Source organism: Euprymna scolopes, chromosome 3 (genome assembly GCF_053919585.1).
Source record: "Euprymna scolopes isolate OS-2025 chromosome 3, ASM5391958v1, whole genome shotgun sequence".
Lineage (NCBI taxonomy): Eukaryota > Metazoa > Mollusca > Cephalopoda > Sepiida > Sepiolidae > Euprymna > Euprymna scolopes.
The window spans coordinates 41,367,771-41,439,859 of record NC_136484.1 but is presented as its reverse complement, the minus strand read 5'-3'; the positions used below and the strand labels follow the sequence as shown (position 1 = coordinate 41,439,859).

Genomic DNA, 72,089 nt, shown 5'->3' with positions numbered 1-72,089 from the left:
ACGTTGAACTATCCGTATTTGCATTTTGAAGGTACTGGCAATGTTCCTGTTGTCTGTGTCATTTAGACATGATAGAAGGTTCCTATTGTTCTTGGGATTTTCACACAACTGATCAACGAGTAGGTAGTCTGCAACAAATGTAGAGAACCGGTTTTTATGGAACGGAAATGGAATCATGTCTTTTCTAGGGGCGACAATTTTATCGTTCCATCCTGTAGGATTTGTTTCCTCTTACGTTTGTATGGAAATAAAAGGAATTAAAATTAAATTAGAGACTTGCCGGAACCGAGTTTCACATACAAGTGAACACACGGATACAAACTTGTGGCATTGAGGTAAACCTAATCATCGCCCTTTAATTCTGGCAATACCATTCTTTGCCGCAAGGTGACGTTGACATCTCACATCCACTTCCACTTCGTATTACTCGCCCTCTTTTCTCTTGGACAAGAAACCATGCAGAAGCGTCAAAACTACTCTTTTGCTTTGCACACAGACAAAAGACATTCGCACTCCTGCAAAGAAACTTAAGTAATGTTTTCTTGCACTTCTTCGGTATTGAACTGTTTCTCATTACTCTCGCAACAATTACTGTAAATAAATTTATACAGATTGTAAATTGTAATTGTATTCATGTATTCATTCTTGGCCGGAGGAAAAAGCGACCATTGCACATTATTCCTCTACTAACGATAGAGGGTGACTTCTCTCTTTACAGACTAATTAAAATAAATAAATAAATAATGATAATAATAACAAAAAACAAAACCATAATAATAATAATAATAATAATATTAATAATAATAATAAAAATAATAATAATAATACAAGAAAAGACAAATGGGCAGAAAAGCAACTACATGGAAGATTCATTAGAATGACAAAGGATAAGAATAACGAAAACACTTGGGCATGGATGCGAAAAGGACACATAAGCCGAGAAACTGAATCCTTAATAACAACCGCAGCACAAGATAACTCGATAAGAACCAACCACATCAAAGCAAAGATCGACAAAACACAAGAAAACAGCGAATGCAGACTCTGTTGACAAAGAGACGAAACGATAAACCATATAGTAAGTGAATGCAGCAAACTAGCTCAAAACGAACACAACAACAAACACGATCAAGTGAGAAGGGCAGTACACTGGGAATTATGCAAACAACTGCATCTTGAACGCACAGACAAGTGGTACAAACATACGCCGGCAACAGTATTTGAAAACGAGAATCACAAAATCCTATAGGACAAGGACATACAAACTGATAAACCCATTCAAGCAAGAAGACCGGATGTTGTAATAATTAACAAGGAAGAAAAATCCTGTCAAATCATCAACTTTGCTGTTCCAGCTGACTACAATGGGAATATTAAAGAAAAAGAGAAACAGAGCAAATACACAGGGCTAGCCAGAGAACTGAAAGGGGTATGGAAAATGAAGAAAATCAAAATAATACCTATAATTGTAGGAGCACTAGGAACAATTCTGAAAAAGAATGGAAGAAATTGAAATCAGAGGAATCACTGGCAAAATACAACAAACAAGAATAATAAAAACAGCTGAAATATTAAGGAAAACCCTTTAATGTGGAGACTAACACACATGAGCTACAAGCATAGACCAGACAAACTGCTGCAGAGGCAAAACATGAAATGCCATATGGAACCGAGAACATTGAAGCTGCATATCTATAAGTTCTCTATCCCCCCCCATTACCACATCAGTGACCCTGCCTCCCTCAAAAAAAAAGAAAGAGACCAAACAACCAAGTAGTGTCAAGGAGGACGGAAAGACTGAGGAGAGAGAGCACTGACCATATCTCCACTGGATAAGTGCAAAGAGAACTGGGACCTTGGGGAGGCTTATTTCCACTCAAATTCCAGTGAAGACCACTGCCAACGAGAAATCAATGGCAAGCAGCTGTTGCGATAATGCAAATTTATTGGCAAATACTATCGAAAGAGGTGGAGAGTACTCAAAATCTGAGAAAACTTATTGTCACTCAGCTTCTAGGGAACACCGCAGACTGTTTTTAAGGAGAGATCTTTGATAACCTGCGTAAAAGCTCCTTGTGAGCCAATAATGACAAAAGGGATAACCACACTGGTACACTGGTGCTACCAGATCAGGCTGTCTGAAGATATTCATGTTTAGCAGGGCAGAGAACAAAAACGATAAAATCCACGATAAAATAACCAAACCAAATTACTACAAACTAGCGATTGAAGATAGAAAAAGCTTGAAGAATAAAAACCGTCTACAAAATAACTGGATGCAATGTGAATACTATTTCCAAAATAACCGGATTCTGCATTAAATAACCCAAAAAAGGGTTGATATGCCGTAAAACAAAACAAAACAATCAAATAACCAAACATATTGATACAAAAGAAACATGGAAAAGCCCCCCCCCCCAGCAAGTACAGGCCCATAAACATGCTTACTTAACATGCGGAAAAAAGCACAATTAAGAGAAGAAATTTACCAGTCCCTTAATAATTGTGGACTACTTCCTGAGGAACAGAAAGAATGCCGAAAAAGGAAAAAGAGGAACACATGATCTACAATGCATAGACGAAAAAATCCTGAAAGAAGTCAAAAATAGAAAAAAGAATATCAAGGAAACAAAGAAGCTGACCAAATACATGGAATTGGTCAGAGAGCTCCAAGAGATATGGAAGATGAAGAAAGTCAAGATAAGACCATTAGGAAGAATCCCGAAAAAACTTTGAAAGATTGGAATCAGAAGGATGGCTGAAAAAAATACAATGGATAGCAATAATGGAAACGGTTGAAATATTAAGGAAACCCCTTGAATGCAGAAACTAATGTACATGAGCAACAGACGTCAACTGGACATATGGAAACTGTTAAAAAATAAAACAAAGAAACACCACATGAAATCAAAAAAACTGAAACAGATAATTGTAAGTTAACTCCCTAAAAGATCAACTGGTACAACATCAAAGAGTTGAAGAGGGTCAAGGAGGATGGAAAGACCGAGGAGAGAAAGCACTAACCAGACCTCAACTGGATGAGAGCAAAGAGAACTGAGACCTTGGGAAAGCTTATTGCCATCTAAATTTCATCAATGGTCACTTCCAACAAAAGATCAATGATAAACAGCTGTTGCGATAAGACAAATTAATTTGCAAAGGTTATTGAAATAGGTGGAGAGCACTGGAAATCTAGTGAAACTTGTTGAGTTCAGGGAACACAATAGGTTGTTCTCAAAAAGAAATCTTTGATGGCCTTTGTGAAAACTTTTAGTGAGTTAATAATAATATTTTGTTCATTGAACACTACATTGATAAAACTGCAGAACTAGCGATGTGCAGACCGTGTAATGAAAGGGAAGAAACATTAACATATCAGAATCCCTTATCTTAGCTCAACATCATTATAGAAAATGGAGTCACAACAAAGTCACTCACGTCCTACAGCGCAAACGCTATGAATCAGACCACAATGAGAAATGGTATGAGCATAAACCAGAAATGGTACAGGAAAACGACAATGTCAAACGTTTGAGGGACATGTTCACACAAACTGATAAGGTCCTTGAACACTTCAAACTTTATAGAATTTTTCTAAACAAAAAGAAGAGAACTTGCTCAATCATTGACATAGCCTGACATTTTGATATCAGAATACAAAAGAAAAACATAAACAAATATCAAGATCTGAAAAGGGAATTAGTTAAACTATGGAAGTCTAAAGATGTCCAGGTGCTTCCCATTGTAATTGGAGCGCTTGGGATCATAACGAAAAGCTACCATAAATGGCTTAATCAGATTGACGAGACAATTTCTTTTCCAAGTTTGCAAAAGACCTGTCTGTTAGAAACGGTGAAAGTGTTAGGGTATAGCTGGATTGCCTTAAGGTAAAGGAATTGACCTCATGTTCAAGAAAAAGAAATCTAACCTGAAACATCCAAAAGTTGACACTACTATGAAATAATAATAATAATAATAATAATAATAATAATAATAATAATAAGAAGAAGAAGAAGAAGAAGAAGAAGAAGAAGAAGAAGAAGAGTACTGGAAATCAATAGAGACTTGCTGTCATTCAGACTCCAGGGAACACTGTCAGTTATTATCATTGAACAATCTCTGATAATGACCTGTATGAGAACCTCGAGTTAGTACAAATAATAATAATGATACTAATCATTATAATATTAAAAATAATGATAATAATAACAATGAAATAATTAACCAGAAGTGAGTGGAGAGTACTGTGGCCACTGGGAGCTTATTGCTACTGGAATCCCAGTAAAAAAAAAACAATAGTTACAAGCAAGAAACCAATGGTAAGCGACTGTTGCGATAACACAAAGTCAATTGCAAAGGTTATTGAAAAGATTGAAGAGTATTGGAAATTTGAGTGATTTTTTGTCACAGACTCTAGAGAACACTACGAATTATTATTAGTGAGTAATCTCTTATGATAACCAGTGTGAGAACTCCTAGTGAGTACAAATAATAATGATAATGATAATAATAGCTAATAACCCCAACCATGATAAAACTATGTATATATAATACAAAAAGAGATACTGAGTTACCACATATGTTTACTTATGTTGGGAATTGTATGCTATAGCAAAAGTCAATCCCACAATGCTACTTGGGAAATTTGTGTCTATAAAATTCCAACAGAAAGTTTGCAGTCATTTATAGAATTTCCAAATCTTCCAATGCAACCGCATTGTTTAGCCGTCATTGTTAAAGCAGAATCCTGGATGAGCTTAAATATGAACTCGAATGGCGTTGCGTAATCCGTTTGCACAGGAACATTGGAATTTGTTGTAAGTATACACAATGCGTGGAAATAATAAGCAGCAGATTATCACTGATGATGACAATGAATAAGATTGGAATTTATCCTCTGACAGAATCGGGATGAGGGGAACGGATGAGGCTGTAAGACGATGCATCGATACTGAAAATTATGATGAAGATTTTAGCAAAGAGGATAAGTGTTCTGTTCAAAGTTATGCATGTTTTAAGACAAAGCAAGATTAAGACTTTTAAAAGCTTCTGAGTAGCGTGTATTATATGAGCAACGCTGATATTTTCAAAAATACAAAAATATAGAAATAACTTTAAACGCACGTTTACTCACTGAAAACATTCGATCCTTAAATATGTAGTTATTTAATATCATAGGTTACTTAACTAGTTGGCTATTATCATCCTTGATTAAATACAATCCTGTATCAAATTATCTCCCTTAACTAAGTTCTATGACTACATTTCTTACTAGCAGGCCGTACGACGTTGCCCGGTTGTAAAAATAATTAAATTCATGCAGATTTCGTATTTATTATTATAGAGCCAATTCTCTATCGATTATTATATCATACTCAATATGTAGTAGTGATTTTAAAAGTAAAAAAAAAAAAAAAATGATGTGTGCCATCAGCTAGAATCGAACCACAACACAGAGCTCTCCAGCCTTATATGTTAGTGTATGAGCTTAATCCATACGTGTACTAAATTTTGATTCCTCAGCAGCTACTTTACCAGCTAAAAACCTAATCGAAAGTGTTCTACAGATACAAATATCTGATATATCAAATTTCAGCACTGTAGACCAAATATTCAGAGAGAAGTTTGGTAGAAACTTTTTGCACACACACACACACACACACACACACACACACACACAAGGTCATTTATATATATATATATATATATATATATATATATATATATAGATTTTGTTATTGTTGTTTTTTCAAGCGATACATACGGTTAATATTGGCTCCCCCTCGAAGCTCATTTTTTTTTTATTTACTTAGAAAGTCACCCTTTTTTATTTGTTTGGACGTATATAACATTTTTATCTATTTATCATGAAACACATTACAGATATACAAAAGAAAGGGTACACTAAAGATCTAGAATACTTATGACCACGGCACTTATTACTGCCACACTAATGACCAGGACACTTAATTATGAACTTGTATTCTTTTGATGTCTACCTATGTTTGCCTCTTGTTTTAAAATTACATAAAATATCTTTTGGTCAACTTGTGTGGTTCTTTTGTTTTATTTTCTAAACATAAATAAATAAATAAATACTGTTTTAAAAATGATAAATAAATAAAAATATATATATATGTGTGTGTGCGTGTGTGTGTGTGTGTTTGTGTGTATACACGATATAGTTGTTTATAAAAATATTTCCTTGTGTAAGAACGTTTTTATCTTAAATTCTTCACAATTATTCAGAATGTAGAAACTATGCATAAATAGAATTCAGCATAATAGTGAAATGAAAGAAAGAAGGCAGAAAAAATGGATATGTAGTTAATTAACGCTTGTTATTTTTTTAAATATGTGCAAATTAATTAACCTTCATGTAGTCGCTCGCATATCCATTACTGAGTATATTAAGAAGTTCGTTTTAATAATTTTTAAATAGAAAAAGTAGGCTTTAATATCAATATCAGAGAGATAAAAAAAAACAACCATATAGGTATTTAGATAGATTAAGAACTTTCTAGATTAAGCTAGAGTTGCAGAGTTGTACCCCAACCTTTGCATGCTTACTAGTAATGGAATGATTTTAATATTTTTCTTGATTCCGATACAATTACCGATTCCGATTCCAATTCTTTTAAGACATTTTGATATTGAGATATAATTTTTTTTTTTTGAGGGGGGAGAGCATGTATTTTTTGAAAACGTAAAAATACCCTTTTAGTTTTAACTTGTTTAAAACACATAAATAATTGTCTATATATTAATAGGATAGCGTGTGTGTTATTTATTTTGTGTGTCACATTTACATCCGAGTGACTGTCGTTTAAGTGTTATGGACTTCCATTTTTTGTCACAAATAATTTTACCAAGAATTCTTCATAAGTTTTGGTTTCGGTTTCATTTATAGCTCCAGTAATTTATTTTTTTTTTTTTTATAAAGAATTTTATTAAGAATTTTTCATACGTTTTGGTTTCGGTACTGATTATAGCACAAGGAACTCAAGTTATACATATATATATATATATATATATATATATATATATATATATATATATATATATATATTTTTTTTTTTTTTTTTTCATAAGTTTTGGTTTCTGTTTCAATTCATACTGATGCACTCAAGTCATATAGATATATTTTTTTATTTTTGAAATTGCAACTTTATAATTTATAAAAATCGACAGAACATTAACTCTATAATAATATATACGAAATCTGCAAGAATTAAAATATCATATTTAAGCGTACTTTATGACCGGGCTACGCCAGGCGTCCCTGCTAGCTTAGACATATGCTTTTGCAGTTTTAATAAAAGAGCTACAATAATATTAGAGCCTCTCCATTTATACTGAGCATCTACGGAATGCCGATATCAATCTATTACATATGAATGAGTCCCTTGTGGAATTTCCACAGGTCCCACTAGTTTTATCATTTGTACCAGTAATGGAAAATTAAGCCTTAAACAAACACAAAAAAGACTCTTGAAAAAATAGTTTTTGGCATCGAAAAATTGGCAAATATTTTTCTGATTCTGATACGCCAAAAGTTCTGATTTTTCCGATTCCCGATTCTGATTCCAATAACTCGTCCTATTACTGAAGGTCTCTGAATACATGATCGGATCAAGGTCATTACTGTAATGGTATTAGTGTCCAGGTTATTAGTGTTCCGATCATAAGTGTACCTTATTATTTGCGTACCAGTAACACGCATAAATTTTCAGGCTGGGATGTCACTGTTCTGTGCTAAGGTGGGGTCAAAACCTCAATGAAACACATTACAGATATACAAAAAAAAAAAGGGTACACTAAAGATCTAGAATACTTATGACCACGACACTTATTACTGCAACACTAATGACCAGGACACTAAATTATGAACTTGTATTCTTTTGGTGTCTACCTATGTTTGCCTCTTGTTTTTGAATTACATAAAATATCTTTTGGTCAACTTGTGCGTTTCTTTCGTTTTATTTTCTATGTGTTGTGCATAAGACGTTTCTTCTGCTCACATATTTTAGTAGGTTACTAGACTACCCGTAACCCGTTGGGTCAGTATGTTATATTAGCTATGGAGTTCATGTATGAGCGTGACACTTGTGACGTAAAGAAAATAGTTTTTTTTTTTGACATAACAGAATCATTTCTATGAAAGTATATTAAAATGAAAAATCACGGACCGATCACTCAAACATGAAAAAAAAAATCCTCTCTAATCGTGCAATGTTACCTTTTTTTTCCGAATAATCGCTCAAAAATCGAAAGTTAAACATGATTTTCCTACGAATCGAACGCCAACAAAAGTCATTTAGCAGCAAAAACGTACATGAACCTACCGATGAGAAATATAAGAATGAAAATCCCATATTGGAATCCTTCAACCAAATTATAGAAACTTAAAATCTAAAAAAAAAATAATTAATAAAACCTGAAGCAAAACAATAAAATCTAAATAAATAAAATAAAATAAAAATAATATTGAAACAGATTAGTAAATGTGTCAACAAATTCACCGTTCTCACACAACTGTTTTGTATCTAGAAATGTAAACAAAAAATAAAAAAGAAGGAAGGAAGGAAAAGGGACGGATAGAGAGTAGTAGTAGTAGTAGTAGTAGTAGTAGTCTTGGCTTTACTACAATTGTTCTTATGTTTGTCAACGGGTTCAAGTTGTTTAATTGTAAGAAAATAGCGACAGTATAGTTGTAATAAAGAATAGTTGCAAAACACCCCCACATGTTAAATAATAATTTCGAAATAATAACGTTAATATTTCAGTGTGCAGGTCAAAATCTGCAAAAGAAGCGATTTGTGTTTATTTGTTTACGTTGTTACGGGTTAATGTTTATGCATGCATGCGCAGCCGGGTGCCGTAAACCTGAAAGCGGGTTACATCACTCGTTACAAGGTCATTTGAGTTTTATAATTATACAGATTATGGATGATAACGACTACCAGTTGTCAAAAATTCAGATTTTCATAGTTGTTATTTCTAACAAATATTAGGTTTTAAAATTTCGTCCCTTAGTTTTGGACGCTACTGTATATTTCGTTGAAAAAGGATAGACAACTGTTTAAAATATTTAAAAATACGTTCACATGTATAGTTTACATAGTTTATGATTTTAATAGGCCAATCATCATCATCATGATCATCATTATCATCATCATCATCGCTGCAGCATTTCTCACTATTTAATTTAGTGTTGTTCGCCCTAATCCTTCAGTTCTGTATTTGTGTTGGCTCATTAACCCCCTTCTAACTTCACTCCCTCATCTCTCTCTCTCTCTCTCTCTCTCTCTCTCTCTCTCTCTCTCTCTCTCTCTCTCTCTCTCGTTTTCATTATCAAATTCTTAACTTCTATCTTTCATCTCTCTTTTTCTACTCGGCCTTTTTCTTTAAGAGTTTTGCAGTAACTGTCGGTTTGTTGTTGTTGTTGTTGTTGTTGTTGTTCTTCTTCTTCTTCTTCTTCTTCTTCTTCTTTGTTTCTTTCTTTCGCTCTGAAGTGTTTCCTTGCTTAAATCCTATTTTGATCACTTAAATTAAATTATTTTGAACGACATTAAACTTAATTTGCCTTAGTTTCAGTTCCTTTTCTCTATTTCTCCGTGCACCTTTCTCATTATATCTCTTATATATAAAAGGCACTTTGTGTGTGTATGTGTGTGTGTCTATGATCGTTCCCTATGGACTCGAAAACGGCTAGACCGATTTTTAAAAAAAATATTCTTTGTGTGTTTGGCAGCGTTGTCTGATACGCTCTGCATCGGAATGTCTCCGATAAGTATCAAAAATCGATAATCGAAAAAAATCTGATTAAAGAAGGAACAGTCCGATTTTGATCAACGATAACACTCTGATACAGTCTAATATCACAAGTGCATTGTAGAAGCTTTATAATCGCACAAGCAGAATGGCCTAGCGTATAAAAGCGACAGTAGGTTCTTTGATAAGACCGGGCGGCGTTCAAATTAATGTTTCTGCTTAGTGCACAGTTGAACCATTGTACTTGATTTTTGCATTTTAAACTTTAATTCAAAAAATAATTTTATAAAATAAATCGAAGGTTCTCTATAGTGCAATGTAGATTACAATGCATTGTAGACTAAATCACTGCAGTGAGACATGTGAAGCTTCCTCCCAGTGCATCGTGATGGATCCCTGACTAGAGCAGGCAATCAATCTATTTGATTAAAAAATGAGCGATTTCATCGATTTCGATAACAAAAAAAGTATTGGAAGTGTAGTATATTCCTAATTCAATTCCAGGCAATGTATATATATGTGTGTGTGTGTGTGTGTGTGTGTGTATGTGTGTCCGTTTCCTTAAAACAAACATATGTTTATAATGTATATATTCAATAAGGCTATCTTAAAATTACAAGAGTTTATTAAGCTCAATGAAAATGAATTTACACTTTCAGAGCATATCTAACTTTATAAAGCATTTCAAAATCACAGATATATACCCTTAATTCACATTCATATTGTTTAAATTACTGCGCCTTACACGTGATTCATTGAATTACATAAACTAAACGAATCATCAGAGAATTTACATTAATTCATCAAAGAATAAAATGGGCAGTTTTTTTTTCTTGGATGAAAAAGGAAAAGTAAGTTTAAAAAAGAATTGGAAAGATTAAAAAGGCATAAGTATCCGAAATCCAGTAAAAACAGTAAAAATATCCGCCTGTATGGATAAAACATTGAAGACATACTGAGATGCAGAAGAAAGAAAAGTTTAGTTCATAGACCACGGATGAAATAGGCCTATTCACAACGAATTCATTTGACTTTATACTGAGCTCATATATATATATATATATATATATATATATATATATATATATATCTGGTCAGAGGAGCAGGAGGTATGGGTCTAAGAGATTGACCATCAGCATCAGGTAACTATCATGAGCACCGGACAATGTTTTATGAGCTCCCAAAATTCAAACCTAAAAATAGTACATGGACACCATGAAACAAGAGCCAGCAAAACTCTATCCATTACGAAACGCTGCTAAGAATTTCGGACAAAACTGTCTCACAACCAAGACAGAATCAGAAAACAAATCTGCTACAGAAATAGCCCAAAAGAGTTTCGGAAAGTACACAAATAACTCTCATTGCAAAAAAAAAAAAGCAAAAAAAAAAAAAACGGAAGAATGGGCCAACCAACAGTATGCCAAGTATTTATTGGATAGATTCATCCAGGACTATGTAGATAAAGAAGTCTTCATAGACTGACTACGATCAGGAGAGAATTATAATGGCTGTCCAAAATCAAGGCTTGATGACTAATGGTTTTAAGAAAATGAGTGATTTAAGCAATGACAACAAGTGCAGGGTCTGTCGCATACAAGTAGTATGAGCCACCTGTAAGGTTCTGCTGGGGGGGGGGGTATATTATACGACTTGACACAATGGAGTGTTTAAATATTTCCACTGGACGATCTCAAAAATCTGAATATCGAATTCAGCAGCAAATCCTGAGAACATGCTTACCAGAAAGAACAGTTGGAAATAAGTCATGCACCATCCACTATGACTATGCAATTCCTACAGATAAATGAAGCCATAAAACCTGACATAGTGATATGGAACAAGAAGGAGAAAGAAGCAACCTTAGTAGAAGTTAGTGTCCTCGATGATGCTGGATTAAATAGAGCTGACAGGGAAAAGATAACGAAATACCAATGTAATTTATATACGACATGAAAAGAAAATGAAATCTTAGGAATATTTCTACCATTCCAGTAATTATAGGAGCAATTGAACCCACAAAAAAAAAATTCAAAATTATCCCGCTGAACCAAGTGCAAGAGAGATTCAAACAATTGCACTTAAGGGGACGGTCAGAATCTTAAAAAGATCTCCCAGTTGGAATATTTGAATTAGCAGGTGAATGTTTGGTATCCAGTAGGATGCTCCGCCCGAGCTTGAACAAACTGATAGGAAAAATAAAACAGTGAGACTACACATACATATGCATATTTATACACACACACACACACACATACACACACATACACATACACACACACATATATATATTGTCGTTTTCTTATTTTATTGATACTCTGTATATATATATATATATATATATATATATATATATGTGTGTGTGTGTGTGTGTGTGAGAGAGAGAGTGTGTGTGTGTGTGTGTGTGTGTGTGTGTGTGTGTGTTTACAGAGTATCAATTAAACAAGAAGACGGCAATATAAACATATATAATAATGTATATATATATAGTTATTCGTTTAATCAATAAGGATGATACATCAATTAGGCGTGTAGGATAAGTAAAATTCTTTATACCATGGTATTTTGAAACCTAATGCTTCTCATCAGAAGAGGAGATAAGGTGCTAGGGATGCCGTATCTAGTGATAGCTACGTTAGGAGCGAAATAATTGTGTAGTGAGAAATAAATTAAGCCTGCTTGGGAAGGGAATGGGAGAACTAAAGTGATCTTTTTGATATAGGAGGAATATAGCTTTTATTATGTAATGAAGTTAGGTGTATACCACATATTACACACATATATTAAACACACCATGGTATATGTGGTATACACCTACATTCATTATATAATAAAAGCTGTATTCCTTCTATATCAGACTTTAGTTCTCCCATTCCCTCCTGAATCAGTCTCAATTTACTTTTCATTGCATAATTATTTCGCTCCTAATGTAATTATCGCTAGACGTCGCATCCCTATTATGTTACCTAGCATCTTCTCATCTTTTCTGATGAGAAGAATTACGGTTTGAAATACCATGGTATAAAGAGTTCTTACTTATCCTACATCCCTAGTTGATGTATCATACTTACTGAATAAATGAATAAATCTGTATACATCAGTATATATTTTCATATTGTCATTTTCTTATTATATTGATACTCTATATAAGCTCCAAAGCAATTTGTTGAGCTTTGTATTATCCTGATAAGTCTTCTCTTAAAGAATCAATCTTATTCTTAATCTTTTAACTCCCCCCCATATATATATATATATATATATATATATATATATATATATATATATACATACATATATGTAGTTATATCTACATATATAAATACATACATATATGTAGTTATATCTACATATATATACATACATATATGTAGTTATATCTACATATATATATACATACATATATATATGTACATATATATACATACATACATATATATATACACACATATGTATACACACACACATATATATACATATATATAAATATGCATATATATATACATATATATATGCACATATATATATGTATATAAGTATATATATACATATACACACACTTACATATCTATGTACATATACATACACACACATATACACACATATACATATAAATGCACACACATATACACATATACATACATATACACACACACACATATATTACTAAATATGAATAATGATCATATTTTCTTTCATCAAATAATTATTATCATTTGTCTAGTTATAATATTTTTGTTTATTATTTTGAACTTGCAATGATGTTGTCAAACTGCAAAATTATCCATGAATGCTGATAATTAGATGACATCTCTAGAAATTCTGAATTATTGATAATTTCATTTATTCACACTGCGGAACCTTGTCATGGGACTCCAACATAAGCATATGATTAAAAGCCTTGTAATGCATAACAAAAAAAAATACAATGCCTTTTTTTTACTTTTTAGTAAGTATATAATTTTGATTGCATATTTTTATTTTATTTTATTTTTAAATTTAAACTTTATTTTTTATTTACAAATTGGTGCTATTATTCCCTGGATGGAATTAGAGCTTTTCAATTTTTACAACAAACCGATGCACCCTTTGCAACTTATTCTGTAACTAACAGGAATAGCCAATGCTTTCCTGTTGAAAAATCAACATGTTCCAATACTATCTTCAACTAACAAGTTCAACACTGAAGGAGATTCCACAAGCAGCTGAAAACATGAAAATAAATGTTCGTAAATTATTCAGGTATGCGTTGTGTTATTTACATCTGTTAAAAAGAACAACTGCTTTGATACGTCCACGTCAATCGTTTCCTGTTAGAACTGTTGCATAAATATTAAAATATACACACTAGATGATCAACTAAATTATACGACGTATATACATACCCGCATTTATGCATACATGAATTTACAGAAAAAGATATTCAACATGTACGTGGTTATAGAACATATTCATATACACACATTACATAATAGACCCCTGTTTTGGTGACGTATATAACACAATTTTATTATGTCTAAACTATTATCCACCATCTTATGTAACTTTATAACACCATTACATACGCATTTATTCATTATAATAAAATACTACATTCTATCCTAGGAGAAACATCATCATGAAGGCTCACACCTTACAAAGAAGTAGTTATTAATTTTCCCTCTATAACTAAAGTACTGATACAACCACCAGTCTACACCGGGTACTATTACACACATTATACATAAACCTCCCTGTTTGTCTTTGTAACTGGCTCATGAACTCATATACAAACCATTACCTTTTCTTTTCCATTTACAAAAAATAAAAAAATTCTCCCTCCTTCAGTTTCGGCTGTTCTCATTGGCTGCGAGTTCAAAAATCACTTATTCCGGAATACAAACTTACATAAATAAAAGAAGACGCTGAGTAGTAACAAACATGGCCGCATCATTATAACATAAAACACACCAAAATGTTTGTTTTCTTTTCCTTTACTTCTTAATTATAATATTTCATTACTACATTGCCTTACAGACCACTTTAATTCCAGCATAAACGACTAGGCATGTTAGCACAAACTTGCAGGTTTCACCGACCAGCGAGTAAGATACCAAGGAAACAATATATATATATATATATATATATATATATATATATATATATATATATATATATATATATATATATATATATATTCTGTAATTTAATAAGAGCTTATTTCATGTATACTCTAATCAAAAAAATAACCTGGACTCGATTCTCAGCGACACTCTCCGCTCTAACCAGTTTCCATCCGGTTCTCGAGAACTCAACGGCTCGACTCTCTCAAACATCTAAACTCCCGGCTTTATATTATCTCATTTATGCAAATTAATGCACAATCGAATCTGATGATCCGTCGCCTACTCCGGTTTCGAGTTCGCTCATACAGCCCACACTCAATTTTCACTACACGACCCCCCCCCCCATCTCATGATCATAAACTGGGTAGGGAAGAAGTATCCATCTTTGCTAGACACAGCTAGCTCTCACTACTCCGACTAGGCATGTTAGCACAAACTTGCAGGTTTCACCGACCAGCGAGTAAGATACCAAGGAAACAAATATATTATTATTATTATTATTATTATTATTATTATTATTATTATTATTTACTATAATAATTATTAAATACCTACAGAAACTAGTGTTTCATCCTTTCGGGAATCAGCAGTGCAGGGTGTCACGATTACCGCCAGTCAAGAGATTTGAATCCGGCAACAGAAGTCATGTCTGGCTTCATTAGCAAGGACCTGAACCATTCAGCTACCATCAACCGTGAGAGATACAGTTGAAATTAAACATTTATTCTTATTAAATGCTTTTAACGCCAGTCAGAGTGATCTAATCATTATATGACGATCTGTGCACATTAGCTAAGTTGACCGACTTTATTATAACTGAAAGTGCTCAACGATAAGAAACAAGTTTCTTAAAGTGGCTGATATTCTTATTTACTTCTAATAATAATTAAATGCCTACAGACACTAGTGTTTCATCCTTTCAGAAATCATCAGTGCAGGGTGTCACAATTAATGGCAATTGAGAGATTCGAACGCTGGCAACAGCAGTTATATATATATATATATATATATATATATATATATATATATAGCAAGGGAGGGGACATCATATATGAGAGAGAGAGAGTGAGAGAGAGAGAGAGAGAGAAAGAGAGATAAACAGACAGGCAAACAGACAGACGGACAGAGAAACAGAGACAGAGAGAGAATGGAAGGGAAGGAGAAATGAAGATAGAGAGATACAGAAGGTGGGAGAGAGAGAGAGAGATCACTTCTGTACTCATTCTATTTGGGTCACTAATTCATTCACGCCTTGCAAAACGTTGTTATAAGCGTTATTTCGAAGCTAGTAAAGTGACACTTTCACAGTGGCTGAAACGACAAAACTGTTTACTTTTTCTTCACCTCCTTTTCCACTTAGCGTTGCACGTTCGAGCCTTCGTAGTGCCAGTAACTTTATTTTTGTTTTCCTTTTTTCATTTGTTTGCCACGGTACTAGATGCTATTTGCACTTTTCCATAGGGGTTGCTTAATTTAAAACAATTTTATTTCGCCTGCTTCTATTTATAAACCCACGTGGGTCACAAACCAAAATACAATTGTAGTTTGCTTTTATGTATATATGAAAGATATCTGAGTGTAATTTAGATATTTTTAATTATGTTTAACATAAATACGCCACAAACCTAATTAATTTGGTGTGAAATATATTTCTTTCAAAAATACATAAAAGGACCAACCACTCCCCCACTCACAAAACGGAGTGTTCATTCCGAAAGCCGTTCTTAACATAGGAAGGTTGGTGGTACCCATTCTGAAAGCCGTTCTTAACGTGAGGAGGTTGGTGGTTGGGCTACAACAACAGCAACAACAACAGAAGTACTTTGATTTTTTTACACGGGAGGTGGGGGGACATACTAACACCAGGCAATGCCGGTTAACAGGTCCTGCTAATATGTAATATATTGATGTTGGCATTCTGTGGATGTTAAGCATAAATGGAGACGCCCTGATATTATTGTAGCTCTTTTGTTAAAACTGCAAAAGTATTTATCTAAGCTAGCAGGGACGGCCGGCATAGCCCGGTCATAAACTACGCTTAAATGTGATATTTTAATTCTTGCAAATTTCGTATATATTATTATAGAGTCAATTTTCTACTGATTCTTATATATTATAAAGTTGTGATTTAAAAAAACATATAGATATATCCATATGATTTGGGTGTATCAGTTTGAATCGAAACTGAAACCCAAATATATGGAGAAAAAAATATATGTATACATATATATATGACTTGAGTTACTTCAGCTATAATCGAAACTGAAACTAACACTTATGAAGAATTCTTGGTTAAATTATTTTTTTACAAGAAATGGAATGTCATAACAATTAAACGACAGTCACTCGGAAGAAAAAAGATGTAAGCATGATACACAAAATAACAAACACGTTATCGTATTAATATACAGATTTTCTTACTGTTTAAACATGTTTGATGAATTGACAGATACCGCAATGTAATTATTATGAAAATTCAAAACGAAATTAATATCTGATATTTAATCAAAAATTTTACCTTTTTTTTTTTTTACTTAGGAGTCAGCACTTATCAAAGCTCGAAGGTTACTCGAAGATAAGGATTAATGACTGTAAGTTGGTAGTGTAGTAATCGTTGATGGTATAAATTGGGTGGAATTGAATTATTTTGTGGGGACGGCTCAGCAATAACTTGTTTACATTGGATTTGAAGGCTTCGATGTTGTATTCAACTGGAAAGCAGGCCAGTGGAACAGTGTTCAACATGTGGGTAGTTCTAGGGAAGAAGCTTTGTTCATAGAATTTAGATACGTTTAGATTTAGGTAGAGTTAGAGAGTAGGGGGAAATTGTATATAGTGGTTGTAGTTAGTCGAGTGTTTTACTTGAGAAGCAGTTATATTTAATCTCGGTCTAAGTCTTCGTTTTTAATTCCATCCTCAGCCAGAAAGACATAGATACAAAGACAGAGAAGCATAAATACATTTATCACATAAATGACATCGCTACACATAATGACAACAAGTTTAAAAAAATAAGAAGAAACATTAATAAAATGAGAAACAACGGAAACAAGTAAGAATTAACCAGATAAAAAAGAAAGAAACGTTTGGAACTGAAGAGGAAAGTAAGAAATTATAGGTATTAATCGGCGAGGAAGAAGAAGAAAGCGTACCTTATGACACATCTTACAACTTACCACAACGGAAAACAGTAACTGTTAATATATGCCAATCTAAGAAAATAGCAAAGTACAGGAGTAGTTAAAAAAGTGAGAAGAAGTAAGGAGTTGACAGGGGACAGACTTTGGAAGGAGGCAGTTGGAAAGAGTGCAGTGGGATAAAGCATTTCTTTCTGATGGAAAACAATACTGTTCAAGCAAAGCAATAGCTTGATATGTTTAATGGCTTGCTAAGTTTAATGGATTGATAAGTTTAATGGATTGATAAGTTAACTCAATTTGAGAAGTTTAACGGATTGATGAGTTTACCGGCTTGATAAGTTTAATGGATTGATAAGTTTAATGGATTGATAAGTTAACTGGCTTGATAATGTTAAAGTCTTGATAAGTTTACTCAATTTGAGGAGTTTAATGGATTGATGTGTTTAATGGCTTGATAAGTTTAATGGCTTGATAAATTTACCGGCTTTATAAGTTTACTGGCTTCATAAGTTTACTGGCTTCATAAGTTTAATGGATTGATAAGTTTAATGGCTTGATAATTTTACTGGCTTGATAAGTTTTCCGGCTTGATAAGTTTACCGGCTTGATAACTTTACTGGCCTGATAATTTTAATGGATTGATAAGTTGACTGGCTTGATAAGGTTAAAGTCTTGATAAGTTTACTCAATTTGAGAAGTTTACTGTCTTGATAAGTTTAATGGATTGATAAGTGTAATGGATTGATAAGTTTCATGGCTTAATAAGTTTACTCTATTTCCTCCAATAGGCTGAGATGTTGATGATAAAATGTTAAACTTACAGGTCGCCCAAATTTCACAACTGTCTTGTAAAACACGAAAAAGTCCAAAAACTCGTTCAGTCAATCAGTCCAGTTGTGATCCTTCCTTCCTGCACAATGAATCACCACTTTGCAGTAGTGTGCATGCTTTAAAACTAAACGTGATCCCCCCACGTGATCCACCCACGTGATCAGACGGAATTTAGAGACTTTCTGAATTTCCTTCTCATCAATTTTTCAACACTGCTACAACGGAAATGAAAGCAATTGATAAAACGAAAGAAAATAAAGGACTATGCTAAGCTTTTAAAGTTATTTTTAAGTTAATATCCTAGCAAGGTTTTTTAATTTTCTGACTAGATTATTATATTTTTTAATTACAGGCTTAGCATGGTCTTTAAGGCTCCAAATCAAAATTCTCTGAGCCGAAATATTCTAGAATTAGCAATGGTGCCAACTTAACTTTTTTTGGGGGGGGGGGGTTATATCATTTAATAGTAGACCAAATTGATTTGACATATTTACTAGTTATATTTGTGTATGATCTGCTTCCAAACTCATCACAGACATTCCCACTGTGTTGCAAATAATAAAACCTTGCAGCATGTCTTTTAAAGGAGCGCAGAGATGGAACATACCAATCCCAGAATTGGAAAGCAGCACAGTCCCATGTAGGACGGCAGTTGAAATTCCCTAAATACATCATTGTGGCTGCCACCTTATAGCTGGATAGTAAACTTGTGCCTGACTTTACCGATTACGTTGTTCTGATAGAGCAAGGGAAGATTTCATGAAGAAAGGCCTTTGAAAGTATGCAGGGCCTCTCAGAAGCTATAAGAGGGGGACGGGGGTGATAAGAATTAAAAGGGTCTATGTAAAGATAATGCTTAATCCATTCACTAGCCAGTGTCTTCATTAATTTAAAAATTAGAAGTTTGCTTTAGCACAAGTTGGCAACTTAGTGGCTGTTGTGTCTTTTGGTAGACCTTTCTTTGTCAGAATGAGTTATGATTCAGTGGGTTTAAAGAACTTATTACCTTCAGATAAAGTTAATTTATTGCCTGAGTTGTCTTTGTGAAAATCCAATGGGTTCATTCTCAGCATATCTAACTAGAATGCTCCCACCTCCTCGGGGAAGGTGGTTTTCCATACCTTGTGTTTTATCTTGCTATTGCGTGAAGCAATTAAATAGGAAGAAGAGGATAGCCGTTAAGCTACAAATGGCTATGGCTAAAAGTAGAGGGGAACCATGAGGCCATAGTAGCTAACTGGACACAGGGCTGAGTTATCTGGTGTAGGATGTATAGTATTGAAAAACTAAAAACACACAATGATTTCAAGAACATCACAGACAATATGTTCGAATGTATAAGAATATACATCTTCATAGATTATACGTCTGTTTTTTATTTTTCGACTGGACATACAAACACACATATTTCTCCTTTATGTATATAGACTAGCATGGACACCCGACGTTTCCAATGGCGACATGAAGTTTGGTTTGGACACACCCGCTATACTGAGGAATTGAGCACTTCCATCCTGACTTCCACAACAATTTCAAAAATAAAAGAACGAATAAAAACGCGAAAATGTAATCGGCCAAAAAAAAAAGAAGTATGTGACAACCTCCCTACCAGATATTTCGGCAGAAGGGATACGGATGGAAGCTATTCTCTGGATATAGAACGCATTTTGTTACCCATGCGCTGGAAAAAGAAACCCCCCCCCCGAAAAAAAAATATCTGAATCAAAACAACTTTTCTTTCAATCAAAATAACAAGGAGTGCCAGTGAAACCGATCAAAAGAAACAAAAAAGAGCCACAGCGGCCAGGCTTGAACATGAAACGCGAAAGAGGGAAAGAAACAAAAAGTTATGGGCAAACACGTTTGCCCACATGACCACCTTTGCTTATGACGTCATGACGTTGCAAAATATACTTTTTAAACAGTCTTAGTAAATATCTGTGCATGACTTGCAGAAAAAGTGATGCAAAAAAGGACTCTTCTCTTCTAAAAACTGGTCCAGTTGACCGCCACAGAATAAATCTTTTTTCTTTTACTTTTCACATATTATATATCCGAGGCATTGCTCTTTCAGATGTGACCGGTTTCGACCCAGTCAGATGTAGAAGACAAAAACTTTTAGCAGACATACAAACACATACACACACAAACGACTTTCCTTTAAATAATAGACTAGAAGGGCTACCCGGCGTTGCTCAGGACCGTATAAACAATGAAAACATTGAAGTTGATTTTGAACATATTTGTTATTCTTAGTATAGAGGAATTTTTAATGTCTATGTATCATTTGCTATTTCCAGCAAAAGAATATGTTACCTACCCTAGGACGGGTATTACACGTGTATGAAAAAATGTTACCTTCCCTAAGATAGGTACTTTACAGTATGTATATGAAATAATTTTATCTTCGCAAGGACGGGTAATGTACAACACATATTTTCTTTGGATAATAGATGATAGATACTCTTGTCGATTTAGACGTATGAAGTCAACCACAACAACTAAATTGTCCAGAAAGCTACACATTTTTTTGTTTATAGTGGTAAAGGCTTTGTGTAGAACCATCCACACTGTTTAGTACAACTGCTAATCTCAGTCGGTGCAATGGCTGCCATAAGGCAGCAGACAGGTTTTACATCAGAGTTTTCCTTCTTCTAGATTTGTTTCATAAAGAAGACTGGGTGTGCATCTCTCCCAGTGGATTAAACGTGCCCTCAGCTACTAATCTGGAAATTTCTGTATGTAGAGCACTTAGCGTTCCCAAGCCATCACCCACCCGGTACTGGCCAGGCTTATAGTTACTTTACTGATCTGGCAAGAACCGGTGCATCAACATATATATATATATATATATATATATATATATATACATATATATATATATATATATATTATTTTTTATCAATGGATGTTTTCGGTAGAAGTGCTAGGAATATTTACATCTAATTTCAATGAGTGCTTCTTTTTTACATATAAAAAATTTTTTTTTTCAAGTAGAAAACTCTGTGAATGCAACAATGAGCCAATCATCAGATGAATGTTAGCAGAGAAAATGAACTAATGGATCTTCATAAAATCACAAAGACAAAATAGCAGAAGATTCTATGGCTACAAGAAATGGTCAATTGTGATATGTGCGCATCAAGTAAAAAGCAGCCGACTGATTTTCATAAAATTTGTGAGGAAAAAAAAAAACAGATAAAAAGCAGAATGAGAATAAAAAATGTAAAGAGTTTTCAAATTTCATAAAAAAAAAGTCATTTCCTCATTTTTTTTTTTTTTTTTTTGGTAGTTAACATTCTTTTATAGTAACTTGAACAGAATTATACAATGGTGCAGGAGTTATAAGGTGCAAGGATAGATAGATAGATAGATAGATAGATAGATAGATAGATTCAGCCCCTCTGTCCTTGTAATGGTAGCTACACGTGTAATTGTGAGGCAAGCGTTGCAGAATAACTAACCACAACTTTCCTGAATCGGCACTACTTGAATCCAATTCCATGAAAAGTCCAGAACGACCGGAAACAAGGGCAAGATAAGCGAAGAGCACATACAGAATCTGGAATTCTCAAATGGTCACTCATTTTAGTACCGACCACGTTTAAAGTATCTTAACTGGTGATCTAATAAGAACCGATGTGTCAGTGTGATCATGCTATATATATATATATATATATATATATATATATATATATATATATATATATACATATCATGTACTGTGAGGAAGCTTACCATGTCTCCCCGCAGTGACTTAGTCCACAATACATTGTAGTCTACATTGCACTGTAGAGAACCTACTGCTGATTTTACAAATTACAGGGTGGAACGATAAAAGTGTCGCCCTTAATAAAACAACACTGCAGCTTTATTTTAAAACGTTTATTGAAAAAATCAACTCCGGTAACTTGATTATGCAGTAGAGCTGACATCTATTCAATGTAGCCGCCTTCAGCCTCAATCACTGCCTCAATAAGGGTCTGGAATTGAGAGGCTTTTCTACAAGCACTGGCGGGAGCTTCGTGAATACTTGTCAGATAGCGGCAATCAGGCTGGCTTTGGTGTGTGGGAGGTCATGTTGGTGATGTTCTTTATGTATGACTAAAGATAGTAGTTCAGTGGATTCAGATCGGGATAGGAGGAAGGCCAGTGAGAGAGGAGTACAAAGTTGTAGCACTCCTTCTGAAGCGAAGCCTGGGTCTCTTTGGACTTGTGGGTCGGTGCCAAGTCCTGCTGCCACACCCAGGGTCTGCCAGCGGCCACCTGATTCCACTAGGGAATCACCATACCCTTCAGTACATCAAGATACCATTTGGTGTTGACATTCAAGCCGACTTTGAAACTGTGAGATGACATGATGTGGCCCTCACTTGAAACCACACTAAAGACCATAATCGTGACCAGAAACTGTTTTCATCACCCTGGGCACGTCCCTGTTATTCATGGCAATTTAGCGATACATTTTGAGGGTGCTTGCAATGGTCCTGTTGTCATAACTTGGATCGGTAATATATCAGCATGTAGTATATGAATATTAACTGTAATTCAACCAACTTCCCTCATGAAAAAATAACTTTATAGGTAAACATTTAGAGATTTAAAAATAATCAAAATTGGTATCAGTAATTGCATCTAAAAGCTATAGATCCTAATAATAGGTAAAAATGGCACCAGAAAAAATGTCCTGGTAAAAATAGTAGAGCTAAAAATGGCACAAGTGGATAAATAGTAACAAATGGCACAAGTGAAATATATAGATGAAAATTGCGAAATAAGTTTCTCAAAATGTTGGCTACAATAAAATAAAAGGGAAAACATTTCGCAGATTTTCAAAATAAAAATAAATTTACATTGACATTTAAAAGTTAGATTTCGAATTGAAAGACAATGAGAATAAGAATTCTTCGCTACCCCCCTCCCCTCAATTGTAATTCTAGTCAATTTTAAAATTGGGTCGGTAATGGTATCAGAATCGGCAGACACACACATGTATGCATATACTCTTTTCACACCACCTTTGTTATAATTGATTAAGTTTTGTCTGTCTGCCACTTATTAGCTCCAAAACTTTGGGTAAGAAATTCAGCTGATACTAATATGCTATAAAGAAAGTAGTGACACCCCTTTCCTTATATAATGAACTATTCTTTTTTTTTTTTACAAGGTGGTCACCACTAATCAAGGCCCGGAAGCCACTCAAGGATGAGGGTTATTGTAAGTACAGTACGTTAGTGTGGATATTTAAAGTGTCTACTTAAGGGGGCGGTTCATCAGGAATTTGTTTACGTTGGACTTGAAGACATCCAAGTTGTAGTCAGGAGGGAAGCAAGCAGACGTGTGTGTACAATACCTATGGTGAAGATATTAACCTCAAATTGTACAATCAAGTCATTCCCCGAATACGTTACAAGCTTGATACTCAACTTGTAACTCCATATTGCATTGTTTACGTACAATATTGAGCCATTTTATATTTGCATGTTGGTCATCAGAGTTATTAGTAAATAAGATAAGATTTAAAAATAATAATTTGCAGCTATCAAGTATATACGTATTAGTGTTGAGACAATTAATCAGAATCGGGAATTACAGCCAGGCCATTGTCTGTATATATTACAAGTCAGATGCTCAACTTGTAACCCCATATTGCCTTGGTTACGTAGTATTTTATATTTGTATGTTAGCCAGCAGTGATATCCGTGAATACCTTCAGATGATAATAATAATAATGATTTGCAGCTACCAGGTATATATATATATATATATATATATATATATATATATATATATATATATTAGTGTTGGGATGAATAATTGGAATCAGAGTCGGGAATTGGAAAAATTGGAACTTCTGGGTGCATCGGAATCAGAAAAGTTTTTGCCTATTTTCCCATGCCAAAAACGATGCTTTTAATTGTTTAACCTTTGTTTAAAACTTAATTTTTCTTTTTTACTGGTGCTATTAATAAAAAAATAAATATATATTTTGAACTACTATTAAAATAAAATGTATAGATTCCGACTACCCACAAGTGCATTTTTACGTGACCGCAAATATATGCACATATTACTCAGGTGTTTACGATAATCCGCCTCCTCTCAATAAATAAAACCCAACTCTATAGCAAAATATACACTTGTGGCGGGTGATCTATACATTTAAGTTTTGCTGCTACTTTAAAGCCTAGAAATAGTTATCATTATCTAGAAGTGTAAGCCATGTTTAGTTTCAGAACAGTTTCCAATGGTTCGCTATTCTACACAAGTCCTGGGAGGTGACTGGTTCGTAGTGGGCAGTGCTCGAGTTGGAATCCACAGAGCAAAAGATTCTTCCCGTGTTGAAACGAAGAAAATAAGCTTAATTTTTATGGAACAATTCTGGTTTCTGATTGGTTGGTAGCAGAACGTGAATTAATTCGATTCGTCAGTTCCTAGCAGCATCGTTTATAAATTGAATCTGCCGACTGTGCGGGATCATACCCCATTAATCTCGTGAGATGATGGGATGTGTCTCCTAGCGGCTTCGGCTGCAGGGAGACAGGGTAGTACCAGTCAAGGATTCGTCACTTGACACTCAGCCCAACAGGTGAGGGGCTGGGAACCGGCCCAGCACCTGTTGGACTGAGGTACACCGCCTGGGTAATACCTAGGAGGTCCACCCTCCCAGGCCTTGCCACCGGGCTTTCCGGTGGGGCAAGTTTATTGCTTGCTGCCTGAGGCGCCCCGACCGGGGAATGCCGACGGGGTTACTCAGGCAATTTTTAAAATTGCAGGAGTGCCCCTCCTTTAGGGGAGCCTGCGGGGTTCCCACTTTCCGGCCTTGTGCCACATTTTGCTGAGGTGGGCAGCAAATAAATATCTACCCCATTACAATAAAAAATATTGTAACAGTTACGTTGTGTGTGCATATATGAATATGTTCAAAAAACGACGTACATATTGAATAGTGAGGTTTATGTTTTATCTGTATATTCATGTATGTGTAAATGCGTGTATGTATGTACATTGTATCATTTGGTTGATCATCTAGTGTGTATATTTTAACATTTATGCAACAGTTCTAACAGGAAACGATTGACGTGGACGTATCGAAACAGTTGTACACAAACAGTTCTTTTTAACAGCCATAAATAACACAACACATACGTGAATTATATACGATCATTTATTTTCATGATTCCGGCCGGCATCTTCAGAGATTACAACGTCTTCACATCTTGGATGCCTGAGAAAACGCCGCTCCCTGCCTCATGGAAAGACCAACTCCCCCTTGATTCGTCTCTCTGATGTTCAGCTAACAACTGACTAGAATCTCACAAAATCCACATCCCATCACGTGTCTAAGACCAACAGCTGACAAAACCTCAATCTAGTTATTTGTTTATGCAAACCAAAAACTTATGTTTACCTGTATTTTCTATTTCACATATTTTTGTAGTTGTTTATTATTTCAGTTGTCAATCACTTTTCCCAATCTAATTGTTTATTTTTCTAATCATAATAATCGATCCAATGACCCGCCATCGCCCGAATCAATTAATAATAATAATGTTTTGACCCTTGGCGCTGCCTGCCACAGTTAACACGGATACTATGTTATGATCACAGCCAAAGGGTCACAACATTACATTATTTTATTATTAGTATCAACAATGGAAAATTAAGTTTTAAACAAAAACAAATAAAAAAAAGAATCTGTTTGAGAATCAGAAATTAGGCTAAAGTTTTTGCGCCTCCAAAAGCGATTCCGATACCTTAAAAAGTTCTGATTATGTAGATTCTTTATTCCGATTCTGATTAATCGTCCCAACACTAATATAAATCGTTTGTTTTAATTTTTTTATTGGAGGGGGGCGTAGTGATGTTTTATCATTGGATTTTTCGGATGCAGATGGCAAGAACATTTCTTCCTAATTTAACTTTTTCTGTATTAACAATTCAGAAAAGCAGAAAAAGTCAATTGATGCAGAAATCAGTCAATCGTGTAATGAACGTCAGAGGAAAACCAAACTCCGTGATCTTTGGAAGATTTAAAAGAAAGATGGAGCCACAAAAAATTCCAAAGATTAAACAGTGTCGGCAAAATCTTGCCAAACATTGGATTTTTTTTTAATTAATTTCTATCATGTTTTTCTAGTTGTGATGTTCCCCATGTATCCATCCTGTTAGAGTTAATTGAACAGAAGCGTCCAATGCGCCAATCACATTGAAAAACAAAGTCTTCAAATCTTCAAATCTTCTTCATTGGTTCATGTAACCGTCATTTCTGTCAATGAGAAACTTTCTCAGAATATAGTACATTTAGTCATGAAATCCAATTTAAGAATAAGTTAAAAAGTAGTATCTGTTTCTTTATCTCTGACTAGTAGGCCACCCAGCGTTGCCCGGTCGTAAAATATGCATAAATATTATATTAGAACTGCACGCCTGTGGAACTCTGTTCCGTCTGCCTGCTTCCCTCCGGACTACAACTTGGATGTTTTCAAGTCCAATGTTAACAAATTCCTAATGAACCTCCCCCCTAATTAAACACTTCATCAAATCTCCACACTAACGTAATGTACTTGCAATAACCCTTATCCCTGAGTGGCTTCCGGGCCTTGATAAGTGGTGATCACTGTGTAAAAAAAAAAAAAAAAAATTTAATTCATAAAGAAACTGATATATGTGCATGCGAGTATTATGTTTTCTTTTCTGAACAGTTTACTTCATGTACATAAAAAATAACAAAAAGAAAAATACTCGAGCTGAGATGGAAACCAAAATTTAAAAACAGTGAGTCAATTACGGTAACCATTAGGCCAGTTTGACACGATCTTTAAAAAGTGTTTTCAAAACTACTTGTTTTTAATATAAGGAATTTGTCATGTGAACGATGCATGCATGTGCATTTGTGAAATAGCAAATAGATAATATTTTTTCAATTTGAAATCCTTAGCAGCCCTTTTCTCTGATGAAAATTGATTAAAAAGTTTTCCACATGTCTGAATACCTTTTATACCAAATTTCAAGTCTGTAGAGCAAAAATTCGTTGAGTATATAGATTGAGAATTGTCCTCACACACACACACACACACACACACTTTTGTAGATACATTTTCAAACTTGGTTGTCTTTAAGTCCAACATAAACAAATTCTTGATGAACCGACCCCTTTAATTCAATCTACCAAATTTTCATTACTAACGATTACTACGATATTATCCTATTGATTACTGTACACCCAATGACCCTTATCCTCGAGTGGCCTCCGGGCCTTGATAATTCGTGACTCCTATATAAAAAAAAAAGATGCACCCAGCGTTGCCTTATGTTAAACATAATGTTAGATTTCTTTTTAAAAAAATGAAGTAAAAGAAAAGGAATGAAGCAGAGACATGGGCATGCGAGTATTATGTTTTTTGCTAAGCAATTCACTTCTTGTAAGAAAAAAAAATACTCGAGTTGAGATCGAAACCAAAACCTAAAGTCAGTGAGTCAGGTACGATAACCATTAGACCAGTTTGTTACGATCTTGGAAAAAGTGTTCTCAAACCTCATGTAACAGTTGACAAATAGAAAAAAAAATCTGATGACGTCCAAGTACCAATTTTTCAATTTGGACTTCTTAGCCAACATTTTTTCCCGAATAAAAACCGATTAAAAAGTTTTCGACAAGCTTGAATGCCCTATATACCAAATTTCAAGTCTGTAGATAAAACATCCGTTGAGTATATAGGTTGAGAACACACACAAATTCTCACTTTTATAGATATATAGATAGATTAGACCAAATTGCATACAGACATCAGCATTCTGATGACAGTTTTGGAACCTTACTACTTCCATGCTGGCTTCTGACAAATTGCAAGCGGGTGTTTTGTTTGTGACTAGACGATTGCTCTATAGGATTGTTGTGTTTAGAGAATGTGATTTCAGAATCATTGAAATTCGAATAATAAGTAAAAATAGCTCACTGTAATTTTAAATACTATTTATTCACAGCAGAAACCTTAGTTATTTACAGAACAATATTCATGTCTCAAGCAAAGCTGCCATGTTGTCCATGGTTTTCCCAGTAGAACTCTCCAGTCTTTTAAAGGATCTATAAGGGGCGATAACTCTTACGTTCTTTATTTAGAGTTATTGCCCTTTGATCGCTATAACCAGGACAAATGGGCTCCCTCTATCTGTTCTTTTTTCAACAAAGCTCCTTTTTCCTACCACGGCTGTGGAACTCCATCTATTTCCTTTATGTTAACACTCCTAATATATCAGAGAGAGAGACTAACGGCTGCTACACTTTGCCCAAGAGTGACCTAGAACTGTGCAAGGTCAGTCGTTCATTTCCCTTAAGTATTATATATATGTGCTTACCTGAATACATTCCTAAATGTTCTTATCTGTTACTGACCAGTATTTCCTAGTATTCCCAAATGGTCACCAATTTGGTATTGACCAGGCTCATCGTTGCCTAACGAGAACCAGTGTTTAAACGTGATTATGCCGTATCATATGATGTTTCTGATAACTTATTTTTGAAAATTAAAAGTTTGCGCTTCCATGTATACATACTATTGCAAAAAACAAAACTGACACCCCTTTTCTTATACAGTGAACTGTCCCGAGTAGTATATTAACCCTTATCCTGCCGATCATAGAATTTACTTATTGATATGATTGTTTATTTATAAATACAATTTCACCATTGCTTAGAAACTACATAAATAATGTTTAAAGTTTACATGAAAGCAATCTACATAAACTCTAGAAAAAAATCGAGTTAGTTAAGTGCAAAAAGGTGTGAGATTAGTCATTATTGCCCGTTTTAGCAGCGTCTCCATGATTTTGTAGGTTATAGAGGTGAGGCTCACTTGTCTATAGTTGAGCGTATCTTCTTTGCTGCCTTTTTTTTTTTTTTTTGAAGATTGGGCATATCGTAGCCACTCTCCAATCATCAGCAACAACACCTCTAGCTAGCGTCATGTTGAATAGTCTTGAAAAACGGACGGCTAGTTCAGAAGTAGCAGCACGGAGAATCATTGGATGGAAGCTATCTGGTCCATGAACTTTGTTCACGTCCAAGGCCAACAGTAATTTTTCAATCTCACCAGGGCAGCAAACAACAGTATTGGTCCCCCCTCGCCAATCTTTCACGAAAAACAGTATTGGTCCCCCCTCGCCAATCTTTCACGAAAAACAGTATTAGTCCCCCCTCGCCAATCTTTCACGAAAAACACCCGTCTAGCTGAATCCACTGTGAAAAATTTCCCCCACTCTATATCTGTGCCTAAATCAAAACGCGGATTCCATGAACAAAGCTTCTTTCTTAGAACTGCACGCCTGTGAAACTCTGTTCCGTCTGCCTGCTTCCCTCCGGACTACAACTTGGATGTCTTCAAGTCCAATGTTAACAAATTCCTAATGAACCGCCCCCTTAAGTAAACACTTCATCAAATCTCCACACTAACGTAATGTACTTGCAATAATCCTTATCCCTGAGTGGCTTCCGGGCCTTCATAAGTGGTGATCACTGTGTAAAAAAAACAAAAAAAAAAAACAGGCTGCATTGGTTAGAGAACCAGGTCGAGATTCGGTGACTCTCGGCTATCGTCTTCTTTGAATATCTGTGTGAATGCATTTACAAAAAGCGACGCCTGCTGGTTCGGCTGAGCAACAGCTTCTCTATCAGGGCTCTTCAAGATCACGATATGATATGGTTGTTGAGTTCCTAATTTCGCTACACATGCGCATAGAACGTTTTAGGACTCTTTCCAGAATTTCATGAATTTTGAATAAAATTATGACTTCCACACTACTTCAAAAATTGTGTTCCATTTAAGGAATAACCGTGTAAAAAATAGTATGAATGGTGGTACTCACACCAAGGAGTACATTAGTAGTTCATGTAAAACAGAGCCGTTCAATGCATATATTATAGGCCAGTCATCCAACTGGTAACTATCTATTCAACTGTTCGCTTACAGTAATAAATCCTTTTCTATTTATTTGCTGGCCATCTGTGTTATTATTAAGAAAATTCAAACAAGATATTTTTTCTACTTCTAACCACAACAACTATGGAAGGCAGTAATTACTAGGAATACAGATACGAGACTCAGCATTCCTATCCAGTCGCTATTAACCACCTGAAGAAGGACAGAGGAATAGTTGGCCGAAACGTGGTGAAACAATAACAACTGTGAAGATGAGAATAACAGTTCACAAATAAATAAATAAAAAGAGAAATGTTGCTCCAAACAAAGTGGTAATATCAAGCCGAAAAATTTTTAATTGTAAAAGCTTGCAAACGAGGAACAGTAGGTAACCAGTCCAAAGAAGTCCTGAGACTAAAAGCAAAGTTCTTTCTCGTGTAAAGAACGAAAAGTATGTGCCAGAATTTTTAAATATCCAGTATGTTTTATAGAGTGATTCCGATTTCTGATTGGTTGGTAGCAGAGCATCTTTCCATTTGATTGGTTAGTTCTGAATCGTTATGTTTTGTCATTAAATAATATTTCAAAATCGAAATATAATAACTGCTTATTTAATAGATAACCGGCAAGTAGGAAATGTTGACGCTATTATATACATAAACAAAACTTTTTTCTCCACCCCCCCTCTCTCTCTTTAAAATAAAATATTAACGCACTAAGGACAATGAAAAAAAAGAGAAAAGGAAAAAAAATCAAGGCTTTCTTTCCTTCTTTTTCATGTTTGAGTAATTATTGGTTGTAAATTAGTGCATTTGAATCGCAGTGTTATGACATGGCGTTAAAGGGGAAGAACTCCTTCGCCTTCCTTCATTTATGCCTACTAAAAAGATAAAATACTTTGGGGGACAAAAGAGTTTGCCGACCTATTTTTTCTCAATTTCTGTATTAATTTTGGTTTATTTTTTAGTTTCACCTCTTTCATCATTTTTTACTTGCTATTCTGTTTATTTTCATTACTTAATTTTACGAAAAAAAACAAAAAAAAAACAATGTAATTATTGTTAACCATTTTTCTCTATTCAGGTGAGCCAAAAATTTATGCAGATAACCTAAATTTATTAATAATGGCTAAACGAAAGATGCTGAGAGAAGGGTTAAATTGCTGCAAAGAAGTCTACATTAGAAATTTCAAAAATTTTGAAGCGAGATCATCAAACTGCGAAACGTTTCGTAATTGACAGCAAAAATGGAAGAAAAAAGCACAAAAGTGGCAGACCAAAGGTGACTGCATTACGAGATTTGAGAAAAATCAAGAGGAGTGTGCTAGCAAACCCACACAGCGCAAGCAAAGCTATTTTCGACCATGCAGGAGCGTTTGGCATCTCTAAAAAGACCTGAAATCAAATTTTGAAACAAACAGCGAACCGGAAAACACCGAAAAAAATATCCTTCTTTGAGTGAGATCAACTGTCAGAAGCGACTAGCATGGGCCACTAAATATTTGTAAACCAATTTTCAAAATGTTCTCTGGACTGACAAGGCTAGTGCAACCCTCGACAGCACTGACGGTTGAACCAAGGGATGGTTTCTTAAAGGCAATAGGCCACGCTTGCGATTCAGACGTCAACAGGGAAGAGGGGGAAGTGATGATTTGGGCTGGGATTATTGGTAATGAGATTTTTGCCCCTTTTCTTGTCCCTGAAGGTGTCAAAATGAATTCTGTGAACTACTGCAAGTTTTTGGAACAGAATTTATTGCCCTGGTTGAAATCACAAAATGATGCTGTCAACCAGAATCGTAATATTCAACAAGACAATGCCTCTAGCCATGCTTCTCGGTTAACAAAAGCTTGGCTTTCAGACAAGGGGATCTCTGGTGAACGTCTGATGGATTGGCCTCCTAAGAGCCCGGATTTGAATCCGATAGAGGATCTCTGGTCGATTCTGAAGAGGAAGGTTTACGAAAACGGGCATCAATTCAGCAGTAAAATAGACTTTTGGGAGAAGATTAAGTAAGTATCTTCTGAAATCACACCTCAACAAGTGCATAAATTAACATCATCTGTTGATAGGAGGTTGATGGATTTGATTAAGAATGAAGGAAAGCGTATAAAAGGTTAAATTGTTTTAAAAATTGTATTTTTTGTTAATTGTTATTTGAGCAATAACTGTGGTTTTCTTGTAATATCTTATCAATATATAGCACAATGTTTCAAATTAAATTATGTTTAAAAATGTTATTTATTTTGAAATAAATGTGTCCTGAAAACTCTTATGGCCTATATTACTTCCTGAAAAGTTTATTAAATCCATATTTTTCCTCAGAATATGATTATTTGGTTTCTGTTTTTAGGAATTTACTTTATATATTTGCATATCAAACAATGAGTAACACAGCTATTATATTGGACAATATTGAAGCATAAATTAACCAGTATATTCGTTTTGCAAACACTTTTGACATCCACAGTATTGATCAGAATTAAATATAAAAATCGATGAAGCTGATTGAAAATAAAATGTGTGTTTTAACAACCCTGGCCAATATTTGCTGTAAATCACTGAAAAAACAGATTTTCTGTGTAAAAATGATGTAAGTCTAAACAAAAATGAAGTATAATGGGGGGGGGGGTCACCTCAAATACACAAACGGAACGTTCAAGAAAGATTATCGCTACAGTCCTCTGTCTCTACTCTCGTTGCCTTCTCTCCTGCCTGATCGGGAATAATCTCCCAACACCGAGAAATGAACATCGTTTTATAGTTTCCATCTTCACGCACACACGAGATTACGCGAGAACGGACGAAATAAAAATGCTGACCGCCATGTTTGTTCTTCCTTTTCTTCACCTGAACTCACTCGCTGAGCACCCACGGTAAGACTTGTCTTTCTTGCTTCTAACCACATGCCTCCCTGATCTCAAGATCACATTTCGTAGTCTCTCATCCACTCTCTCTACTTGGCCTCTGTGGTGTCTCGTCCTCCTCCTGTGGCTGCACACTCCCTCCATTGCTTCGCCCTCCACTGGTCTGACGTCCATGGTAGAAATATCGACTTTACTTTATATATACAAAGATACAACTTTACTTTATATATACAAAGATCCATGGCAGAAATATCGACTTTACTTTATATATACAAAGATACAACTTTAAATCAACCAAGAAATGTATTAGAATTATTCTTCTGCTGGTGTTATCCAATGCTGCTGACCATTTCTTTCTGGTTTTGTTGTTGTCATATCGCAAATTAAGAAAATTATTATAATTCTATCAAAGCAGCCATCAATCGCAAGACAAGCACCAACGCGAAAAAAAAAGCTCATAAATTTTATCATCAAAGAAAAGGAGTAAAAGTCAAAAAATTCTAAAATGATTTCAAAATCTCGCCAAACATTATAAAAATAATCTTAAAATGTTTCATAGTATTTCGCACTTGTTAACTTTCCGATCTTCAAATCGTTGAATCAATTAAAAATTCGAGATTGATTGTTATTGAGATGCTGGTTGATCAACCTGTTTCACGTTAGAGAACAGAGTGACCCGTCAAAACTGTCAGCTATCGAATCGTTAGTCAAATTCATAAACCGTTTCTTGGAATCCGACTATATTTGGTAGAAATCTAACTTCAATCTATGTCTGATATCTCCACCAATTCTTCACTCGTGCATGCCCAACAGTCTTAATTTTATTAGCTTTCAATGATATGCTCTATGTATATATGTCTGTGTTGCAAGCATCCCTGGATATAAGGTACAAAATTTTCAATAACTAATACACTCCTCTCTTGGTAGTACCTTTATTTAGGCTGTGATGGCTCTATTCAGTTCAAGAATCCACTTCGAATTGTGTCGATAAACATTATCTTCGGAGGATAAGGTCCGGTAAGTGTGAAGCGCATACAGGATCACACATTCTACAAATGAGCACAGCCATTTTAGCAAGTCATTTGAAGTCTGAAGAATTTCCATGAAAACTTTAGTCTCTCCTTCAGAACCCCTCTTAATGACTCTTACATCATACTAAATTTAATTTAATCAACGTTTCTTTTCTCATATTTTAATCACACAATGGTACGTTGTGTGAAAATTTGTTCTTATTCTATACAACCACTTCTCGCTTACGTGTCTCTTACTCTTTCTCCCCCACTTTTTTAACAGTCGAAACTAATGAAACTAAATAGAAGATAGAAGATTCGAATAAGCAATAAAGAATATCACACATAATTGCTATTTCACTACTACGATTTAATAATATTTTGTTCTCTTTAAAATAACGCCTGTAAGAAAAGCCTACAGAGATACACATTTGGTGTATGTCATAAAAGACTAAAATTTGATGGGGTCCTGGATATGACCTTAGACTATATCCAGTGGTGAGGCTCCAGCTTGCGGGCTTTGGGGAGTGTGGAGCCATCCTTTAATTGCCATTGCTCCCAGGTCCACTCTGACCCGGAATGGTAGTACCTGTTAGGGTTCCAACTATGGGTTAAATAGAAACTGACTTGAAAACAACAAATATATTCTATTAAAAAATTTTTCTTCAAAATCTTTCGATTCGGCATTAAATAACCTGAAAAGGATTGATATGCCGTAAAACAAAAACAACCAACCATAAAATTTGATGGACATGTACGGCATTAATTTAAGATTATTTTTGCCTGGTTTGATGGCAGAAAGGGTTGTGAATTTTATTAACAATTCTATGGATGGCATATTTGGGAGTTTGGTAACTCTGTATAATAAATAATAGACAATCGACCCGTATAACATATTGAACCGTCTCTGAAAGGGGATCCTAGCCTGCCACCAATTATTCTCCTAGTAATTTATTTATAAAATCTTTTGTCATGGTATCTATATTCTTAACTGATTATCCATCTAAGTATTGACCAAGATCAATGTCACTTAACTTTAGTTATTTGAAGGGAAGCTGCGGGTAAATAGGATTTTATTACCTTTCAGACATATGCTGCAAATATATACGGCTGCCTTGCAAACACACTTGTATAGCATAAGAAATGCTAGACGATACTAGATAACCTTGCTAGCCTAGTTGAAGATCTTTACTTCAGGTTCGATGGTCCCAACAGGTGAACCAAGGACCGGCTGAATAGAACCTATCAGACGAGAAGTTATTGTCCCTTCAATGTTTTGCAATCTCTATATGTCTTGTAAACAGTCCCTTGAATGTCATACACACGTTGACATAACCATTGGACAATCAATATTCAAATACACATATATATAGTTATGTATACACACACAAGCCCAAATATATATACCGACGTTACATCCCCCTCTATATGATACCTGTATATAAGGTGCAAATTTTTTTAGTAACTTTAACACATTCCTCTTTTTACAATGCCTCGATTTAGGTCCTGATGGCTCTCTTTTTTCTTTTTTTCTTTTTTTTAACTCACCTCCACCCCCAACAAGGCGTATCGCCACATGGACGTAAGGGGCTACTATTTGGGACCATGCCTAAGAAAGATTAACAAGATGTTGGTTTACATTACATTTAAACTTCTTCATACCAGTACAATCAGGGAATCAGGTAGCAGGAAGGGAATTCAAAAGATTAGAGTCGAAATCTTTCTGGCATTTAGGCACCTCAAGAGTGAAAAGGTGCGATTTTGTTGTTAAGCAGGTTTGTCGGGGATATGTACACCAGGGAGGGAGGTACAAACGCAATGAGTTCATCAGAGTACATTCCATGAAAATACTTATAAAACAAGTACAGGGATGCAACATTGCGGCGATGGGACAGAGGTTGGAGCCTAGTTGACTTGGTGAGACCTATTAGATTCGAAACCATTTTTTAACCCTATTCAAGAGGGAGAAACTAGTGGTAGATGCACCAGCCCAGATGTGGCAACAATACTCCATACATCAGCGAATGGTGGCCTTGTAGATATACAGAATAATCTCAGGTGTGAGTAGTTTTCTAGCACCATAAAGGGAGCCCGCCACATCATTTTAGTTCAAGAACCCACTCGACATTGTTTTGATAAATATTTTTTTTGAAGTAACCCCATAGAAAAAATCTGGGAAAGATGAGATCCAGTGGGTGTGAAGGTTATACAAGATCACACTTTGACTAATGATCAACAAAAATCACTATCACTAGTTTCCCCCACTCTTTATCTGTGCCTAAACCGAAACGTAGATTCCATGAACAAAGCTTCTTTCTTAGAACTGCACGCCTATGGAGTTGTCTTCCGTTTTTCTGCTTTCCAGTTGACTACAATATGATTGTCTTCAAGTCTAATGTAAACAAGTTTTTGATGAGCCGTTCCATATAAGTAAACAAATTTACCGAATCTCCATTACTAACAGTTACTATATTGTCCAATTTCTACTGTACACTCTTTAACCCTTATCCTCGAGTGGCCTCTTGGCTCTGATAAGTGGTGATGCCTATGTAAAAAAACATGTGTACAGCCATTTAAACAAGTCATTTGAAATGTAGGGAATTATAATTGAAACATTTGTATTGCTTTCACAACACCTCTTGACTACAATCGAGCAGTGCTCAGTACTGACTAATACAGATGTGCACATCTGGAGTACATCACTGAACGACTAAAACTTGACAAGTCAGGCATAGACTGAAGATCATCTGCTAAATATGGTTTGATTTTGAATTTTATTAATAACTAGTAGCGAGACCCAACGTTGCCGGGATGGAATGATGAGCAATGAATGTTTCACACACACTTGTCATCGAAATAGGTGAAATCGCCCATTTTTCAATCAAATCCATTTGCTCTAGTTGGGGACAATTCACAATATATTGTCGCCTACATTGCACTGTAGAGAGCCTACTCTTGATTTTATAAAATTATTTTTATATATAATGGCTTGAAGTTAAGTTTTAAATACAAAAGTCAAGTATTATGGTGCAATTGTACTTTAAACAGATACCTTCATTTTAAATGCGTCTACCTACTGTTGATTTTATATGGAAGTTTCGGTTAGTGTGGTAATAAAACTCTTCAAATACATTCATGATGTTAGGCTATGTAAGGTGTTAACTTTGGTCAAAATCACCTGTTCTTTCTTTCTTTCATTGGATTATTTCGATTATCGATTATCGATACTTAGCAAATACATTTCAATACAAAACCCATGTAACAACACTGCCAGACACATAAAGTACCTTCGTGCGCAATTTCATAAAAATTGGTCCAGCCGTTTTGGAAACGATAGGGAACGAACTCACAGACGCACAGACATTTTATATAGTAGTAGAGATAGAGATTCAATGGATGGCATTTATTTTTTTTTTGGGGGGGGGTCATCCTGTATAATAAATGACAAGAGAATATTCTTTTCTATTGTTTTGACTCTCGAGTATATATCAGTTAATATCTTATATCCTTTTAGATAGAGTGATGTGATTCTCGATTGATTAACTGTGTTTAACTGTGTCGGATATATACTCGAGAGTCGAAACAATAAGTATATTCTATTGTCATAGCCTTAATCATAAATAATAATCAGTTTACGTGTATAACATACTAAACGATTCCCGATACATGACCTTCATCTATCGCTGCTTATTCTCGTAGCAATTTACAATAAAATATTTCATTATCACATCTCAAATTGATACTCATCTAAATACTGGCCAGGCTCAATTTCACTTAACTTCGGTGATAAAAATGGGAGCAGTATGTATTTTTTTTTTTTTTTTACAAGGAAGTCACTACTTATCAAGGCTTGAAGGCAACTTGAAGATAAGAGTTACTAAGTGTACGGTAGTCATTGGGACATGAGTATAGTACTCGTTAAAAATAGGAATTTGGTATGATTTGATTATTTAAAGGAAGAACTTGCTACATTGGAATTGAAGACGACCATATTGTAGTCAGCTGGAAAGTAGGTCAGCGGAACAGAGTCCTACAGGCAGGCAGTTCCAGGAAAGACACTTTGTTCATGGAATCCACATTTTGATTTAGGCACAGATAGAGAGTGAGGGAAATTGTTGATAGTTGTTTTAGTTAGACAAGTGTTTTTAGTGAAAGTTTGACAAGAGGGGATCATAGATTGAAGCTCAGACGAGCACTTGTCATGAAAATAACGATAGAACAGAAACAGTCTAGCAGCGTTTCTTTTGTGGGATAGAAGTTGCAAGGTAAGGAAAAAAGGGCTTCCTCTACCAGGTTTCAAAGCCGTTTTTGAATTCTGTCAAAGCAGAATAGGGGCTCTGAGCAGCTTTTGCCCAGATGTAGTAACAGTACTGCATCCTAGGACGTACTTGGCTCTGATACAAGTAGAGGATTGATATACCAGTGAGATATCTACTGGAGCAGTAGAATGATCCAACCATTTTTCCGGCAACCTTGATAAAGGATTTGACGTAGGTGTTCCATTTCAGATCAGAAGTGAAGGTCAGACTCAAAAGCTTATCAAAACATGGTGCTTCTCCAAGATGAGAGCCATTCATTTCAATTGGAATCAGATGAGGATCAGATCGTTGATGGTGGAAAGTGAAAAGCTTGGTTTTTGATGCATTAAAATTAAGCAGCCACCCTTTTCCCCATTGCACCATGCACTTCAGATCAGGAGAGAGAGAGAGAGAGAGAGAGAGTATCAAAGATCTTGGTCATTGTCAGCCTTTGAAGTGTTGCCATAGATGGTAGTGTCGTCTGTATAAATGTCTACAAACGATCTAAGAATGTGATTTGGGAGATCACTGATAAAGATCAGGATGAGAATGGGCCAAGATAAAACCCCGAGGGACGCTAGCATTGATACTATGACCTTTTGATTTCTGCCCATCAGCTACCTCTTTTATAAACCTATCAAAGAAAGGATTTAATAATTGAGAAGACGTTTCCAGCTACTCCATAGCTAGAGATCTCGTGAAGTAGGCCTTTATGCAATACCCTATCAAAAACCTTTGATATGTCAAGAGCAATTGCTCTAGAAACAAAGCCCCTGTCGAGAAATTCACTAATCCTGTGTGATATTACAGTTAGCACATCAGCTGTAGATCTAGCAGAATGGAAATCATATTGCGCATCACTGAGGGGGTTATTTTTTGCTGAGATAGTTGACCATTTCTCTATTTATCACATACTCTAGCAACTTACTCATGATGCACAGGAGACTGATTGTTTGTACTAAGAGGGAGATTACCAATCACCTGAATTTTTTTAATACGGGGTAGATTGGTGTAGTTTTACAAAGTGTTGAGAAGCATTTCTCCTTAAGATAACATTTAAACAGCTTTGTAAGTATGGGAGCTAGTTCTGATTGTAGCTTTTTAAGCCCTATGACCGGAATTCTATCAGGGCCATTTTTTTTTTTTTTTTTTGCTGAAATCAAGGTTTTTCATATTTGTACGTCACATAACATGTTTTCAGTAGCAGGAGCAAATATGAGGGTAGACAGTCCTCATCGCAAAAGGTAGAATTTATTGTAAAGTTTTTAGCAAAGAGTTTAGCTTTGTTGAATGCTAATGAGATTACCTCAGGTCGATTTATGATTGTCGAGATAGAGGAAACACCTCTGTTTAGGACCCTGTTTGTTATTTGCCAAAAATCGTGGGAACCAAGCTGCTGCTCAGCTACTTTGGACTTGACAGATTGAGAATATGCCTCTATCGCGTTCTTAATTACTCTTTTACAGTTGTTGTTGGCAGTCCTAAAGGCGCCTTTAGTCTCAGTACATCTATTTCGTTGAAAACAATGGAAAAAAGTGGTTTCTGTGTGCAGTGTCAGCGGCACATTATGGAGAGAACCACGGCTGGCTGTTAGGTTTTTGCTGGAATTTTTTAGAATGTATGAAACGGTCTATACCGACAGTTAACCATTCAGTCAAGTCTTATCTTATAGATACGTTCATTTTAAACATGGAACGCAGAGATATACCCGATATAAATGTACAAAAATTGTCCCAATCAACAATAGAGTATCGATATACTGTACGGTAGAGAGGTACATCTAAGGAATTATTACATCTGGTATTTATTTTAACTAAGACAACCGAGTGCTCAGAAGATCCCAGTGGAGACAGAACAGAGGATGAGTACAGTTTTTGGAAGTTGTAAGAAAAGGTCTTGAAGACTTGCCTAATGTCCGTCAGAGTCAAATACATGGGTGGGCCCTTGAATAATCTGCTTTAGGTTATAAGCAGTGGAAAAATTTGGACAGAATCTTCCCTCATTATTCGTTTTGTTTGAGTGGGCTACCCATTCAACATATATAGACGTGAATGTTAGCAGAGGGATGAGCAGACAACATGTGGTCAATTTTCTCAGAGATGCTATTAAAGGTAGTAGCTCTGCTGTTGTGGGATTGATAGTGGGCAAATATGAACGCAGTGCTGTGAGCAAGTGCTCCCTAGAAAGCAATTTGGGATCTTCTCTGGAGATGTCCCTACCACCTGAAAAGCCATCTCTACTGTAGGCGCATATTCCATGCCCTTATCGATCTTGGGGGTCAGATTTTGATGTTAAGTTAAAGTATCCTTTAATCGCAAACTTATCTAGAGAAACAATCAATCCAATGCCAGTTTCGCACAGGAAAAATATGCCAGGTTTGGCCTCTTGTAATTGAATTTCAACCTCTGGAAAGAAGACCCTTGATGTTTAAGAGGAAGACCTGGTAGAAGGAATTTACGTTGGAAGTTAGTATTCTGGGTTTAATCTTGTATTGTTTCTTGAGACTTTTCATCTTGAAATATGGAGATGTGTGGTGAATGTTATTTAGCATATAATAATTTTGTAGTCATTTGAACCAATTCCATATGCTTGCCTGAACAAATGCTAAGTGTCCTGAAAAATATATGTGTTAAGCAGAATACAGAAAATGAATGCAATAAGTTTTGAAATAAGTATTTGAACCAAACTCGCCGATTATATACTTCAGTCTATTCATCTGCATATTAACAAGTGCGACTGGTTCAAGAAAGGCTATTTGGCATGAAGAACTGATTGTTAATATTATGTAGACATCTGTCCGTTCCACCAGACACTGCCTGAAGTAATAGTTTCCATTCACAATCAGGTAGATTGAATCAGAAAAAGCAATCTAGAATGTGAGTGTTTAATTTGTCCGTCATTTAAATTCCACAAAGAATAATGTAAGTTGTTCTTCTTGAACTTTGTGTCCATTCAACTAATTTGATTATTTCATTTTGACTAGTCAAGCACAGTTGTCGAGATTCATTCACTGGACAATATCCAAATTAATGAGTTTCCGTAAAAAAAAAGGAGAGAGAATTTTGGTTTAAATGTCAGCATCAGTAGTACAATGTAAGTCTTCCAAAACTACCATCATAGAAATCTATTATATACATCTCACCTGTCTGCTTAAATGTATGTATTTATGTATGTTTGTATGTCTGCCTAAAACTTTTCACAGATGTGACGGATTTTCACGAAATTGGTATCGTTTTGAAGCTCGAACCTTCGGACGACAAATATCGAAAAATTGTCTAAAAACATTAATTCTGTCACTCTAAACTGGTTACTTTTCTACAAGTAGGGGTCGCTTTTTTCGCCGATATTTTCGAAAGTCATCCCCTCTTTTTGATTGACTAACCTTAATTTAAACATTCGCCACTTCCGGTTTGGCGATGGACGCAATAGCAAAGATGGCACTTTTTTTCACGTTCTTTTCCTCATTTACGGTACGGGTTCGAGCCTGCCTGCTTACTACCACTTTTTTTGTTTTTGCTCATCACGCACCTCCAAACACCCGAACAACGTCAGGCACCCAGGCTAGTCTATAATATAAATTTCAGACGTCGGTTTGCGCGCGCGCGTGTGCGTGCGTGCGTGCGTGCGTGCGTGTGTGTGTGTGTGTGTGTGTGTGTGTGTGTGTGTGTTCCTATGTCTTGCTAAAACATTTGTCAGCCGCATCAGACCTTGTCCAAACCGGTGCCATGTGAAAGGTCGATCCCTCGACCGTAGAATATACGAGAATTAGAAAAAAAAATGGTCAATTATTTCATAGAGTAATAAAGTTTAAAACGAAGGGAGAGTCAGTGAAATTCTCTTTTTTTAAACGACTTCTAAACGACTGCGCATGCGTCAAGCATTACTTTTTGAATTGGTTTAAATAAAAAGAATTCCAACGTTATTTTGCAATCAGCGTTGTGGGCCAGTGGATTAGGAGATTGCTTTGTAAGCTTTAGTTTTGACGTTTGACGGTGGTCTTTTTTTAACCAGCGTTGTTTTGTAACTTTTTATTAAAATTAAATCAAAAAAACAATTTCCTTATTTCGATTTTTTATCAGAGGTTTAAATAAATTGAAGGTTAAAAGCAAACAAACTTTATATCGTTTACATTTTTTATTTTACAGTTTTAATAATTAAATAGGGTTAGAAGATTTTCATTTGGCATTTTTTTTAATTAAAACAAAACATTTTTGTTATTTTGAGGGTTATTTTTTGACATCGTAAATACTATTTTTTTTCTTTTAACGTATTAAGTCATAACTAATCATTTTATAACGGTTATTTAGGTTAAAACAAATTCTATTTTGTTATTTTTAAAACAGAATTATTTTCAGTTTGTTTTCGTTGCAACAGACCGTAACAAGAAATCTTTCTTTTTTGTGCAATTAAATTTTCATGTTTTTATCCGTTCTTTTATTTTTTGAAATGGCTTATGGAGTTAGCAGCTGTGTCAAAACCGAACTTCATAAACGATTTCTAAATGACTGCGCACGCGTCAAGCATTATTTTTTTAGTTAGTTTGAATAAAAGAATTTCCAACGTTATTTTCCAATCAGCGTTGTGGGCTAGTGGATTAGGAGGTTGCTTCGTAAGCTTTAGTTTTGATGTTCATGTACACCTAACGGTGGTCTTTTTTTTTTAAACAGTGCTGTTTTGTCTTTTTTTAAGGGTTATTTTGTAATTTTAACCGATAATTATGTTAAAATGAAAAACAATTTCTTTATTTCGATTTTCTTTTGTCAGAGGTTTAAGTAAACTGAATAAGTTTTTATTTAAAATTTTAATCCAATGACGATAAAAACACTTTCCATATACATTTATTTCTTTTTTACAGTTTTAACATTTAAACAGGGTTAAATATTTTTATTTGGCATTTTTTATCGGCGGTTAATTACATTAAAATAAAACATTTTTCTTATTTGAAGGAGTACGTAATGTGATTTTTTGATATCGTAACTGCTAATTTCTTTTTCTTTTAATACAAATTCTACTTTGTTATTTATAAAACTGAATTATTTTCAGTTTGTTTTCGTTCCAACAGACCGTAACGAGAAATCTTTTTAGACTGAGGCAGCATTAAAGAAGTTCGCTTAAGTGCTCAATATCTGGAGAATAGCTTCTTATCTTCGTATCTTTCTTCTGATGGGGGGGGGGGTCGCGTACTTTTTCTTTTTCTGGGCGATTACATTTACATGTTTTTATCCGTTCTTATATTTTTGAAATTGTTGTGGGGATAATGATGGAGTTAGCAGCTGTGTCTAAACCGAACTTCATGTCCACCCAGGTAACGCCGGGTATCCATGCTAGTCATTCCTAACATTCACAATTGTTTCCAAATTTCAACTGTTTAGTACTAATAAAATGCACTGACTTGTCCACTAAATATCAATTATGAATGTCCAACCATCTTTTGTTTATCGCCATTCAATGATCATCATCTAATATATAAAAAGCAAAACGTGTGTGTGTGTTTGTATGTCTCGCAAAAACTAGTCATATATGAATCCAAAAATTCTATTGTTGACATTGATTTCCTCTGTATTTTCCTAGTTGTTATATAGTCATTTAATTTGTAACAATTCTCTTCTTCCGTTAATTTGTACGATCCCGTGCAGACAGAAGGAGTAAAAAGAAAAGAAAAAAAAAGAAATGACCGCCTTTTTATATGCATACTCAATATGCAAATGAGATGATTCCGGTTGCATATAAAATAAGAGTCTGATTTTTCAGAAGGGTGGATTTTGGGATTGACTATTGAATTGGCGAGTTGTGTCAGTTGTGTGGCTGTGTGTCGTGTTTTGTAGTTGGATTTTGGACTTGACTATTGAATTGGCGAGTTGTGTCAGCTGTGTGCCATGCTTTGCAGTTGGGGGTTTTTGATAACAGAACGTAGAGTATTAGAAAGATATCGTTGGTTGGTTGTTTTTGTTTTACGGCATATCAACCCTTTTCAGGTTATTTAATGCCGAATACAGTGATTTAAGAAAAACGTTTTTATAGAATGTGGGTTTTTTTTCAAGTCGGTTTCTAATTAACCCATAGTTGGGACTCTAACAGGTACTACTACTCCGGATTAGAGTGGACCTAGGAGAAATGGCAATTAAAGCTTGGGCTCATCATTGCATATAGTTTAAGGTCATATCCAGGACCAGAAAGATATTGGGTACTTAAGTTACGTGGTTGTGGAACACAAGAAATTGTTTGTTATTTATCTGTCTGTCGATCTATCTATCTATCTATCTATCTATCTATCTCAATCTAGCTATCTGGTGAGGTAAACAAGAGATAAGATGTGAAAATATGTTTTGATAAAAGTTGTCAAAACATTATTCAGATATAAAATGGACAAGTTATACCGGAAATTCTAAAACTAGCCGACCAGAAGGACGTGGTTGTTTCCACGTGATCAGGTTGGCTGGACATAGAGTCGAGTTGGAATTTCGATGTAAAGAAGAGCGGACGGGTTAACGCCTGAGGTGTTCCTACCAGAGAATGGCAATGAGTTTCTTAAACATTTTTCGTGGGGTTAAAGTACACTACTTCCGTCCATTGATCTGTTTATCTTCGCTTTCTGATTAACTGCTACATCTTCCTGTAATGGAAGAAAGATCGATACCATTAAACGATTTACATGTATAACGTGACACTGTGCAAAAGCAATTATATCTGAGTGAAGTGTATCTATGAGAAGTCGAACGTTACGACTATGCAAGCATCGTCTAGATAACTTTCACGCCTGGTTAACGACATGAAAAAGCAAAATAAAAACGTACATTAGCGCTGACCATTTGCAAATTAACCAATCACCAGTTTAAGAATGATTCTGATGAAAGGTGAAAAATAAGTCATAGAACGAGAAACAAGCAAAGACAGACGCCGAGAGATGCAGATGGAACCAGAAATAGAAGCAGATAACAGATGTATTCAGCTAGTAATTCTTAATAAACACCTCTTACGGATCTCAAAGAACAATTACCATTTTTTCACTTTCTCTAAGAACTTAAACTTCTTTTCAACATACATTTTCCCCCCACACAGTTGCACATAATTCGTCCCATTTTGGGAGTCTACCACTGGCATGAATTAATTATTTAGCAACTCGCCTGGGTGCCCGGCGTGGCCCGGGTGTTTGAAGGTGTGTGTTGAGCAAAAAAAAAAAAAAAATGGTAGTAGGCAGGTAAGCTGGAACTCGTACCGCGAAGGAGGGAAAGAACGTGACCCCCCCCCAAAAAAAAAGAACGTGACGTCTTTGCCGTTGCATCCATTGCCGAACCGGAAGTGGCGAAGGTTTAAATTAAGGCTAGTCAATCGAAAAGATGGGATGACTTTCGAAAATATCGGCGAAAAAAGCGACCCCTCCCTGTAGAAATGTGCCCAGTTGAGGGTGAAGGAATTAATGTTTTTATCCAATTTTTTTTTATATTTGTCGAACGAAGGGTCGTGCTTCAAAACGATCCCGAGCTGGTAAAAATCTGTCGCATCTGTCGAAAGTTTTAGGCAGACATACAACCTTACACACATACATACTACGTACATTTAAGCAGACAGGTAAGATTTATAATATAGATTATATTAAATATTATATTTTCGAGGTTGGTCATATATCTCCAACAATAATAAAACTAATAGGTATTAGACATCAATTAAGAAATGTCCCCCAAATTTCAGTTTTAAAGAGTTTTAGGTGAAATAATGTGTGAATAAATAAGTTACGATACACCATCGATGATTCCAACTTGGAATTTATATCCGATTTCGTATCGTGTTAAGTAAAGAAAAAAATATAATATGCCGGTCGTAGGATGTTACGACCGAAATGGCAAGGTAATCCTAGGTTCTTTGATCAGTATCGTCGCGAAATAACCCAGAGCAAAATTCGACAAGACAAGAAAAAAATGACCGGACATAACAAGATTATACATATGTATTTATATATACATCACCTATTTTATTGTGCAATAAAATTCAATAAACACAAAACAAAACAAAGTGCAATGTCCCAATGGGTCAAAAACAAATGATGCAACGGAAGGAAGTTCGTTAGTTAACAAATGTCTTTCTTTCTTTTTCTCTTTTAAACAAAAAATAGAATGCAATGTCTCAACGGGGCAAAACAAAACCGTGCAAAAGAAAGAAGTGCGCAAGTTAACCAATGTATCATTTCTCTCTCTCTCTCTCTCTCTCTCTCTCTCTCTCTCTCTCTCTCTCTCTCTCTCTCTCTTCTTTTTTTTATATTATATTCAGATATTTAGTCAAATGAAAACAAATGTCTGAAGATTTGAGTTCGGCTATTCATTGGGAGAGGACGGAGTCGGGATAAAAAAGGGGGGGGATTAATAATCACAGAATGCTTATTTCTTAGAAATGGTATAATCCGAATGAGATGAATGATCCACAAAAATAAAATATTCAAGATAGGTCATCGTCCAATTCCGAGATTCCCGGTAACACGTCCATTCTTCGCTTTGCAGTAAACATGATTCTTTGAGGTGTCTGCTCTTTTTTTTTTGCTCTATCGATAAATTGATACAAGCATGCTGACCCTTTATCCCGTGCAGCTTTCTCCAAATTGAGTAAATTAGGATGCGTGGGGAAATTTAACACTTTCTTCACCACGGATTCTGTCATACCCATTTCGGCGGTTGATTTCAGAATCAAATATTTTGCATTATTTTTTTTTTTTACACAGTGATCACCACTTATCAAGGCCCGAAAGCCACTCAGGGATAAGGGTTATTGCAATCTATATTCGTTAAACATTAAGTAAACAAGATTCTCTGAAATTCACTCCCTCAGTAAGACCTTTTAAATTTAAGCCTTAAATTTTGGAAATTTTCTAGAACCAAGATAATGTAATGTATTTCGATTAATGTCGAAATAAGGATTCAATACGTAATGTTTAGTATCATTATATTTTGATTTTAATCTTTGTATTGAAGCATAAAAGTGGTTCAAGACTGTGCGGAGAATTATGGATGAATTCTTGACGAGTACTTTTCTCGTATTATTATAACGTTTTCTTTTTATGAATTTCTTTAATTTCCGTTCATTGCAATGAAAAAAGACACAGTAGAGGAAAAAAATCTATTTTTAATTTTTTAGTTTCCAATCTGCCCAAGTAAGTAAATATAAAAATAAAACAAAATTGTTTAAAGCGATTCTAGACACGATCGAATTAATTGAGAAATTTTTTCTTTTTTGAGTATTTTTTTTCTATCAAAAACATTATGAAATATTAATAGTCTTGACTATTTTTGGTTAGAGATTTTTGCTTATTTTTTTTGTATTTTTATAGTTTACGGTTTAATATCATGCGATAATAAAGCTTCCATTGGTCCATTTTTCTTAGTAATGAAAACCTGTCTTCCATTAAAATCAGCATTGAAATTATTCTTCTTAACTTCAAACACATTTCTTTACGAAGGAGTCACCGCCTATCAAGGCCCGGAGGCCACTCGAGGATAAGGCTTGATGAGTGTACGGTAGTCAATGGGATAATATCGTAGTAATCGTTAGTAGTGGAAATTTGGTAAATTGCATTACTTAAGGGAAACGGCTCATCAAGAATTTGTTTATGTTGGACTTGAAGACGACCATATTGTAGTTAGCTGGAAAGTAGGCAGGAAAGCAGAGTTCCATAGGCATGCAGTTCTAAGAAAGAAGTTTTATTCGTAGAATCGACTTTTAGGTTTAGGCACAGATAAAGAATGGGGAAATTATGAATAGTGGTTTCAGCTAACCGAGGGAAACAGCAATAGATAGAAACTTGGAATAAACAGATAAAACTGCGTTTAGAGCGCGTTAAAGATGCAAATATTCTTTTTTTTAAAGAAATAAGAAAAATAAGATCCAATTTCTTTCCTTTTTTTTTTTAATCATTAATTGCCTTGGCGCTTTTTTTTTTTTTTTTGCTTAAAGATTAACATGCATACTAACATAATAAGAAATGTTTCAACTTTTAAAAGAAAAAAAGGAACAAGAAAGTAGGAAAAAATTGAATAGTATTTTTCTTCCTTCTTTCGATAAAATATTTTTGCGTCTTTAGCGTGCTGTAAAAACGGTTTTATCTGTTTATTCAAAGTCTACATGGAAACGTGTGTACCGTTAGCATCCATGTTGGTAACATTTTACAACTTGTGATATCTTTTTTTTATTTTATTACATTTTCACCCCAAACAAGACACATTGCCATTTTAATAGGGGCCTACTACCAGGAACATAAGCTGCAGTGGTATTATGTAGGGAGTTGGGCAGCAAGATGTCTGCTCACATTACACTTGAACTTCTGCATGTCAGTATAGTTGGGGAAGCAGGGACCCGGAAGGGAATTCCAAAGTCTAGCAATTCTGGGAAAGAAACTATTGGAGTAGAAAGCTCTCTTACATCCAGGATCTCTACTGTATAAGAGTAAGATTTAGCTGCTAGTCGGGTTTGTCGGTAGTATTTACGTCGAGGGGATACAAATGCTTGCAGTTCAGCAGAGCATTCACCATTAAAATAGTTGTAGAACAGGCAGATCATTATACTTTTATGGTTTACTTCTTTACAGTCACTTTTTAATTAACAAGGCCGATAGCCATTAGTCGCGTGCTCTCGTATAATGAATGAATGTGTGAATGTAGGATTGACATGAAATTCTTAAAGATAAACTAAAATGACCGAAAAATGGGCTGAAATGACTTAAATAAATAAAAAGTAAATGACTTTAATGAACTTAAGAATGACTTGAATGCTTAAAAAATAACTGGAATCCTTCAAAAACAACCTGGATGATCTAGAGAATGACTTGAATGGCTTTGAGACTGACTGGTTGTAAAGTGGGTGATCATTTTACATTAAATTAATACAGAAAAATGATCCCCCACTTTATATTACAAAGATAAGTACAGCATGTAGTAAGAACAGATACTACACTTTGATCTTGGCCAAAAGGCCAAGAAAAGAGTATTTATTTGCTGCCCCACCGAGCATATTAGGCACAAGGCCGATTTTTAATGTGAGGAGTGAAGGGGAAATGGGGACCAGCTCCCCGGGGAGTAAGGGAGCTGGATAGTGACAATTGGTATGAAGGGTTGCACCTACATTGACCAAGGTCTTATATGTGGGGTTGGTATTTATTTGCTTCCTCACCGAGCAAATTAGGCCCAAGGTCGATTTTTACTGTGAGGAGAGAAGGGGAAATGGGGACTAGCTCTCCGGGGAGTAGGGGAGCTGGATAGAGACAATTGGTATGAAGGGCTGCCCCTACATTGACCAAGGTCTTATATGTGGGGTTACCCCCACATATGGTCTTTGCTTGCAGTATCTGCCGGAACAGATACTACACTTTGATCTTCATATATAATTTATTTCGAGAAAATGAAAATTACAATCAAGATAATTCAATGTAAAATCAAAATAAATTAAAAGTAAAATCTCCAAAAGACAAAACAAATTTAGGCACAAGGCCCTATAAGATCTGGGAAGGTGAGTGTTGTAGGGTCTTTGTAACTAAAGTGAAAATGGAGTCTTTGGCGACTTTACTCTTGACTTGCAACATTTACCACAATACCTCATTCACTCTGTGGACTCTAAACTAACCCATGAAAACCCCAGAGTTTTTGCAAGAAAGGATATATATACAATTTCTTTGTGTGTGTGTGTGTGTGTGTGTGTGTGTGTGTGTGTGTGTGTGTGTGTGCGTGTGTGTGTGTGTGTGTGTGCGTGTGTGCGTGTGCGTGTGTGTGTGCAAATTTTTTTATTATTATTATTAAGATGTCTGTGTGTGCGTGTGGAAAAAGTTCAATTCAGAAAAACTTAAAAAGCTAAGAACAGCATCTATTAACAACAGACCTTTGATCTTAACCAAAAAGGCCAAGCACAAAAGTGTTATGGACAGAGCGACCGACAGACCGACCGACCGACCTATCTCTACTCAAGATTTCAACTCTATGCATGCATCTTCGATTTGTTGCTTGACTGACGTCTTTCTGTTCTGCACGACGTCTTGACAACTGGCTGCTGTCATGTCACTGAAACAAAAGCTATCTAACATGCTTTCTTAATAATAAAGAAGAATGAATTCCACAGCTGTGTGTTTTAGAAGATAAAAGAGTTATAGTCACTCTTCCAATTAAGTTTCTATTTACTTGCCTCCCCACGAGGTCGGTTTTTTATGTGGGGAAAATCCAACTCCCCAAAAAGGGGCACTCTGAATAAGAAACAAAATAAAAATTGCCGCATACTAGAAGGATTTCTCCTTCACTGATCGAGGTCAGAAAATGTGAAATGTAGTATTAGAGCAGATACTACACTTTGCTCCCAGCCAAAAAAAAAAAATACATGTAATTGCATAAAAGAATTGGACTTACCTCACAAAAATATAACGCACACAATTTATTTAAAATAGAAAATATAAATGGTTAAATGGTATAAAACGCTAGCATGGCCTGGGAATGAGGGTTAATTTTACATTAACTTCATATGCTAAAATAATCAGTCACTTTAAATTCTAATATAATGTTGTTGCTGTTTTGTCTTCAAGCAAAGTTATTCACAGTTTCACAGTTTAAAAAAAAAGTAGGATCTCATTTTTTTTTACGGAAGGAGGTAACCGAGGGTGTTAAACTACAATAATATCAGTACTTTTAATATTTTTATTTATACATTCAAAATAAGGTATTTAATTAGTTACATAATACTGAAGAAGTTATTTATTTAATTTTCACGGGAAAAGTGAACATAAAATAAAAACAAAATTAACATTACAACCACATCATTTTAACCATTCTCTCCCACTCGCTTTATTTATCATTAGAGAGTTTAACCGTTAAAGCTAAGGAGAGAGGGAACGAAGAAGAGAGTTAATTATGTTAAACATCTTGTTTAATTATATTATCGTTCTGTCAGACTATTTATGATATACCTGATCGTGAGGGCACTCTGCCAAGACTGCTCCAATCTGATCTTAGAATCCCGTGAGTCTTGCATATATGATTAATGCATAGCAGGGGGCGGGGATCATATTTGGGGATCATATATCGGGTACATGTAATACAGAGGTAACAATGAGGGAGACATGGTATTTATAACAGAGTCAGAGATGATGAGAATTCATTATTGAATGAATGTGTATTATTGTTTTTTTTTACACCAGACTGGCGAATCATTACTTATGATGGCGGAGGGGGACACATTACTTGGAAAGGGGTTATACAAAGTTCATATTAAAAATGATTAACACATTACCTCAACTTGTTGAATGACGACACGAAGACAACCAGTTACAAATATCGATGGTGATTCTTTATTTTATTTGACCGGTCGAAATGATGATGACGTCAGGAATTCACATTGGTTCTACATGGTTAAGCTTCTATTCCTTCGTCTCTGAGGGGACCCTCCTCTGATTATGTCAGCTCTTTCCGACCGACTCTGCTGACTGTTTGAACTTTACTGCCCGACTGCCTGATCTGACTGAAACTAGCTCCTATGTTGAGAATTCCCTTTTTGCCATGACGTCAGATGCGTGGTTCCAAAACATGACCAACTCACGTGGCTAAGCATACGTTTGTCCAAAACACACCTCTGTAAACAAAGAATGCTCAACCAACCTATTTTTTTTTACCTAACCTATTTTTTTTTTACCTAACCTATTTTTTTTTACCTAACCTATTTTTTTTTACCTAACCTATTTTTTCTATATATTTTTAATTTGTATCGTTCATTGTTTTTAGCTGACATTTTTAATTTAGTTTTCATAAAGGAACAAATAATCAAATTCTTTTTACAATACAAACAATATTTAACATTCCAATTTCTAAATCTATTTCTGAACCTTGCTTACCAGGTTCGAGTCTCGGCTTATCCTAATCTCATTTTCCACTTATCTAATGTTCTTATTTACAGGAAAAGTGGACAGCCCTTTTTCCTGTAACATGATGTCACGTCTGACCACATATTATAGAATTCCTTTCTTTTCATCTTACTTTATCATAATGATATGTCATGACCCCTGTTTCGAAAATGATAGCCCATATGTCTTACCTAATATTCATTTGATAATATCTACTAGAAATTCTATCCACATGAATATTTAACAATACTTACTTTTGAAGAGAACATTACATAATAAATTGGTAAATTTACCCAACATCTGAATATCAAATTTTATGTGCGTGTGTGTATGTGTGAGTGAATGAGTCCTTATGAATGCCGATTTTTATGGAATTTCACACAAATGTACTTTATGTATCTGGCAGTGTTCTTAGATAAGTTTCATATCGGAATGTCTTCGACAAGTATCGATAATCGAAAAAATTTGACAAAAGAAAAGGTACTTAGTTAACGTCTTATACAGCCTAACATCAAAAGTGCATTTGATAATTTTTATTACAACACAAGCAGAAAGGCCCGGCATATAAAATCAACGGTAGGTTCTTTGATATGACAGGGACGCGTTCAAAATGAATGTTTCTGTTTAAAGCACAACTAAACAATGGTACTTGACTTTTTCATTTTAAATGTAAATTTAAGCCATTATCACCGCACAAACAGAAAGGCCAGGCATATAAAATTAACGTTAGGTTCTTTAATATGACAGGGACGCGTTCGAAATGAATGTTGATGTTTTGAGCACAACAGAATCATGATAATTAACTTTTGCATGTTAAGCTTTAGTTCGAACTGTGCAATATAAAAATAAGTTTATAAAATCAACAGTAGGTTCTCTACAGTGCAATGTAGACTGCAACGTATTGTGGACTGAGTCAGTGTTGGAAAGCATGTGACGCTTCCTCCCAATGCACCGCGATGGGTCCCCAACTAGAGCAGGAAATCAATCGATTTGATTGAAAAATGAGCGATTTCACCGATTTTGATGACAATAAAAATATGGGAGTGTGAAACATTCGTTGCTCATCATTCAATCCCGGGCAAGGTCGGGTCTCCTTGCTAGTAACTAATAAAAAAGCTAATTCCATCTATTTATAAGTAAACATCTATAGGGGAGTTTCCTTTGACAGGGATAGGCTCCTTCTACATTCTCTAAAATATTACTAAACAAAATGAAAATATTGGTCCGGATAAAGTATGTAAGGGCTAAAATCGATTGGACACACAATAGCTTTTAAAGAATATATCAAAATCAGATATTTATATCAAAACTAGCGAGACCTGTGGAAATTCCACAGCAGACTCTTTCATATGTAATATATTGATGTTGACATTCTGGAGATGTTCAGCATAAATGGACACCCCTTGATATTATTGTAGATTTTTTGATAAAACTGCAAAAGTGTTTATCTAAGCTAGCAGGGACGCCTGGCATGGCCCGGTCGTAAAATACGCTTAAATATGATATTTTAATTTATGCAGATTTCGTATATATTATTATAGAGTGAATTATTTTTTGATTCTTATATATTATAAAGTTGTGATTTCAAAAAATAATTAAAAAAAATTATCCATATGACTTGGGTACATCAGCTTGAATCGAAACTGAAACCAAAAATTATGAATAAAAAGAAATATATATATATATATATATATATATATATATATATATATATATATATATATATATATATATATATATATATATATATATATAATGAGTTCCTTCAGCTATAATCGAAACCAAAACATATGGAAAATTCTTGGTAAAATTATTTATAAAAAAAATAGATTACTTGAGTGCCATCAACTATAATCAAAACCGAAATTGAAACCAAATCTTATGAAGAATTCTTGGTAAAATTATTTATTACTAGAAATGGAAGGCATAACAATTAAACAACAGTCACTTGGGAGAAAAAAGATGTAAGCGTGGCACACAAAATAACACACATGCTATCGTATTAAAATATAGATAGAATTAATTACCTTAAATGTGTTTATCTATGATGCAAAATAAAAGCTAAATGAGACTGGCTTTAATTTATTTATTAGACTATTATAATAGGCAAAATATTTTAATCATTTAAACGTCCCCAGGAATCTGCTGATTTTAGATATGCTATCGATTTGGTTTGGAGATTAATAACTGATGTGTGCGTAGACACACGTGCATGTATTATATATATGTAATTTATCATTTGAATATTTTATTTAAATATTATTACGCGCATAAAAGTTATCCATAAATATCCATATATGCACGTAATAATATTTAAATAAAATATTTAAATAATAAGTCAATAATTACAAATAATATGTCCTAAAAATGTGGGGCGACTAAAATGTAAACAAAGGGAAGATAACTCCTCTCTAAAGAGCCTCAGGGAGCGAAAAGAAAGAAGAAAAATACTACAGAATCGCTAATAAAAAAATAAATCAACAATCTATGTGTGTGTGTGTTGTGTGTGTGTGTTTATGGGAAAAATATTCTTATTCAGTTATAGTTCATCTTTTATTCATACCAATCCTTTAATTTAAGAAGTTCAATATAATTACAGAGCATATACAAAGAAATAACAAACGTCATCCTTTTCAGTTTCAATAAAAAAAGCATATATTACAAAAAGATCTATATTCAAAATTTCAAGTTTTCACATTCAAATTTCAAATAAAGAAATAAACGGTGCGATGGACAACATCTTAAAATTTGGAATATAGACCTTTTTGCCATATATATGTGTGTGTGTGTGTGTGTGTGCGTGTGTGTGTGTGTGTGCGTGTGTGTGTGTGTGTGTGTGTGTGTGTGTGTGTGTGTGTGTTATTGAAACTGAAAAGGATGGGGTTGGTCTGGCATTTCCTGAGAAGTGAGATGTCTGTCATAGTTAGTGATCTTCCGGGACTTTTGAACTGAAACCTTTATTCGATCTGCAGATTAGACTGTTTTTCTATCAATGTCCATGCGCAGAGATTTGTCCAGCCTTGATACTGTTTGAAGCATATTTAAGTCTCCAGGGAAATCAGCATAAGCACAAAGGCGTGCGTCTTTAACCGCAATGTCAAATCAATCCTTCTTTATATCTGTGAAGTATTATAAATGCTCAGAAATTGTTGAACATTCAATAGCACCAGCTGTTTGAGGTGCAAATAGCAGAAATAAAATTGCTTTTGTAAAAATTTAATTGATTTAAAGACTGCCTTGACGGCTTTAAACTCTGCACACGCGTCTCTGATTTGTGCACCAATGACCATTACATATACGTATGTCTATCTGAACTTGTAGCTGAAATCAAATGTTACCTTTACTCCTGATCTGAAATGAAAAAAGTACATCAAATCCGTTGCCAAAGTCGCTCGGAAAATGGTGGTATCATTTTACCGCTCCAGTAGATATCTCACTGCTGATGCAATTCTCTATCTATATAAAAGCCAAGTACGTCCTAGGATAAAGTACTGTTGCCACATCTGGGCAGGAGTTGTTAGAAGCACTCATCCTACCTTGACAGAGTTAAAAATAGACTTCGTAGCTTAGTGGGAGATGCCCTTTTCTTTTTCCTGCAACCTCTTTCCCACAGAAGAGACGTTGCGAGCCTCTCTCTGCTTTATCGTTATTTTCATGGCGAGTCCTCACCTGAGTTTCAATCTATGGCCCCAGCTTGCAAAACTTTCACGATAAACACTCGGTTAGCTGAAACCACTATCAATAATTTCCCCCACTCTTTATTTGTGTGGGGATTCCATGAGCAAAGCTTCTTTCTTAGAACTGCACGCCTGTGGAAATGTTTTCCATTTGTCTACTTTCCGGCTGACTGCAATATGATTGTCTTCAAGTCCAATGTAAACAAGTTCTTGATGAGCCATCCCCTTAAGTAATCCAATTTATCAAATTTACATTACAAACGGTTACTACGATATTATCCCATTGACTACCGTACACTCATTAACCCTTTTCTTCGAGTCGCCTCCAGGCCTTGATAAGTGGTGACGCCTTTGTAAAAAAAAAAAAAAGATACACACACACACACAGACACACATACAGTTTGCTTACAATAATTATACAATTAATGCGACATCAAACTCTTAGAGAATGGATGGTTTATTTGATCAGCATACTAACAATCGTGTTCCAATTAATTACGAGGTGGCGTTCCGAAAGTAATACCTCCTATTTTTTATTTTGCATGAATGGATCAGAGAGGGGATTGCAAATTACATTGTTATAATGATTGAACTTAGTTTCATCTCTCTGTTGCATATATTGAAGGCGTGATACTAAGAAAGCAACCCCTGTCATGGATGTGCAGCAGAAGCAGATAGATGTCACTGAATTCCTCAATATAGAAAAAAATTGCACCAATCAACATTCACCGGCGCCTGTTGAACATTTACGAAACTGGTGCAGTTGATGTCATTGCAGTTAGAAAATGTTCATCATTTTCAGATTGGCAACAGAGACATGGATGAAAAGCATACTGTGGACTTTTATGACGAAGACATTAAAAGAGGTTTGCAAAAGTACATTGAGAACAGTGCTAACTATGTAGAAAAATAAATTCATAATTAATTCAAATGCATAACAGGTCGCTCATTTTAATGGCACCACTCGCATGGCTTGAGGTACTTGACTGTCTAGCCGCACTGATAAGCTGTGATACAGCGAAACAGTACTGTAGGTGGATGACTATAATGTTCCGTATCTTGAGTTGAGCATATTGGGAAATGATATACAAACTGCCATTAGCATATTAAGCAATGCTCTTTGTGTAAACAAATAAAGCTTAGGCATTTGGACGATGTCAAAACATCGTTAATTCACTAATCGCACAACAGCAGCCGTATAGTGTAATGGTGAGAAGCCTTGACTGTCGTTTGGGTAGTCGGGTTTTGATCCTTGCTTGAGATAGTTGCCTGTCTAGCCACACTGATGAGTTGTAATACAGCGAAACAGTACTGTATGTGGATGACTATATATATATATATATATATATATATATATATATATATAAGAGCGAGAGAGAGCCTGGTCAGTACCAAATGGGTGATCAATTTGGGAATTCCAGGTGCTGTATGTAGAAGGACCTCGATACCTCCCTGTAAGAGTTGCAAAATCCCAATGTCATCATTTCCCCTAATGGGGATATTCATGCGATTAGGGACCGCTTGTGAATTTCGTACTCTGATGGAACTTCCTCCTTTGGAAGAAGCCGGTTAAACTCACAGAGTTAGTGCCGTTTCCATTTATTTCATATATATAGAGAGACAGACAGACAAAGAGAGAAAGTTGTTTACCATATTGTGATGAACGGGGTCCAAGCAACAATGGAGAAAGAAGGAAGAGACAATACAGCGATACCCTGATTCAGCGGAGCAGCTGTAAGCAACGACATTAAATCAGAATGAGAGATCACATAGGCGACAAGAAACCTATCAGACAAAAACACATTCTATTTGGTGAATGACGTCATGCACATGCCGATCGGTGACGGGGAAAAAAAAAAGATTTTCTCTCTCACTCAGTTGATACTGGCGTGAAGAGACACATTTTTTTTGTGCTGGGGCAAAAAGGTCTTAATCGCACATCGAGAAATAATGGTGGACAATTTCCTATCCTGAGGCGTACAAGGTCCCTTATTGGATGTTACAGCGAGGATGGAATCAGAAATGCATGACCTTGTAAATTGGAAGTTTTACGCAATGAATCGGATACATCCTTCCGGAGATTAAGTCAAAAAGAAACAGGTCCGTAATATTTTCTCTTGCTAGCCCTGGTTCACAGATTCATGTCACGCCAGGGTCTTACCCCCTGCTCGTCTCATGTGAAAAAAAAAATCTTTGCTATATTTTTTAAGGACTCGAGGATACGGCTGAGTCCCATTGTATCATTTACTGAATATTCAGTCAAGAAAACTGTGTTTAAACCCTCATCTTTCCTACATTTCCAGAGATCCGTTTGGTCGTCCCATTGAACATTCAGTCAAAAAAACTTCTTTATGCTTAAATCTCATAAGACTTTCTAATTACCGGGGAAAACCGAAAGACTCTTTTATCAAGCTTTTATCTTTACATCATCAACGCTCTGATCCCCATCTGGCATCAATTGAAATGTATAGCTCTCATCTTGGGGAGGCCTCATGTTTTGACAAGCTTCTGGGCTTGACATTTACTCATGATCTTAAATGGAACACATACATTAAATCCGTTGCCAAGGCCGCTGGAAAAATGGTGTGATCCTTCTATTGATCCAGTAGATATCTCATTACTGATGCAATTTTCTATCTATATAAGAGCCAGGTACGTCCAAGGATGGAGTATTGTTGCCACATCTGGGCAGGAGCTGCTAGAAAGGACTTAACCTGTCTTGATAGAGTTCAAAATAGACTTCGTAGCCTCGGAAGGGATGTCCTTTTTTCTTCACTGCAACCTCTTTCTCAAAGAAGAGATGTTGCGAGTGTGTTTCTGCTGTATCGTTATTTTCATGGCAAGTGCTCGACTGAGCTTCAGTCTATGGTCCCCTCTCGCCAAAGTTTCACAAGAAACATCCGTCTGGCAGAAAACACTATCAACAATTTCCCCCACTCTTTATCTATACCTAAACCTAAACGTAAATTCCGTGAACAAAGCTCCTTTCTTTGAACTACACGCCTATGGAATTGTCTTCCATTTTCCTGCTTTCCAGCTTTTTTTTTTTTTGCTTTTTTTTACATGGGGGTCACCACTTATTAAGGCCCAGGAGCCACTCGGGGATAAGGGTTATTGTGTGTACACTAATCAGTGGGATAGTATCGTAGTAATAGTTAGTATTGGGGATTTGATAAGGTGTCATTACTTAAGGGGGCGGTTTGTCAGGAATTTGTTTGTGTTGGACTTGAAGACATTCAAGTTGACTTCAGGGGGGAAACAGGCAAGTGGCAGAGAGTTCCACAGGCGTGCAGTTCTAAGAAAGAAGCTTTGTTCATGGAATATACGTTTTGATTTAGTCACGGATAAAGAGTGGGGAAAATTATTGACAGTGGTTTCAGCTAGTCGGGTGTTTTTCATGAAAGATTGCTGGGGGGGGGGACCGGAGAATGGAGCTCAGACGAGCACTTGCCATGGAAATAACGATAAAACAGAGACAGGGTCACAACATCTTTTCTGTGGGAGAGAGGTTGCAGGGAAGAGAAAAGGTCATCCCCCACCAAGCCACAAAGTATATTTTGTACTCAGTCAAGGCAGGATAGACTGTTTTTAGCAGCTCCTGCTCAAATGTGGCAGCAGTACTGCATCCTTGGACGTACTTGGCTTTTATACAGATAGAGAATTGCATCATTAGTGAGATATCTTCTGGAGCAGTAGAAGGATCCCACCATTTCCTCAGCGACTTTGGCCACAGACTTGATGTATGTGTTCAATTTCAGATCAGGAGTAAAGGTCAAACCCAGAAGCTTATCAAAACATGGGGCCTCCCCTAGACGAGAGCCATTCATTTCAATCGATGCCAGATGGGGATCAGAGCGTTTATGAAGTAATGATAGGAGCTTGGTCTTAGATGCATTAAAGGTAACCAGCCACCTCTTCCCCCACTGTACCACGCGCTCAAGATCTGAGGAGAGAAAATCAGAGAGATTGTTGCCATTTACGGTCTTTGATGTGTTGCCATAGATAGTCGTGTCATCAGCATAGATGTCAACGAATGATTTAAGTATGTGTTTTGGGAGATCATTGATGTAGATCAAGAAGAGAGTTGGCCCCAGGATTGACCCCTGAGGGACTCCAGCATTAATACTGTGATTTCTGCCCATCAACTGCTACTCTTATGAGCCTATCAGAGAGAAATAATTTCATGATAGAGAAAACATTTCCAGTTATACTGTAGCTGGAAATCTTGTGAAGTAGGCCTTTATGCCATACCTTATCGAAGGCCTTTGATATGTCAAGAGCAATTGCCCTAGAAATGAAGCCTTTGTTGAGAGATTCGCTAATTCTATGTGATATAACTGTTGGCACGTCAGCTGTAGATCTTGCAGAACGGAAGCGATATTGCGTGTCACTAAGAAGGTTATTTCTGCAGTGGTGGTTGACTACTTCTCTATTTAATATGGATTCCAGCAACTTACTCATGACACTCAGGAGACTTATTGGTCTGTATTGAGAGAGAGATGACTTATCACCGGAATTCTTAAATACAGAGCATACTGATGAGATTTTCCAGGGTGTTAGAAAGCACTTCTCCTTAAGGCAACGTTTAAACAGTTTGGTAAGTATGGAGGACATTTCTGGTTGTAGCTTTTTTAATACTATAATTTGAAAACCGTCAGGGCCAGTTGCTTTACTGGAATCAAGGTTCTTGATTAGTTTGGCGATATTTTTATGTTACCTAGCATGTTGTGTGTTGTAGGAGGAAATACGGGGAGTTGATGGGCTTAGTCGCATAGGGTAGAATTTGCCGCAAAGTTCTTGGAAAATAGTTTGGCCTTGTCGGATGCTGACGAGATGATCTCTGGACCATTGATAATGGTTGGGATAGAACGCACGCTTCTGTTCAGGATCCTATTTGCTATTTTCCAGAACTGGTGGGAACCAAACCGCTGCTCAGCTACTTGGGATTTAAGGGATTGAGCATATAGCTCTCTTTCAGTTTTTATTACTCTTTTACAGTGGTTGCTGGCGCTTCTGAAAGCAGCTTTAGTTTCAGTGCATCTATTACGTTGGTAGTTATGGAAAAAGTGATTTCTATGTGCGATGGCAGCACATTTAGGGGAGAACCATGGTTGGTTGTTAGGTTTTTGTTGGAATTTTTTTGATGGTATGAATTGGTCTATGCCAACAAGTAACCATTCGGTAAGGTCTGATACTATAGAGGACACGTCCTTTTTAAACATGGAATGGTGAGGTAGATCAGATATGAATGTACGGAAACTATCCCAGTCAGCCATAGAGTATCGGTATACAGTACGGTGGAGAGGTACATTTGTAGACTTATTATATTTCATTTTTATCTTAACTGATACAACGGAGTGGTCGGAGGATCCCAAAGGAGATAGAATGGAACATGAACATAGCTCAGGGATCTAGAAGGCTTGTGTACTGACCGGTAGTATCGTGCACACGGGTGGGCTCACGAACAATCTGAGTGAGGTCATAGGCAATGGCAAAATCATGACAGAACCTCCCCTCATCGTCAGTCTTATTTGTCTGGGTCAGCCATTCAACATTGTGGATGTTGAAATCACTGCAAATGTGAATGTTAGCCGCGGGATGAGCAGACAGGATGTGGTCAATTTTTTCTGATATACTCTTAAAGACAGTAACTCCACTGTTGTGGGGGCGATAGAGGGCAAATATAAATGCGGTGGTGTAAGCTAGTGAATCAGTCAGGATGGCCGAGCGGTCTAAGGCGCTGCATTCAGCTGACTACAACATGGTTGTCTTCAAGTCTAACGTAAACAAGTTTTTGATGAGTCGTTCCATATAAGTTAACAAATTTACCGAATTTCCATTACTAACAATTACTATATTGTCCAATTTCTACTGTACACTCTTTAACCCTTATCATCGAGTGGCCTCTTGGCCTTTATAAGTGGTGATGCCTATGTAAAAAAAAAAAAAAAAAAAATTGATAACTATGGTATTTTGTTTTATCTATTTTGTGTGTTGATTATGTTTTTATTTCGCCGTTCAAGTGTTGATTGTTTTTATAAAAAAATAAATAATAGCCGGACCAAAAAAATGAGAAAGGAAAAAAATATGAAAATCTAATTGTTTGGATTATGAGTTATGATCGCCATTTCTGTTCGTTTTCTCTTTCTCCTTGTATTGATCTACCTACTTTCTGCTGAACTGCCGATTCTATGCTCTTATTTTCGCCATGTTTTCGTAACCGTTTGCACAGAGGATTACAAGGAATACAAGCATAACCTCCTATTTGCTAGACGACTGAAGTCAGATAGGAGTCTCGATACCCGAGGGTTTAATATCTAATGGGAATCAGGCGGGTGGCGCATCTTCGTTGGTAAATTCCTTCAACGAAAAGCCGGTGCACACACTGACCCTAAGAGCGAGTAGGACCAAAGTTAATTTTATGCCCCGAAATCTAGGATGTAATAATATGATTAGATTATATTTATTATGTTTTTCTAATACTTACATGTAGATCCCATATTCATTTAACTAAGTGCCATGGCATCCATTCGATACTCAGTTAGGGATAAATAGTGGTTAGTACTTAATGCAAAAATGACTACAAACTTCAGCCATCAATTTGGAAAAAGGCACTTATTCTCAACCAACGGGCTATAACTTTTACCCTTTTTAAAGGGTATAAAGTCTAGTCCGAATGAATCTTTGCTTGCAGCCCCTGATTTTCTCAAATGATGGAAAAAATATTGCCATACATGAACAAACTTTGTGCCTGAAGAAGGCGCTAAGAGGCACATCACTGAAACGTAGTCTACAATAAAAATAGCAACGTTGATAACAGTCCAAACGGAAAACAATATTAACTAATAAAATAGTTGGTGGGTTGTGGCAAGAAAAAAAAAAATATGAGCATAACAGCCAAGATGAAGACATATGTGTGAAAGTGCATAATTAAATTTGCGCTTCCTCATATCAGGAATTCAGACAATGTCTTCGTATAGAAATCAATAAGTTGTTCTAACAGTAAAAGAACTCAAATATGCGCTAATTGATGATGGCATAAATGCGGCCAACGTGAAAGCTTAATTATCGCTAGCATTTGTATTCTGTTTCGCTTTCATTAATTTATATCAGGAACAGCGTAGAATTTTTATCTTCATTTCGACATGTTATTCTCCATTTGTCTGCGACCTGTATAGGGTGAACCAAAGAAAATGTCACTCATCGAATCGTTAATAAAATTCACGATCCCATCAGAAATTCGACAATATTTGGTACAAAAGAACTTAAGTCTATGCGGGACTTGTACTTTAAGTTACAGTTATGAATACATGAGTTTTATCCATCTGTGGAAGACAATACCATGGATCTGCTTTTCAGGCCCAAATTCTTGTTGAACCATTCTATGAAATAATAAGATTCTTTGCTAGTTTTAACCATAGTCTAAAAATGTGCAAAATTATCAATAAGTTTGGCACATTCCTCTTTTGGCACTGACCTTCTTGGGCGGTGATGGCCCTCTTCAATTATCTGGAATAATATGAGGAATGATTTGATAGACATTATCTTTAAGATAATCCGGCAAAAAACAACATCTGGAAGTTTATGGTCCTTGTTATTGGTCTCATGCATAACGTTATTTTCAAGTAGGATTGCTGGTGTTTAATACATATGGCTTTTAGTATTTATTATATTTTAAATTAATTTTATAATATAAAATCAAAATATACTCAAATACTATCGTTATTAAAATCCAGCAACCTACAATAAATAATATAACCACGGAGTTTTCTGTTATTTTTATTTATTTAGTTTTTTTTTTTTGTTTTTTTTTTTTGTACTCTTGCAGAATTTGATCTGGATCCTCAGGATTTTCGTCAATTATGGCTCGGGCTCGATCGACAATCACCTGATTAAGCCGAGTGTTGTTCAAATATTCAAACGCTAAATTAACAATTTTATTTTTGTTTTTTGTATTAACATGGAATTTTAAAATTATTTTTTTACTGATGAGGGGGTATTTGTTTCGTTTATTTTTTAAACTTTGTTGACAAAAATTAATTTGCAAATTTTCTTGAAAAAACTTTTCTATACTTTTACCTAACAATTTACGGTTTTCATAAAAATTAGTCATAAAGATGACTAATTTTTATGAAAACAGTAAATTGTAAATCTTTATAAAAACAAATTCTGTTTAAAAAAAAAACAAAAAAAAACGTCACTGCCAATTTTCTTGAAAAAAAAAAACGGTACTTTCAGCAGGATGGATGACCACAACATTGTGCGTTTAGAGTAAGAGACTGCTTATAACAGGTTTTTTCACGTCGTCGATTCGGAAGAACAGTCAGCATTAAATGACCACGACGTTCACCTAACCTGACACCAATGGAGTTCTCCTTTGGGGGCGTTGTAAAGAAAATGATCTATGAGAAGAAACCACAAACGGTGGATGAAGTGAAAGATTACATTTGTGACGCATTCACAGATATTGATGAAAATCGGAATTTGTGCTACACTGTGTGTCAAAGTGTCCTGGATAGATTTGAATACAAAAGGTTGCAATGTTGGAGGAGGACATTTTGAGCATCCGAGAGATGAAACAATTTATGTTTAATGCTTGAGACATGTTAACGGCTTTAATATGTTTACAGATACAATTAATTTCTTGTTGTTCTAGTATTAATTTTTTTACTAAACAGTCTATGTTATAACCATAAACATACCTCTCTCTCTCTCTCTCTCTCTCTCTCTCTCTCTCTATATATATATATATATATATATATATATATATATATATATATATTTACTATAATAATTATTAAATACCTGCAGCCACTAGTGTTTCATTCTATCGGGAATCTTCAGTTCAGGGTGTCACGATTAACACCAGTCGATAGATTTAAATCCGGCGACAGAAGTCATCTCTGGTTTCATAAGCAAGGGCCATATCCATATATTCTATACTCCAACGAATTCGTTTATCAAGCGTGTGTATTAGTATTCATATTAAAATCCCTTTCTCTATTTATTTAAAAAGAAAATCCAATTTTGTTGTGTCGTGGAATTGCATTCACTAGCAAAAGATCTAGCTAATTTGCATATTCTTTTAAACATTCATTTTAATTAATTCCCTATTAGTTCCTTCGGTCTTCTTATGGGATGATCATCTTTAGTTAAGTATTACGTGTAATTATATTAATGCAGATATTCTACATAATTTATACTTGCATAATATTTGTGTAAAAAGTTTATTGTAAACACATAATTGTTTCCATATATATTTATGTATACGTATATATTTTTGTTTACCAAATTTTGCTTACCAAACTCCTCCTAGTTTTTGGTCTACAGACATGAAACTTCATATATAAGGTATTTGAATCAATGCGAAACTTGATATTTGGGTTCAGTCCGGAAAAATCGGTGCAAAAGTGTGAAAATTAAAAAAAAAAAAATGAAATTTGCCAGGTGAAGGTCGAAGGCCGTCATTACGAACGCATAACGTAGTAGCTATTGGTTCATGTTTTAATTTTTAGCCTTGCAGTAAATATGGCTTCATGGCCCAGTCATTTGCGGCAGAGGCAAAAATAAGTCGTAAGCTGAAGGTTTTGGTTTCGATTCTCGGTGGTGGCGCACGAGTCTTTATTATTTTTTTAACTTTTTAAATCATTACTATATACTGCGTCCAATATAATTTATAATATAAATCTTACCTGTTTGTTTAAATGTATGTATATATTTGTGTGTGTTTGTGTAAATTTTCGACAGGCGATGGATTTTCACAAGATCAGTATCGTTGTGAAGCCGACCCTTCGGATGACAAATATGGAAAAAATGGCTAAAAACATTAATCACTTCACCCTCAACTGGGCGCTTTTTCGCCAATGTTTTCGATTGACTAGCCTTAATTTAAACCTACATCACTTCCGGTTTGGCGTCAGGTTTTTTTTTTCATGTTCTTTTCCTCCTTCGCAGTACGGGTTTGAGCCTGCCTACAACCACTTCTTTTTGTTCAACACGCACATCCAAACACCCGGTCAACGCCAGGCACCCAGGCTAGTATATATATATATATATATATATATATATATATATATTAGTTAAACGTAATATGTAGAAGGCAGAAGGAGGAAACAGAAAGGCGCAAACTGAAGCAGATGAAGAATAGTTTTATTAATACAACTACAAATACATGTGTATATATTCATATATTTCATACACACATTTTATTTACATTTGTATCGTAATTACCTGTGTCAGATGGTCTGATGGAATATCCGTATTCTAAATTTCGAGAAAGATCTCTTTGTCAGATATGTGTTTGACTTTGGTTCAAATGCGCTTCTATAAACAGTAACAGTCTTGCAGCAAACAATAGCCTGAAACTTATTATTTAGTATTTTATATTATTTTAATATAATTAGATTTTTTTAGTGAGGAACTTTTGTAAATTCAACCTTATTTAAATGTATTTTTACCTGCACTAATAATTGATTTGTACTTAAGCATAATTATGCTTAGTAATTTATTTGTTTGTTTTTGTTTCCTGCGTTCTAGTTGAGAAGAATTTAAATTATATATATATATATATATATATATATATATTTATTTATTTATTTATATGAGGTACGTTCAATATGTTTCCAGACGTTTTTCGTATGGACATTTTTATTCATAGTACACACATAAAACTAGTTCTCTTCAAAGTAGTCTCCTTCAGCTGCAATGCACTTGTTGTACCGTTCCAACAACTTCTAGGAACGCCCCAGGAAAGTCATCTTTTGTGTGTCAATGACCCTCGTCACATCTTTCATCGCATTAATTGTCTCATAATGATATCCTAGAAGGGTTTCCTTGAGCTTGGGGAATAACCAAAATTAACAGGGAACAAAGTCTGGACTATGGGGAGGGTACAGAACTGAGCCCACATGAGACAAACTTCGTGCAAATCTTCTGCATCTTCAGTTCCTCAAGAATAATTGTGTGTACAGTTCCCACACTGACATCAAATTGTGCACGTGTTGTCTCTCTCTATATTTACACACACATACATATACATCTATATTTACACACGCATATACATATATACACACATATTAATGCATATATATGTATACATATATATACACATAAATATATAGACATATATTAATACATATATATATCCATACATATGTATACATATATATATATACATGTATATGTATATATATATACATACATATGTATACATATATAGATATACATGTATATGTATACATATACAAACATATGTATACATTATATATATATATATATATACGTTACATACATACATATATACACATACACCCATATGTATACATTACATATATATATACATTACATACATACATATATACACATACACACATATGTATACATTACATATATATATATACATTACATACATCCATATATACACATATATATATATATACATTACATATATACATATACATAAATATATACATCACATATATACATACACATATAAATCTCTCTCTCTCTCTCTCTCTCTCTCTCTCTCTCTCTCTCTCTCTCTCTCTCTCTCTCTCTCTCTCTCTCTCTCTCGGGTAGTCCGTCGATTTTGACGATGACGCGGACGTCAGTTAGTGTCCTTGTCGAAGGTGCGATGCGAGTCTGATCAGAGCTCTGAAACCCCGGCCGCAGATGTGACACTTGATGGCCGGAAATCCGGGCAGTGGCGCCCGTAGTCGCACTCTTTTTTCTTCCCAAGCAGCAATGCTGTAATCTCTAATGGCATCGGCTCAGCCTGATACCACACTTCTTCAGTTTTTGTTCTCCAGTCGTTGAGTTTGTTTGTGTTTTTCAAATGTCTCTTAAACACGTCTTTATAGCGTAGTTTCGATGCGCCTTTCGTGTAACTTCTTTGAGCTCACCAAAGAAAACTGCTTTTGCTAGTCTGTTCATCTCCTGTTCATCTCAGTGGGTTGGTTACGATTATTTCATCCCCACTTGGTATTTTAGCCTTTACTAGTACTCCAAAATTCGATGCATGGTCTTTCCAAGAAATACCCATTAGATGACGGAGGTGCCTTTGTTATATCAGGTTTAATTTCTTGAAGTGGCGTCTGTAGAGAGTCCATATTTCTGAGCTGTGCAGGAGTGATAGTAGGATAATAGCTCTGTACACTTTCATCTTGGTCTTTAATCTGATTCCACAGACGGTCTCTCAACTTTCCAAAGGCTGATGCAGCCGCTTGGATCCGTTTTGACAGTTGTTCATCGATTTTTCCAGTGTTCGTAATAGTACTGCCCAGGTAGGTGAGCTGTTCAACTTCCGCCAATGGGGTACCATTCAGGAGTACTTCTCTCGGGTTAATCTTTGTGTCACGGGTGTCTTGAATCAAAACTTCAGTCTTCTTAATGTTGATTGTCAGTCCAAATTTCTTGGATGCCTCGGCAAATGCTATCACTAAATCTTGCATTGTTTGGAGGCTGTGGGTCACAAATGCTGAATCATCAGCAAAGAGTAGTTCCTTAATCACTAACTCATGTGTCCTAGTTTTTGCTCTCAAGTGTCTGAGGTTGAAAAGGTCACCATCACTTCTGGTTCGGATGTAGAGATCACCGAGTTCTTCAGGCATGCTTTTCAGGACAGCAGCAAGGAAGATTGGCATGAGGACACAGCCTTGCTTGATGCCGTGTCCAACACTAAAGGAGTCTGAGCATCTGTTGCCCCTGCAAACGCGTTCAGCCATGCCATCATGGAAACTGCACAGTATTCTTGTAAAGGTCTGTGGTCAGCCATAGCATCTCAGTAACTTCCAAAGCACGTCTCTATCAACTTTGTCGAAAGCCTTGCTAAAATCTACAAAGGTGACAATGAGAGGTTGACGTTGTTTAATGGACTTTTCCTGTAATTGTCGGAGAGCAAAGATCATATCTTGTGTGGATCTGTTGGCCCTGAATCCACATTGGCTCTCCGGTAGAATGTCTTCAGCCAAGGCCTGTAGTCGATACTGCAGGATTTTGACCATAATCTTCGCAGCAACAGACAGAAGTGAGATTCCTCTGTGATTCCCGCATTCTGCCCTGTCTCCTTTTCTCTTATACACTGTCACAATGTTGGCATCTTTGAAATCCTGGGGAACTTCTGCTGTTGATGTCCAGATGTTGTGGAAAAGTTGTAGTAATTGACTTCTCCACCATGCTTCCAAACTTCTGGTGGTATGTTGTCTGGTCCTGCAGCCTTTCCGTTCTTTGTCCTCTTTATGGCCATGTCAAGTTCATCTGCTGTTGGTAAATCATCCATTTGGTGTCTAATCGGCAGTTGAGGTATTTTATCAGCTCCATCTTCAGCACGTGTTTCTGGATTCAACAGAAGTTTTCCTTCCATCTCTTCATTATTGTGTTTCTCCGTATGGAGCACACTGCCATCAATGCTCTTCACAGAGTTCAAGCAGGCACCCTGTGATCCGTACGCTTCCTTCAACGATGCAAAGAACGCTTTAGAGTGATTTCTGTCTGCCAGGTTCTGAATTGAAGTTTAGATTATACACTTTTGTACTTGTCCCTTCATGCTCTTGTGAATCTTTCTTTCAGGGTCTTTTGAAACAGCAGGTTTTTCTTTTGAATGAGTGCCATAATCTCTTTGTTGGATTAATCAAACCAGTCTGCATGTTTCCTACTTGGTTTATCAAGGACTTCAGATGCAGAAGTGAACATAGCATTTTTCAGTGTTTCCCATTTTTCTTCTGTTGTGCCATTTGGTGTTGTGAGACTATCAGATATTTTGTCTGCTAGTTTGTCTTTCACACTTTGGTTCTTTAGTGATTCGGTATTTAGTTTCTTTGGTGGTTTCGGTCCTTTCTTCGTGAACTGAGGAGGCTTTGGTTTTATGTTGCACCTGGCACGGATCATGTAGTGATCAGTGCAACATTCAGCTCCTCTCATAGCTCTGGTACTGCGAAAATCCTTTAGATCTTCTATTTTTGTGATTACATAATCCAACAGAGTGGGGTGCTTGGATCTCGGATGTTTCTACGAGCAGTACCATTTGCCTGGATAGTTGAAGAACTTGTTTGTTATAGCAAGTCCGTGTTCGGAGTGCATTGATAGCAACAGTTCACCATTCGAGTTCATTTTTCCTTTTCCAAATTTACCATTGTTTGTGGCCATGCTGAATGATCTTTTCCCACTCTAGCGTTGAAGTCACCGAGTACAATGAGTTTGTCAGCTGCAGGGATCTCAGAAAGCAGATTGCCAAGAGACTGATCAAGAGGCGATCAGTTTTTTCTGTTGGTAGTGATTCCAGTTCTTTCACAAGGTTATTTGAGATTGCAAATGCAACCCCCGCTTCTCTTCACTCGCCAGAAGGTTTGTCAGACCAGTAGAAGGTATGAGTTTTTTCCTTTCCTGGTCCCGGGTATGACGTAAAACTACATTCGGCAACGAGACCCTGGTGCAGGAGGTCCAGGATTTGGGGGAGAATGTCATTGCTCCTTAGTCGTTGCAGTGCTTGGTCACCCTTGGGCAAGGTGTAGTACCCACGTTGCCCCCTCCTATTTAGGGTCACAAAAATCCAAGCCTGGTCAACGATGCTCTTGGCAGATTAGGAAGGAATCCCAACGGCTTGCACAGCAGATAACAATAAATATATATACGTTACATATATAAATACATACATACATACATACATATACATTACCTACATATATATACATTACATATATACACTCTCTCTCTCTTCCTATATATATATAAATATATATGTATATATACATATATGTATATACATACACATATATATATATGTATACACATATATATAATATATATATACATATACATACATATATATATAATATATATAGGCATATACATATATATATATATGTATATACATATATGTATATACATATATATATGTGTATGTATATATGTGTATACATATATATATCTGCATGTATATACATATATATATATATATATATATATATATATATATATATATATATATATATGCATGTATGCGTAAAGGAAAGTGAAAATAGACAAGTCTTAAGTTACATACTTTAAAAGTGTAATAATTTCTGAAAATATTTTTATGATTAGTAAAATCTTTCTTCTCGAACTAATCGAAATGTTCGTCTGATTTTATTTGAACGATTTTAGAAACAACTCTTTTTATATGAAACTTTAAAAGCGCGAAGCCACTTTAAAAGTATTTCAAGTTGAAAAAATATTCCTTTAAAAGCACCTTTAAGAATTTAAATGTGAAAATAGCAAAAGTGCCTTTGAAAACCACATATGAGACGGAAATATTTTTTGAGACATTTTTTTTCAAAATCCATGAAATAACTTTACATTTAATAAAAATACTTGCATCTTCCACCTAGATTTCAAAAGCATTTTGCCTACTTCCAAGTGTAAATTCTTAAAATATATTTTCAAAATCAATTTTTCTACTACATTATATATTTATTTTACCTCTTCCGTCAATGACTGGGCTATGAAAACATGTTTACTGCAAGGCTAAAAATTAACGCATGAACCAGTAGCTACTACGTTATGCATTTGCAATGCCGGCGTCCGACCATCACCTGGCAAATTTCATTTTTTTTTCACACTTTTGCACCGATTTTTCCGGGCTAA

At 35.4% G+C, this 72,089-nt stretch overlaps 1 protein-coding gene and 1 pseudogene across 1 annotated transcript; both read right to left on the bottom strand.

The window, feature by feature from the left end:
- Nucleotides 1-49,776: 49,776 nt before the first annotated feature.
- LOC145263919 (U2 spliceosomal RNA) lies at nt 49,777-49,905 on the bottom strand (annotated as a pseudogene).
- Nucleotides 49,906-68,455: 18,550 nt separating this feature from the next.
- Nucleotides 68,456-69,193, bottom strand: LOC145260990 (uncharacterized). The gene has a single exon (XM_080119122.1). It carries the CDS (start codon nt 69,191-69,193, stop codon nt 68,456-68,458), a length of 738 nt encoding a protein of 245 aa, XP_079975248.1.
- Nucleotides 69,194-72,089: the final 2,896 nt, after the last annotated feature.

What these genes read in the sequence shown, in the direction of transcription:
- LOC145260990 (XM_080119122.1), bottom strand. Translation starts at nt 69,193, where the DNA reads ATGGCTGAACGCGTTTGCAGGGGCAACAGATGCTCAGACTCCTTTAGT.